The sequence below is a fragment of the Homalodisca vitripennis genome, chromosome 3 (assembly GCF_021130785.1).
Source record: "Homalodisca vitripennis isolate AUS2020 chromosome 3, UT_GWSS_2.1, whole genome shotgun sequence".
NCBI classification, from domain to species: domain Eukaryota; kingdom Metazoa; phylum Arthropoda; class Insecta; order Hemiptera; family Cicadellidae; genus Homalodisca; species Homalodisca vitripennis.
Window position 1 is genome coordinate 155761171 of NC_060209.1, and position 72089 is coordinate 155833259.

Genomic DNA, 72089 nt, shown 5'->3' on the forward strand with positions numbered 1-72089 from the left:
AGTTAAAACCTAAATTGTTAATTACTGTATGAAATCTACTATGTTAATACTGGCCAGCGTGTTAATACTAGCAACTCTGTGTTGAAATATAAATTAAAGAATGTCGTCACTTTATCTGTTCTAATGACAGTAGAATCTAATCTGGGTACAGAAAAAGCAGAATTTGTCATTCACTTCCTCTGATAAACCTACTTGATGTTCAGAAGTAGCACATGACTAATCTCACATGATGAGATATTAGAGTAAAGGGATAAGTTGTTCGATAAGCCTAGTATATTACGGAGAATGCTTGTTGAAGCGAACTGGGTCACATAAGTGCTCAAGATTTTAGTTATCCTAAACATGAAGGAGAACCCACATTTCTTTACTTGAAGCTGAGTGCTGACCTACCAAGTTGGTCAACTTAAACTGAAAAAGTGCCCACTGCCAACTCATGATGACTGTGCCATGAAATCTCCGCTTGTGGTGACAGCTTAAGGAATCTTTCGAAACATAACTACTCGTATACCTCAACCATTATTAATGAATCAAGGGTAAATAATAAGTATGTAATATCTATCCAAATGTAAATGATCGGTTGATCGGAATGACTAGTTTCTGTATTTAAACACTGTATTTATTTGGTGGTTTGCTTCTTTTTGTCTAATAAAATAAAATTGGTTATTAAATTTTTTATCAGTCTATAGAAGTTTTGCTGACATTGTATTCTATCCTAAATTTTTGTCCCCTGTGTAAAGTTTATTTTGAAGCTACATATAATTACTGGACAAGCTATAATACGAATTATGACAAAAATCGGATGCAAAATATAGACTCTCTGTATGTTTAAACAGACTGAAGGACGGGTAAAAAAAACCTTGACACTGTCCTCTGCATATCGATATGTGTGATCAAATTTATGCCATCAGATATAATATACAAATAGAAAGTAAAAAAATATGTGTAGCATTGTACTGTGTCAATTTAAATGTTTGAATAGGTACATTACAGTTAGCGAATTCCAGCATATAATTATAAATTTATGGACGAATATACATGTTATAAATACTGCTGAAAATTAATACATTTTTAAGTCCGAACTCCATTTACACTTCGAAATTTTAATAAATTATAATAATAGTCCATAATGGTCACAATCGTCGGTAATAATGAATGTTAGAGATTTGCAACATTTTAAAAATTGATGCACTTAACAGGTAAATTAATTATAAGTGATACAGCAAAATGTAAACTTTCTTTTACAGCATGTGTTATTTGAATTAAAAAAACAAAAGAAGGTTTTACAATGCAACTTTCAGTTTGGTCACACTAATACAGAAAAGATCCAGATCTAAGCATTGTAATATAAATTTACAATTTAAAGACAGTTTGTGACAAAGGGTCTGAAACATCTAAGTATATGATAATTTTCGAAGATTGAAAATTTCGAAGTAAATTTTGTTATGAAATCCTCAGGTTTGACCACAATTGGGCTTCCAATTAAAACATTACACATTTCTGGTGGAGCCCAGGTAGTCGCTTGATTCACCACTTCTATCCTTGGCTATCTTCCTCGATGGCCATATTTGATGGAAATTGGGTTTAAGACTTTTCTTCAATTAGTATAGTCACTATTATTTGTTTGTAATTTGTTTTTGACGATGGAAGTATTGTGAAAGAAAACTGATTTTTTTTGGACAATTGCTATCGATGGCTGATATAAAAATCATGAACTTTATGTTTCGTGATATTTAGTCTGATCTTTTCCTCAGGTGAATAAATTACCTAACACACAACTACAATCTACGTTAAAATTAACAAATCATACCATATCGTTGTGACACGCATAGGTCAGGAATCACAATAACCATGTTACGTTAACTCCATACATATAGTAGGAATTTATGAATGTAATTTGTTTTAAAACACTTAATTTTTAGGTTTTATTGGGTGATCGGTTTTCAAAATTTTAAAACGTAATACAATTTTTCTAACGCCAATACACAACAAAATTTAACAAGCCTTATGTTTATATCACGTTTTACTAAATTTTAATTTTTAATTTATGATCTAGTAACTTTAGATGTGTGGGTAGTAGTGAATGAGGAGCGAGAGAGAAGGTGTGTTTGTGTAATTTTGTTACACATTCCTTAAGTAAATAATGAACATTTAATTAAAATATATATACACCGTTATTTTGCATTAGTTTTATATCTTATGAATAAATTGGTCAAAAGGTGTTACATGAATTGTAATGGTATAGATAGCCTAAAGGAATAAAAGTCGAACAGATAATAAAATTATCCTTGTTTTAACTACTTGACATCATATACCAATTTTGGTTAGGTTTAGCAATTTCTCTTGTCAAATTATATCTCCCACTTCCCTAAAACCTCGTCTGAAAGTGCAACTTGTTTTCTCTCTGGAAATAATATTTTACAGTGATATACCACAAACAGATAACACGCCGCACGACGTTGATACACTGATGAGTGCAGAATGCTATCGGGAACAGTAAAATTCTGGCTCCGGAGTTTATGGTTAGGGCCATTTACACCCTATCTTTGCGCTGTCAAACCCTTGTACAAACTTGTAGTTGATGTTTAAAAGTGACAATACAACGTTTCATATATTGCTTCTTCTAATCGTAATGTTGTGTGCAAATATGTGTTTATTTCTGTACGATATGACCAAGGGTGTACGATAAAATTTCAATTATGTAAATCTTGTACATTTTCAACAATTTCGGTGCCTGTACTTAACATTTTCTTGACGCCTGCCTGATTCTTGGTTGACTGTATTTACGTCTTGAGTCAATCTAGAGTCAATATTCTAGATTGCCTCATAAGAACAATTTTAAACGTTAAACACTTGCATGCCCTTGTATCTGAATCCTAGAGTTAATTCATGTAAAAGACATTATAATTAGCATCCAAACGTATTTTTAGTTTTTTTTGTTAATTGTAAATATAAGAGTAATTAAGTGTATTTTAAAGACTATTAAATCCTTTTACTCTACTGTCACCATATAGTCGGAGGATTGAATAAATGAGGGATTAGTAATATAAGGCTTGTTAGAAAATGTAAACACGATAAATACAATAAAAATATGTTGTTTTTGGTTATAAATAGGAGTAAAATAGTTTTATTACTTATTTATAACAGTATGTAACTAAGCTAACGGTACTATATATCTAATAGACTGAATGTCTGTGTTTGACGAGCAGTCTCCACCCCTGTGTTGGGTTGTGGATGGCAGGTGAATAATATATTGCTCTCACCTTTGGGCTATGAATACAATAGCAGGTATGTTGTCTCTACTCGCTTGTTGTTTCTTTTGAGGTGAAGCTCTTTATGGTCCTGTCACTCCACTATATCGTATTCCATAAATAATATTTCAAGAATTTAAATTTTGCCAATAACGCATTCTTTCATTTCAATGTTAGGAATCTTTATTTATTGTATATAATGTTGATACAGTAGAGTTCTAATCATAATTTTCCATATTATTATATATTTCCGTTAAAAAGCACCATAATACTAACATACTCTATCTCATTACTTTGATGATATTTAAATATAAAACTTTTACAGTAAACCATCCTTCAGTATCTCGTCAAAAATTATCAACATATGACTTTTTAAACTTTGTAAATGTTATTCATGTACATAAAGGACAAAGTAATAATCAAATTTATAGATTTTAGACTAAATTACTGAAATATAAAGTTTAATAATTAATTATCTTAAACAACAGTGAAATCGAACCTTTTAAATGTATTTAATAATTTTGAAGGTACAGTAGTTTTAGGACCATTTAAAATTACAACAGATTTAATAATAATTAGAAAACAAGTTTCATAATTCCTTTTTTTCCAATCGATAAAATATATTTAAAATTTTTCCTTTAATAGAGTTTTCGATCATAATAGCCAACAAATTTAAAAACTCATCAGTAATTATATAGTACAACTGATTGCATCTTACTTAAGAAAGTCATTAGTGTTAACACCACACCTCAGGTATCTGATAAGACGTTTCTCACCGCTACAGAGATTATACTAAGCGATGAACTATATCTTGAATAAAATATCAGGGGGCCTCGCTCGAGCAATGAGCATTACAGCTGCTTGATGTCAAGGTATCTTGATGTTACCCTCTTTTTATGTTGGAAGTCACTGTATTATAAGATGAGAAATAGCAAGCAATTTTTTTTATTATTAAGTTTTATTAAATAAGTCATTAAAAATATGGATAAATATCATTATACCGCGCACCTTAGTAACATCTTTAGATCGTAGTTTCCTTTCCCAAGAACTTATGTGTTAGAAGTGTGTTATCGTATATACTACAGTGACATTGATTGTGATAATTGGCTGCTTTACATCTACCAAGATTAGTTTAAACTATTGATGTACTATAATTATATCAACTCCTAATAAAAGGCGCAAGGAAAAGATCATGAGAGTACTTTTAAAACTCTTGGCCATTCTATATATCTAAAAGTTTTTTTTTTTTAATAATCTACCCCTGGTGATACTTTTGTCGTAATTAAAACCAACGCTTCAGTAAGCGTCTGTGCTGGTATTTGGTCCCGAATTCGGTTGCGAAAATATTATGACTTTTATTTGAGTTACTTTAATGTAAACAGTGCGTTTAAATGTAATTGGAAAAGAATAAGCATGTGTTTTATTTTATAAATAAATAAATAAATATATATATAAATATATATATATTTATATATATATAAATGGTTAATATTAATTCTTTTAATAACTCTTTTTTCCACTCCACATTGTCCAATAGTAATATATAATTGTAATCTATTAATTATCTGTGTTTTAAGGGCATATTTCCCTTTAAGAAGATAGAGAACATGAAAATAATAAAATGATTTTGTGCATGTTTCCTCATATTGGTGAAGATCAGTCGAACTCGTAATCTTTATTAGGACACGATCTTCTAAAACTCGTGTCGTTATCTAAATGTCCGTTTGTTCGATAATTCTTTATAAAAAAGTTTTAGAGACCTTTAACTTAGTACATAGGTTCGTCTTGGTAAAGGAAGAACTATATTGATTTTGGGTTTCAACTTAAATCGAAGTACAGATGCTCTCTTTAATCCTACAAAAGGTTAGTCAGTTTGGTAAAGAGTTTTGCTATGTTCTGTTGGTTTATTTGTTTACCTTAACTAAGTACTTTAATACGCTGACTTTTTACATTGGTTTACCATATACATTTCTGCCCGTAATAACTATATTACGAGTACTTTTACCAATCGATATGATTTTGTTAGTTTAAGTATTTCACCTATACTAAGTAGGTATGTAATTCGGATTGGTATACTACACCAGTTACTTGGATTGAAATTCATTAGAGTATCGGGCGCATAGACAGAAAAGCATGATTTCATTATTTAATATTCTATTCATTAAATTTTGATATCAGGCAGTCTTGAGCAGTCAGTGATTGTGTCAATGCATGAGCAGAATCAACTCAGCTGGTACAAACAAAGTGGGAGTAGTAGAGTGAGGTGTCTTGTACAACCAGCTGTTACACTTAGATTGTGTGTGTGTGATGTTGGTAACAGGAGGGTAAGAGAAGGAACCGATTTCATTACCCTAACTTTAGACGTCGACCAGTATACCGGGTTGAAAATTATAATTGAGAAACATATCAGCTGAACATAGATATATAATTTAATTGTAATAAAGTTTAGGTAGAATAAAAAAATTGATTTATTGATAAACAATTTGATTATATTAACATTTACTAAAAAAAACTATTAAAAAATTACACAGAAAAAAAAACATCAACAGATCTTTAGGGTGACGTATATCTTTTCTTGTGGGTCTTAAAATATGATATTTAAAAAACCTCATTCTAAATATTTAAAACTTCTGCTTTTTTGCAATTTTTACTTTTACTGGCAAAGAACTAAAAAAATGCTTAATTTATTTAAAAGTGATAACATAAATTGTACGAGAGTGTTAAACAAGAACATGATGTTACGTGTAGGCAGTAAAAAACTATAACTCGTCCATATGTTGGACAACTTGATAACATTCCATAATCAAACTCACCAGCTTACAAGAAACGGTATGCTTCTTAGTAATGAAAGTTTTTAGGAACAGTTCTAGCCCTTGAATATGTTCTGACTGAGATATGAAGCATTCTAACCGCTTATTGAATGGAACTTGCTGATTACTAGAGAGTAAACTCGATCAATATGGGCTACCATACTCGGCCCCTTGCGGAAGTGGTACAGGTATATGGCCTAATGGTCACCAAACATTATGGCCACGTGCATCTGTTTAGAGTAACGGTCCTTTATTTTAACTATCCAAACACTGGAGAGTAGAGAGCAAAGAATTAGGGATTAGGAATAGAAGGAAAAAGTTTATTAAGCTTGATATATATATATATTTATATATATATATATATATATATATATATATATATATATATATATATATTGTTTTTATGATTGGTAGGAAATCTATTTGCCTTGTCTCCTAGAACATGTTGCACAGTTATTTAGTTGTATTTTATTTAATACATATCTTCGCAATCCTGTTATATAGGTTACTTCCGATGTTTTTGGAACTAAATTCTTTGTTTAATAACCTAAATGGCACTCGTATTAATTTTTTTCTTGTGAATTTTGTAGCTGCCGATCATGCTGCCTCTCACGCCTCATCCGTAAGTAAAATTTATATTTTCGCATTATAAATTAGCCCTTTCATTTAAATGTAATTTAAAATAAAGTTATATATAGTAAAGTAACCCATCTCGGTTGATGTTTTATTTGGCAGATTAATATGGACAATTGTGTGGTGATGTCCTTCTGACGAGACCATGTTGTCTTAAATCTTCAAATGTACCGATAAATGGATAATACCGTATTGATTTTGTTTAATTAAGGCGAGTTTAACTTCGAGTCTCTCAGTTTGATTTTAACTATGAGTACAATTTTGAGTACTTCCAGCATACATATTTTATAATTCTTGTCTACTAATCTGAACTTTTTCCGACTACAGCTACAATGTTGAGACAAGACGCTAGTGAAGCGATATCTACGTGAAGGGAAGTTAATTTTACAGTTTTAATATTTATCAAGTTCATATGCAAAATTCTTATAGGGCATTCGAACCATTAATCTCGGCTCCATGATATCATTTAGTTCATCATCACTCTATATGGCAGCAACGTGGCAATACATTATTTTATTCTTAACATCTAGAAGTGGTACTTTTATGTTTATTTTCCACAATTAAACATAGAAGTAAACTTTGCAATCGTGTATTTATTACTACGACCTTAGCGTTATCCAACCCCACGTGTTTCGTTCATTCGGTACAAGGTCTCAGTGGCAGTATGGTGGATTTAATGCACCTTTTCTATTCTCCAAAGGGACTAACTAGGTGCTTCGTCAATGAACACATATTAATTTTAACTGTTTTCATAGTAAGGCTCTTAACTCAAGACTGGTATGGAAACGTTTAAGACAATCCAATCTAGCTAATCATAACTCATAAAGTACATTTAGTTGTACTTCTGTTCATGTCGGATTGTTTGTAATGGAACTTCCTGGTGTGCAAGAAATGGCTCAAGAAAGCACATGTAAGCTGTTTACTGAGCCACTGAAATGTACTTCAGAGATAACCACTCTCATCATTTACAAAATTTCATTGGACAAAAATTTGGTAACAAGTTGAAAATAATGGCACAAAATGTCTAGTTCACAAAGTGGTTAATGAGCTTAAAGGATGTGGCCATTTCATGTTTTCATACACGTTTTGAATATTGAATAATGATAAGTAAAGTTGGAGTAAATGTTGACAAACTTTAAATGTTTTTTACCATCTTTTAAAATTCTACAATGAAAAATTTTGTTAATTCTTTTATTAAGGGTCTGAAATAAATATAACATTCCATCGCATATTAAATACCGTCAAAATAAAGTACATTATGTATCTAATTTTAATTTACAAGATTTATAAATTTCAATATTTTTCTTAAATCATGTTGTCAAAAAGAAAAAAACTGTATAAAACTAATTTAAATATTCAAACAAATGAAAACTAAAAAATAATAAAATTTTAATAATTTAAATATATAAAAACGAACACACATTGTGTAGTTTTTTTTATTAAAAGTATATTTTGTAAAACTGGTGTGAATTTATATTTTGTATGCCAAAGCTAATAAATGGAAAAAATCATATTCTATTAACTGTAAAAAAGGCGCAATAAATGTATAGTGATACAAGCAACATCAAGCCCGGGGGTATGGTTTATGTCGCACCATGGGATTTGACTGAACATTAGTGAACTTTTTTACATTGGTCTTATGAGTAAACTTAATGGCAAGGAGAAAATAGTAAAATTAATTAATTTATAATCAAAGTGAGTAGTGTAATACGCCATTTTAACATAAGAAAACTTGAGTCGTTTACTTAGTTCTTACAAGTCGCTCACAAATTTCCGTTATAGATGTATTTTAATACTTATCCTAATTTTTGAGGCAATGCATTGCTAAGATAAGGAGTGTATTCCTGAAACATGTTAGTGAATATAAATAAAAAGTTTAGGGTCTACATGGTCACTGGACGCATTTTAAATATTACTATAGAACGTCTACATATAGAAATAAAAGTTGATTCCATTTAGTGGATTAGCTATGAATATGCTAGTTTTAGTTTATAGGATACAGTACAACACTTGTGGAATTGTTCGTGGCTGGCCCTGACGTAACCTGGAGTGATAAGAGAGTCAGAGACGAGGGCTGACAAGTGCCAGGGACGAGGACACTCTTCTATCACGAAGGAACACTTGGACTGTGAGGAGGACACTTGAAGTGGTGCTCTACATAGTCTACGCTTTACAGGCAACATTCCGGTCAGACTGGCAGCAAAGCCCGGTCCAAGTATTTCTGACAATAGTGAAGTGCATCCAGTTCTGCAAGTATTATGAGGAAGTATGGTAAATCTTTATTGTAAGGAAATACGTAAAGCACTTTTATACATAGTTTAAATAGTGTGAAGTTGAGCATAAACATTAATATAAACAATACATAAAATATAATAATTCCATAATTATACAAGCAAGTATTTTTATAAATATCCCATTTTGACTTATTTATACAAGACAGGAGTATGACTCACACCATGTACGCTCACCATACCCATATCATGTCTAAAGCATTATGTCATATGTTGAAACCCTACATGATTGTACTCAGCCTTTTTTCAACTTTATTTATTATGTTATTCTATCGTTGCCATTATGGTTACCCATAAGATCAATGTGAAAAAGTTCACTAACGCTCAGCCAGATCCTATGGACTGATGCACCATACTCCCCGAACTCGACGTTAATTACATTGAAACGAAGGTATTGTGCTGGAAGATAGACATACTGAAAGACAGACAAAGAGGCAGACAGAAATGAAATATGTCCAGTTCCTCGAACAACACGCTTCGCTAACGCTTATCCAATAAAACATGAGTGACCCATGAGTACATAAAAAAACGAAGTGATAAACCATTTATAACAGTAATAAATAAATGATTTAACAAAACAAGATTGTAAACTATGATACACATACTGTTTTGCTAAATCAATTCTAATAACTTTGTTTTAAATATCATTTGTGCAAAATAAAACATAGTTTTTTCTTAGAATATAAATTGTGAAGTAAACCCTATTCTCCCGTTAAAGTTTACAGGATCTAACGGTTCAAAAAATTTCAGGTCAGATCTGAGTGTGGCTTGTTATTAAATCAAATACAAATAATACTGCAATTAGTGACTTATGCACTCATACTATTAAGTTCTAAGTCAGATTTAATGGTAGTGATATATATTCAAAAGTATGGATTTAAGTTACCAAACAGATTAATCGGCAATCCTAACTATTTAAAACTCGTCTCAAATATTTCTTGGTAACAAATGGGTTTTTCTCTGATGAAGAATATTTTTACGATCGGTGAAAACCTATTTGCGTATAAATTGTTTCTTGTGTATAATACGAGTATATAGCACAGTTTATGGCAGTATGAATGGATACTTATGATCAATAAGAAAGCAGTTAACGTTTTAATTGCAATAATTTATATTGTTTATTTTTAATGTTAGTATTATTATTATTAGTACTTGTAAGACATATTCTTTTTGTCAACTAATATCGATGAATGCTAGGATTACGTGGCTCTTCACAGTGGTATAGTCTATAAGTGTCAAATGTACATATATGTGTGCAGTAATTCTATTAACCTATAAAGAAAAGTAATATACCTAAAGAAACTACCCTAGCCTATCCCAATAAAGCATATTTTTACCGTTCACAATCTACTCATCTCTCCGTTAGTTCAAGACTCTCTGTATTTCATAGGAGCTAGTTAGGTTTTGCAGAAAGAGAGAGTTGAAGTCCGGCATCATAATACAGAATGATAGATTGATTAATCATTGATTTTCCGATCATTGTACTTGTTTTGAAAAGGTTTTTTAATAATTGCTGAGATTTAGTTTTAAATACACTCAATGTAAAACCATGGGGAATATTTAACAGACTATGCAATAGTACCGAATTTGTGTTATTTATTTATAAAAGAGTAAAGTTCCATTTTATGACAGTAACCTCATTTTGCAAACACCAAAATTATTATATTATAGATAATAAGCAGCTATTATATTGTTATCACGTGGTTATTATATTGTTGTGCTAATTTGTTTTGGTTTATTATTTCATGTTGTTTTTTGAGCAGTAACAAAACAAGTTCAGTCAAGAAAAATTGTTGATGATAATATTATATATTTAGAAACTATTATATCTAATTACAGCGTTAAAAGTTGTACAGGATCTACAATTTCGCAGTAATTTAAATCGAAGACTGACCTTTTGAACTGTGTGCAAAGAAAATATATTGAAGTTAAGATCCTCCCACACGCCTTTACAGTGAATCCTGGGTCTCCATGAATAAAATAGATCACGAATACATAAGACGGAATAGTTAAGTGCGGTCGGATTTAAAGGTTAATATTTAATGGTTAGGGAGTCTGAGATACTGAGGGTACTTCTATACTGTGATTCCTTTCCAGCATTCCTAACTTACACTGGCTATCGAAAGTACTCATTTAGACCTTGTTTGTTCTCACTCGCTAAACACAATGATGAATCTTCATGTGTATTAAAAAACTAATTATTATTAACATGTTTGTATGACTTTACTTGGTTTTCAGATTATATTAATAATATCACATTTACAATAAAATCGAAGAACACAATCCTCTTTAAATTAAAATATCAATTTAATATTCGTAACTTATTACGAATATGCCTTATTATGGCACACGGTATAATTCTGGACTTTCAATTACATTTTCTTGTAAACAAGAATAAATAAACAAAATCTGATTTTATGGACATATAATTATAGTATAATTGTAGTTTAATACAATTGTACAAATATAAAGATTTAAATAACTTTAAAAAAGTTGTGTTTCAAACAAAGGGTTTTCTCGTAAATAAAAATGAAATGATAATAAGCTTAAGCTCATCTATAAAGGTGATTAAGACAGAATACTTATAACAGAATCAATATTATTGTTATGAATATACTTCTTTTTGAAACAAATTTTTATCAAAATTTTAGTAAACTGGTAACTGTTTCTCTATTACATTTCCCAAATAAAAATATACTATCTCTACTAAAAACATCCATCATCTATCTATCTCTTCTATGCTACTGTCGAAGGATGATTTGAAAGAATGAATAGGATATTGGATATTTACCATCACCATATGTTACAGAATAGAACATTACACACCCTTAAGTAATGTCTCGTAAAGTGGAAAAAAAAAACAAAAAATGGCACGAAGGACTAAAACAAATTGTGTTAATCGTATAAAATGCTGTAGTAATATTGAATACATAGGTAATTTAAGAAGATCGCTCACTAAACGTGAACGTTAAATAACATAAAATAATACGAAAAAAAGGATTGATGGGGAAGTCTATAATTACTCAACAATGCTGGTCTGGTAATCATTTTATAAAATACTTTTCTCTTCCAAAAATGATAACTGATCAAATTTGGCAGAAACATTATGCCTGTAATATAAAGATCATTCATTAGCTAAGGACTCGGCTAAAATCATGTTAAATAACGCAACTTCTCTCTCCGCTGGCAAAAAAATTAAAAAAGACTATCAACTTTGCTGCCTTTATTTCATAGAATCGAGGTTGTAAATGCGATTACACTTGTTTTATTATTACAATTGCTGTTTTCTGATGTTAAGCACACATTATTAAGGCAAAAATATACTTACTCATATAACATACTGTACTCCTTATAGGAGGTGTTCTGAAGTAATATGCATGCTCTTTTTAAGCTAGGAAAACGTATATTTGGATATATAAACGTGTACAATACAAAGGTATGTTTTATTCTATTTATTTTATTGTTTTGTATGAAAATATATTTATGTAATTTATTATCATCATGATTATGATGATAACTACTTAAAGAAGACCACTGATTTTACAAATTCAATAATTAATTAGACTTAACACATGGAACTTGTTCATTTCCTTTGTGGTATAAAACAATGTAGGAGTACGCCACATCACGTTTTACGTCATATATACGTAGCTAAATGTGGCACGATGTAGGTGTTGAAATTACATGATTCTACTTTGGTTTGTATAGAAATTTATTTCTCATGCATTTTTCTTTTTACCAACATGTTTACCCATAAACACAATGTAAAAAACCACAAAAATTTGCACACATTTTTGTGTTTGTCGTGTAGATGAGTAATATTCAACAAGATCCTATCAAGTGACATCAACGAAATCCATGTTACTTATATAGAATGAAGCTTCAGGAAAGATTTTGTCAGCAACTCGAGTAATAGGCTTTGTTAACGCTCAGTTAAATCAATTCAAAATATGTTTTCAGAACAATATTTTAAATTATTTTATGAATAAAGAAATTTACGAATCAACGGTGCTTAACAATTTGAAGACTGGGGAATAATTTTTATAGTAGCCTAAATTGGATTTTGAGTTTTTTCTGGTGCAGCTGTGTTATTATAAGGTTTCAACTCATTTGCTACACATAGTAAATCCTATAGTATATTGTATAACCTGCATTATGTGTCTCATGACGAGCACAAGTTCCAAAGGTATCAGGTAATTTATCACCTATTCAATGTTCTATAGTTATATAATTCACTAGGTATACCTCGTCTTATAGATGGGTATAGTTTACATCCTCTAAAGTACAGAACTATCTATCTAAGTATTATTGGCAATGATACCAGGTAAAGTACCATCAGCGTAATGGTCTATATTCCGTTAGATATACCTCATCAATAGTTACACAGCTGGATATATTGTACCTTGTACTAACTATCAACCTAGCTATCATTGGCAATGATACCAGGTAAAGTACCATCAGTTAAATGGTCTATATTCCGTTAGATATACCTCATCAATAGTCACACAGCTGGATATATTGCACCTTGTACTAACTATCAACCGAGGCATTATTGACAATGACACCAGGTAATATATCACTCAATGTCGACAGACAATGGTCTATGTTTGGGTATAGCTCATCCATCACCTGACAGAGGCATAGTGTAAACAATCACGTGACACATTTTATCGACAATGGGCTGCACTGTAAATAAGTGTTACTTCTAGTATTCCATAACTATTAAGATTAATTTTTATGCAAATTAACTTTCGTTGAATTTAAGTATGTATTCCTTCCGCGACATAAAGAAATAAGATCTCACATATGATGTTAAATTGTCATCAATATGAGTACTTGGTGATTTTTATAAATAAATAGATAAACCTAATCAGAGAGTGGGTGAACCAAATTATAATGAATTTTATCTTCCAAGACCATGCAAACGAAAGACAAACTTTCATTTCCCAAATAAACGATAACAATATAAGTTTAATCTCTTTTTAATGAATGCAAGGAGTTCTCTTATAGCATTCGTGATCATTTCCTTACTTCCCTAGCCCAATTTTTAAATCTGACCTCCATCCAGCGTATTGGTAGAATAACCTATGAGCAATTATCAACCCCAATGCCAAAAAGCTTATGTAATCAGGATGCACAATTGGGTTCTCAACTTTAATGAGTTTATTTTGATACTAAACTTGTAAAACTTGGGTACTTTTAAAGGTGTAAAAAGTGTGTTAACAAATTATTAGGTTTTAAAAAAGTCGATACTGATTCAAAGGTAATCCAATTAAACGTTTCTAAAACACTATATACTTTATACTTAATAAGGTTTAAGTACATTTCTTGAAGCTTCAAACTTATAATACTGTATCTTAATTAAAGTTGGTGATTAGATTTTCTTGATAATTAGTTTCTGTAATTGATACCCGAGGCTTCTCTCTTATCCACGAGGAAAGAAGACAGCTAATTATAATTTTATAGTGCAAGTCAGATAACTCAAAACTTAAACTCCTACTTCAGGTATTGGTGTTAATTTTCAGTCAAATATACCTAATTTGTGTTTCTACAAAGTGATAATATTTATCAGTAACATTGTCATTAAATTATTGCCATATGCTTCTATAATTTTGTATACCAATCTAAAGTAGATATTTTGCATAAGAAATTCAACATCAGTTTAAAATGAAGTCCCTACTAAAACCTGTAGATTATTGAAGTATTGGATGGATTATAAAAGTAGATAGTTTATTTAAATAGAGTTCAAAAGCACAAAGGCAATTAAAATTAATCGTTTCCAAATTGGTATGATAAAAGATCTAAGCATGTACAGTCGTATAGGTACAGACAAGTATTTGTGAGCACTTTCAAGAGTATATTGTAAACGTTATAAAAGAACTTCTTCCTACTAAGATACTTCTGTGTCTTCAAACGTAGCATAAAAAAACATGTTTTACTACAACAGTCAAAACAACGATTAAAAATCTGCATACTTAGGAATTAATAAGATTCTCAACGCAATTCTAAGATAGTAATAGAATTACACCGTAAACATTTGACAGTTAAATACTTATGATCTACAAAGTATAAAATCTTCACCACTTCTCCAGATATATGTACTCACTTTAGAAATAAGTTCATTATTTTATTTTTCATCAAGAAAAATAAAAACCTATCGTGTAATACATGCGTCTTATGATCCCATAAATAGCATGCTTAAATGTATGTTGTTATACAAAAAGATGTATGTTTATGTTATTTCGTAATACTACCATCTACTTTGGGTATTTCTTATAATGTTTTACACGGATAAGCAAATTGAAACCAACATTACTATTTGAAAAGATTTATATCACCCTATTTAATAACAGTAACCTGGAATCGTGTAATACATTTTCAGTTTTCTGTACAGTTCATAATAATTAGAGTGGGGTGTAATTTAGATATATAGTTTCAATGTTTGTAGCGGATTTTATAAAAATTGTATTGTTCTCATTGTATTTTTTAGCTGATGCTACTTATACATAGAGGATGTATTTTCAGTTTAGAATTTAGCTGCACAGATTTTCCGTCAACGCTAATGTCAAGGTGTGTAATTTTAGATATAAAAATAGAAGTAAATTTGTTTTCCAGTCCCTCAAACATTTAAATCATTCCCAGCCAATAGAATTATTGATATAGAAAGCTATTGATATATCTTTCTCCAATAGCTTTTGTATCAGTGAATGAGAAAGATATAAAAAGCCGAACGTACCATTTATTAGTTCTGTATTAATCAGTTTACTCTGTAGTATAGTTGTGATACATATTAAGAAGAAACCTCAGTCCCTCGTAATTTAATTACCAACATAATAATTTTATCAATTAATGTTTAATTACTAGAAGCTAGGAGTACTGAGGAATTAAGATTTCCATAATAGACTAGTTTCCAGAGTTTGAGTATTGGAGTCCTAGGGGATGTAAGGAGCTTCCATCCATCAAAAAGCTCCCAGAGTGTGAAAGGTTCTGCAAGTTATTATATTCTAGAAGCTAGGATTTTTTCAGCAAATTCAAAACATAGAAACTAAAAAATTCTAGAAGCCATGCAATTCTTGAAACAATAAGTTTGGTGTGACCGGAACTCATCTCCAATCCTGAAGCATAAAAATATTGTAAGCCCTTAGCCTCTTTTTTAGTTTTTTAGTTATCAGCATTGCCATATACTTAGTTTTCAGAGACTACAAGGTGCTAAGAGGCCAAGGGTTTCAGCAGGCTCGGCAGATCTCAGGAACCACCTAGAAATGACAGGATATGCTTTTATTTAGTTACTGACAGTTGGCAGCATGCAACGTATGCGAGACCAAGAATAACCAATTGCAAACAGGCGCATAATCTAATTTACGAGAACTAATTCCTAACTTATTCTTTGTTAGCTTGGTATTTAAACAAAAAACTTTAATATTTATGGTATAATATTAGTTACTAAAAATGGGAAGCACTGGGTTATTCCAAACATTTGATTTATATTTATGTAATGGAATATAATCTACAACGCAATAAATGTTGGTGTGACTATCTTCTGTAATGCTTAGTGATATCTTGTGGTAACCGTTGCGTTGATGAGTACGTACGTTGTTTTTATTGAAAATATAAGTTGGCTGCATAGACCTCTATATGTTTATCGTCTCAAAGACCTGTTATAACACCTATTTTCGTGTTAAATGTATATGTTAAATCTAAATATATATATATATATATATATATATATATATATATATATTGTAGTTAGTTGTTGCTTAATTTACAATTTACCATCATAATCCATCCCATAATTTAAACGCACCACATTAACATTTACAACTGATTCTAAATCATATTAGAGATTTTTGATCATTTCAGTTTGATAACAAACTATCCGATTTTATTTTCCACCTTCATACACCTCCTATATTAAATCCTTTACACGTGGGCAGAGTTTTGATGTCCGCTCAGCGAGAACATGATCCAGCTTCTAGTCTCAAACGTGTCGTATTTCCTTGTGCCTTCTTTTTTTTAGCTTAAAAGTATTATCAAACCATTTTTTGCTAAAATAAACCAATTAATTGTTCGCATATATGTACAATGTTTACGTAAGTCATATATACTTGTATCTATCGATTCAGTTGTAGGAAATTTAATTTTGTTATATTAGATAAAGATTTATTACACAAACGTTATTTAAATACTTAAATTTTAAGTTTTGTAATAAAGCATTGAACGTTTGTTCATTGAATTTTTTATAATTAAATAATGGGATGTGATGCTCTTACAAAAACGTTTAAGTGGGCTTTTAAAATTTTTAAAGATAAATGATTTCGATCATGTTAGTTGTTAAAGACATGGTTTGTTTAAAAACATGAAACTGAGAAAACATAAGCATTCATTATCTGGTATTAATAACTCAATCACATTACCCAGTATATTTTTGGGGGCTGTTTAGTAGTTAATCATTAAAAAACATTGATATTATTGCCAATAAACGCAAAGTATTTTCAAGAATTTCTCCTATTGTTTAAAATGCCATAGAGTCAATAATTAAAAAACATTTCTGCTACCACAATCCTTATTATTTAGATGGCCACACTAGGAGAAAGAAAACTATATTAAAAAATGAATTAAAAAACCCTGTGGAAACTAAAACTGATTTGATAAGATCAAGCTCAGTATCGCAGAGTAAATTTTACACAGCCTTAAGAACAGGGAGAGTAATACGGTAGCTCCGAGCTAGAGACGCTAATTAGCTCGTTCAATTGATGCATTTGTGTAATAAGCGGCCCGCTGCAGTTTATTTTATATTTCTTCAGGAGTCTTGCCATCACCACGGCGGGTGTTTGTATACATCTAGTCTATATAGCCTTGAAGTTCTACGATATAAATATTATTTTAATATTTCTTTCTAAACAACTTAATGTGTTTCAACAATAATTTTACAATCCTATTTAAATATTATGTGGCACATAGTTTCCATTACGTAATGATTCTTTATGGATTTTGTATTATAATAATACATTGAAAGTGAAGTTTGGAACGCTTGGGCTTGAAAAATGTAAATTATTTTTCAAAATAGATATTGATATCCCATGTATTGATATGCAGTATCATCGAACTCTATGTTGCCTGTATAGAAACGCAGCTTCTCGGTTGACAAGGTTCGCTAACGCTCAGTTAATTAACGAATTACGATGAACACATAGGACTTGTTGATTTCATTTATGAACGAAATATAAAATTATTACGTTCGTATATTTGCATTCGATAAATGATACAATACAATCAGTAACACTACGTTTCGTGATCTGAAATCTTATCTATTCTTTAAATGATTAAACTAATGCGTGACTACAACCTGGGTAAAGTAAACCGAACATATCAGAGCATTGTGAGACGCGTAAGTAAATAACCACAACAGCCATGTTGTGTGTCTATTCCATTCAACTCTAAAACATGGACTTAATAAAAACTAAACCCTAATAATAAATCTGTAGTAATTATAAAACTGTAATATTATTTAAAATAATATTAAACGTAGAGGCCCGTCAAATATTTCGGCTAATAACTTTCGAAATTGTATTAACTAAACATATTTTATAATTATGTTATAATTTAACGTAGTATTGCCTCATTTTGATGTAATTAGATTTTTAGACTCTCAACCTGCAGTATTTAAAACAGTGAACATAAATACTGTCAGATTTTTTGTTAGTATTATTTAGTAACCTAGGTGCATTAAAGTAAATTTTTTTTCATTTTTTTACATTAAAGTAAAATATTACATATTATTCATAAATTAAAAGAAGAGAACAATCCAAGAATGAATTAGAAGTGATCCATTAAACCGGAGTTCCATCAACAAACCTGAGCCATCCAGTTTGCCAAATGGTCGTCATAACGTTTATGATACGATCAGCCATAAACCTTGTAACTGGTCTAGTGTAATTTATCTGCTATAGGTTCGAATAAAGGACTTGTTGATGGAGTGAAAATTAAAGATTTCATAGGAGATACTCTTGTATACTTGTACTGTTAAAGCGCATAAACAAAGAATGTTTTTGTATGTATTAACAATCTGTATAAAATGGTCAAAGTGACACCCAGTTAAATTTCTAAGTTACTGCCTTGTTTTTGCCTGAACTCTGTGTCGGAAACTTGTACTATAAAAGCAACAAAGTTCACAGGAAAACCACAGCAGGAGCAGGACTTTATTGTGTAAGTTGCAGGTCAGAGTTATTTTGAGTTGATATAACAAAAATGATTACTCTGTAACGAAATGGCCTTATTTAAAAGTGGTTGTGCCTATTTTTTGTAATTTAACTAGTCATTGCCCATGTAGAATTACTTTACACTACTTCTTTGCTAGAATTATAGGTTATTAGCATGTCTTGTTTTTTTTTCGAAAATTATTATAACTAAAACCTTTCAAGTTTATAGCTTTCATGAACATAACCTCTATTTTTCCCTGCAATAGTACAAATAATGAACATTATATATATATATATATATATATATATATATATATATATATATATTGATATATATATATATAAAGTATAATTTATTTGACAAAATACTTCTTAAAATTAAAGCATTCAATGATTAAATTATGTGTGCAAATTGTTAAACTTAATAGTTATATATTAAACTTTATCCTACTTATATATTGGTATGAAGAATGCAGTTCTGTTTAGTAGCGTATATTACGGAAATCACAAATATTTCTAACGTTATAGCTCTTTATTTGCATTCTAAAATACTAAAAGAGGAAATGTTAGATAAATGCTATTTCTGTCCTTTTAACATATCCTTAAATGTTGGACTTTCTGCTTTCATTTATTGAATCTTTTTTCATTTGCATAAGAAAAATGTTAATATGAAAATAACTATTTAATAAAGTATTGGTTTTTAAATAGAAAAATATATGTGGCAATCCCCTGAGATATAAGATGCTAATTCAATGAGGCACTTTGAAAATTTTTAAGCAACAGAGGAGCCGAGGATGCGTTATCACTCATAATTGTTTACTATAATAAGTCGTAATCTAATACGTCTTAAAGTTTGGTACCAAAACAAGTATTTTATTGATTTATTATAAATACATGAACAGTTTCGTTGAGATATAATAAATTCCATTCCTCACATTTTTATCTCTGCAAATAAAAATACATGAGTTAGTTTTTGGGCAAGTATGAGGCATACGTGCGGCTTTCGCAACTTTCAGGGATATTGGGAAGATGTAGAATAAATATGAGTGAGTGAGGGCTTTGTCTTTTGTATATATGGATGATGAGAGATGTGTCGCCTGTACGAAGCATGAAAGGCTACATTCTTGATGAATATTTATATGTGGAGAACAGCTGATAGATACATGCCACACAATGCGAGTACCTGCTATGAGATCAATCTAAAAAGTCCAAACTGTTCGATGAATTAAGAAAATAATTTAATTGAGTAAAATGTGTCGATAAGAACTATACGAATTTTGCTGTCAATGAGCATTTAAGTAGAAGTTTTTATAGATCTACCTGATTTTTTACATTGTGGTGAAGATGAACCATTTAAAATTATGCAGGATAAATTCCATCGAATATAAGTCGAAAAATAGGACATTAATAACTAAGTAGTTGATAGCTTTTTTGTACATATACTTTATTTATTAAACTTCAACTTATTAAACAGTGAACTTTTTTTAAACCTTCAACTGCTAGAAGTTATTTGTATACAAATGAAAAAATATCACTGTTTCAAGTAAATATTTTTATACAAATCAGTTATTTTATACTTCATAACTGCTTCAAAGTGAATTACAATCTTCTACGTAATATTTCTCTGCTCTCTATTTGGATTCAAAGTGTTAACCAATTCCATTGTGTAAGGTTCCACTTGACAGCGAAATGTTCGCGTGTGCGAGTGTTCTGAGGAAAAGCTTTTATCTTGAGAACGAGTGTCAAGCTTGCTTTGTAATATCTTTACATCAACCACTGTTGTGTCTTCTATCAATTACAGAACAGAAACACGTTGATAAACGTAACGTAGTACAATTACTTTCCTGTTAAAGTGAACTATATTGTTATTAAGCGTATTTCAATGTATCTGAATTTAAACTAGGAGATAGAATAAGACTAGTAACAATTTTTCTTCTTATAATTACTTTAATACTAAATATGAAACCAGACAGTAGATTATGTTTATTTTACCACATTTAGGTCTTTGAAACATATTTTTGCTACTCAGACTTTTAAAGAAAACTATATATTTATAAAAGATACGTAAAAAACATAGCGTAATGCTGTTTACCATATAATGTAATGTCATATCAATGCCAAATATATATAATTACAAACGTTGTAATAAAATATAAATGTAAAACTGTAACCTTGATTATTTATAAATGTGCTTTTGGCTACTTCATTTAATATATATATATATATATATATATATATATATATATATATATATATAAAATATCTATACTTTCATTATATATTTTATATATAATATATATATATATATATATATATATATATATATATTCATTTACCACTATAATCCTACATTTTCCAATTGAATGATAAATGTCTGAGATAGGTCTTATTGTTGGAGGGTAATACCATACAAAATATTCCAATCTAAAACTTTTTCAGCCTTTAGGGATTTTCAACAATAGACGTGCTCCTGTAAGATAATAAGCCGGTTTCCGAACAGAAGAAATGTGTAACAATGATTTTTTAATTTCTAAAAATACATTTGGTTAAAATATCATGGTAAGAATAAATAGGGTACTATTTGTAGGACAAAGTATTAAAGTAAATTGCAACTCATGAAACATACAACCACAAGGTTGTTAAATCTCCTTTCCTTCCGTTTTAAAGGAGGTTATAAATTGCCTCTACTTTTATTTATTAATATAAAATTTAATTTGGTCAAAATTTCATATATTCATTAAGCCTTCATGGTAGTAGTACGAAAATGTATTGGGCCCAATGACTGCACCCTTTGGCTAAAAACCATTGCTTACCACCGATATATACAATGTACATCAAAGTTATGTTGGAATCCATTCAAATATAAGGCACGAAGATTGTTATACGGAAAATGATTATGATCCTTTAGGTATTCCCACATGGTTTAGTCGCCTGTGAATATCTATACTGAATTACCACAATCCATAGCATTTCCATGATAACTTTAGTTACAATATATGAAACCCTAAAAGTGATAGTGGTTCAGCAGCTTCATATTATTGGGTCCAAACAGACCCACAGGCTACTGTCAGCTAAATTTTTTCCAAATACACTTTTATACCAATTATGTTTAAAATCAATGCTTTCATTAAAAAAGCAGAAAATTAGCTAAAACCATTTTAAACCTAAAAGCTGCTGGCTTACGTTATTGTATTTGTATTTGTTGTTGTTTTCTTTGGTATAATATTATCTGAATGGAGGAAAATATCAGTATACAAACATTTATAGGCATTTAAAGTAGACTGTCCTGAAAATGTTATGCCCATTTCGTAACCAGGCATAAATTATAACGACTGATGATAAGGTTGTGATTTTACGTTATGTATATAATTGAAGTAAAATAATATAAATACATGCACTAATTACAATATCATGCAATTAAATGGTAAATGTGACAGAAATGTAAATATGTGGTAAATGTATTCTTAAATCTTTTGAAGGCAAGTATAATGTAAGGAAAGATGTATAACATTCTGATATACACTCCTCGAAATATTTTCCTATTACATTTATTTCCAAATAATATTTACCGCATCTATATGATCGAAATAATGAAACATAATTTAAAATAAATTTTTTGTACTTCAAATTTTAGGTAATTTAATAGGGCCACGCAAGTTTACTTAGATCATGAATTTAATTACGAAATATAAGACATTTTTAAAGGTGACAATTTTTTTCCCATAAAAGTAACAACACGATGTACCTTCGTAAGTTCCAGAATGGACTGTGAATAATTCAATCATACTTTGCTGCTGGCGATGCTTATTTTATAGCACTGCGGGCGGTGTAAAGTATTCACTTGTTAGGTCACATCAAAACACACGCCTGAAATATAACTCGTTTACAACGTTTTCGTTATTAACCGTGAAGCCTACAAACACAGAAGGTTGTTTACCGTTCCCTCATCCATATGCGATTATATTTGAGGATACCGAGAATGTTTTGTCGCTTAGCAACTATACAGATACAGATTATATTGAATGATACATTCAGACCAGGCGTAAATAATTAATGTACGTTGCATATCATGTACAAGACAGTGTTCAAACATGAATACCGTGTTGAAATATTTTGAATTATAAGTTTAGCTTTATATTTTGTGTAACCCTGTACCCCATACAATAACCATTTTACCTAATGCCAATTGTAGTTCTCTACAATACTAGTGTAGTAATAGCTAATAAATAATCAGAAATAATTCATAAAGTATGTTAACGTAACTGAAAAATTTTACTTCTGAAGTATGTAATATTATTAATGTAATATTTTTGATGTCTCTTATATAAAACAGGGTTCTAAAATATGGTAATAGCCTATCTCATTTATTTTATAAAAAATTTGATGTAGGAAAATGTATATACCATGTGTGTGCAAATGTTTGTTGTAGAATCGGTGTATTGCAATTGGTATACATACTTAGAGTTAACCGCTGCTTCGTACGCAGTTTCTTAGGTTTTGCACCTGTTTGAGCACTTCTGGTTTGAGTGAATTATATTTCCGACGGTAATTGCCTTCTTCTTACGATCAACAAACGGTGTTGAAAAGTATATAATTATTAAAATTGTAATTTACTTCAATGTTAGTAATTTTTTGTCCCATTGCTGATTTTGCCTCTTTTCTGATCAAAAAAATATACATTCATACAAAGATCTGAGAACCAACATTTGTCAAAAGACAACTAATTTAGGATCAATAACAGTCTTTAAATGTAAAGGCAAAGTTAAGAATACACTACATTGTCTCATATCTGCACTGTTAGCAGTTACCAGCTCGGTTACCTACTAGTATTTACCAGGCTTTGCGTGTGTAAGACCATTGTTGGTTGGAGTGAATTATATTGACGGTTTTCCGACCCTAATATTGAATTTGAATTGTTGCCACGGTGAAGTAAATACGAAAAAAGCTTATATTAAGGCAATTCTAATTTACTTTTTTAGATAGTATCATTGTCTTTCAGATCGAATAATTACTATCTGATACAAATGTACGGCTAAACGTTTGACACTAAGCGTTTGTTTCTTTATAAACTTGAAAATATTGTTAATATTTTCGAACATTTAGAGCTTGAAAATGTTCAAAAGCCCATTCCAGCGAACTTTCATCTAGCATAGTTCTTGCTGACTGCTTCAAAGGTAGTTTTTGGTGTCAAATTCTGACCATCTTATGTTTTGTGGCATTTTGTAAGATATATGATTACATACGTAATCGCTGAAACCTAACACAGCGTTATAAATATTTACACTCACTATAAATGTGAACCAATTGAAAATAATCAACAATGTTTACACAGAATAGTTGATTAGATTAGACATGCTATTTTAATTAATAGTGCTCTACTTTAGATACCAAGATGGGATTTTAGCTACTTTAAAAACAAGCGGGGCGTAGCACTGTGGGATTTTAAAAATAAACATAGGTCTACATTCATCTCAAGGACCCCAAGAATGGCCATGTCCAATTTCAGCACAATCAGTTAAATGTGTGAAAACAAAACAAACAAATAAAGCCACTTTCACATTTATAATATTATTGGGATTAGGGTTTGTAGATACAGTTTTGAGTATTTACAACAAAATAAAACCATCGGTTGCTTCACTTCTTATATGCAAGATATTAACAAGTCCATTTAACTTTACAAACACAAAATAATTCAAGTAACGTTTAATAAATAATGAAAATTACTTAATAATGTTCATTACTATTCTTATTTATAACTTGAATTATTGACGATTTTAGGTAGGCAGCGGTGACCTGAGAACTAAAAATTAAAAAAAGTCGCATTCTAGACGTACATGCATTTTTTTGTGTAGTGGTCTAACACTTAAGTTCATTTAAACTTTTTTTTATTCAAGACTAATATACATTATAACTAAATGCCTTCAAATAATGTTTGGCGCTATTACGTAATTGAAGATAATAATGTGCAGGCGCATTGAAAACTTTGATCTTTTACCTTTTAAATTTGATTTGTTAGAGCTTGAATTTGTAAATAAAAACCATTCTCCAATCTACTTGAAGGCACACAAAACATTTAATAAAATTCGGTCCAGCCATCTATGAGGAGTTCAATGACATACACACGCACACAAACATTATTTACATAAAACACACACACACACACACACACACACACACACACACACACACACACACACACATATATATATATATATATATATATATATATATATATATATATATAAAATAACAAACCGGAGATAAATTTTCATTCATTATTCATTACCTATTTTACTAACAGACAACACAGTTCAAAATACGATGTGTTCAGAGGTCAAGAGTAGAAAAGCTGATATGAACTTAGAATTTACGGTATAAATAAAATTAAAATAAAACAATATACCAGCAATCAGAGTTAGAAAAGTAATATCGACAATATCATATTTAGAATTATCTTCACTGATGGGACGTAGAAAAGAACACACATACATTTTAAGAAATACATTAAAGAATAAATATCAATAAAAAAGTTAAATGGTGTCGTTATTAATCTGTTAAATTATACAACATAATGATTACATCAAAAAGTATGAGAAAATCAAGATTAAGCAACTGATATACCAGCTAGTAAGACTAAATATTAAAGTTAGACTACTAAAAAAGTGCAAATCTGTACATCTAGTACTACTGTATGTACTATGGCTATAAAGGCAGTTATGGGTTAACATAATGCACAGGAACTCTAAATAAAGGATGAAAATATATTCACGAAGAACATCCGTATTTTCTTCTGTAGTACATGTATTTAAAATCGTAAGATGTAACACACATAGACCTATTTAAAATTTATAATAATAAAGGATCTGTGTGAAAGGTACAGTGGGAAAACAGAAAGGTATTGCCTTATTAGCAGCATATAGTTTACTTACCACAAGTTTTATATTAATAAATCACACCGCATTAGTAAAAACTTCCATTATAATCTAAACACAAGAGCAGTCCCTGTAGTAATCAGTAGAATGGAAACAATGTGTTATTGCAAACAAATAAGGAAAGTATGTTCGAGAAACTGCATTATTAACCAACTAAACCACAATCAAACAATAAACATTTTACATCTTCCGTTATATGTGCACAACATAATTATCCTCCCTCAAATGCTGCTCGAGGGAGTTCAACAAACGTTTCTGCTCGTTTAAATTTCCACTCCAATAAACTTGTCACAGAGTTGGAGAAATGCTTTCAACATTGTCTTGCATTACGTGGGAATGGGTGAAAATGGTTTTGTGAATTTTTTTGAACCACAATTATTTTTACATTTTTAATTATTATACGTTTCGTTCTAAGCAAGTAATTAAAATCATTCATTAAACATTTATTCCTCAAATGTCTAAAAATCATAATACATATACGTGCGTTTAAAAGGTGAAAAGTGAAGAATGACAGTAAAAATCCTTGTATTTTAATTCTTTACACACGGCAATGAGTTCATGTTTCTGTCCTCTAAAAGTAATGATGGCAAATGTTGTAAATCCTCCTCCCTTTTCAAATTTAGTTCTTATTTAATTTTAAAAATGTTTTATTAACAATTTTGTGTTTATAGTTTAAGAATCCTTCTCCGTAATTACGTAATCCGTAATCCTTCTCCGTAATAAACAACAACAGCCAAAAATTTTAATCTGTGAAATTGACATTCAATACTTTCTCACGTCAAATAACGTTTATTTTTTAATCTATTTTTGTTTCTACTAATCAGTTATATTTTTAGACACCACAGGCATGGTCTGATGTAGTCGTATAATCGAGATGTTGAATCTTGTCCAACACTTTTGTAAAAATTTAGCTCTAGTAAATACTAGAAAATATTTGAAAAGAAAAAATTTAAAAGTTAAAGAAAACAATTATGTTTCTGAGCGTTCAATTGTTATTTGTGTAAAATAGTCAATTTGAACTCAGTGGAGGCAATATGATTACACTACTCCAAGAACTCAATTAATTAGAATTCACGAAGCGAGATTCCAACAATTTTGATGAATTTGCTTAAGTTTTGTTGGTTTTAAAACTACTTTTAACTATAGTGGGTGTCTAGAAATTGCTGTACCAATTTCGACCAAATTACTTTTCGGGTTAAAATAAATAAACATTGCTTTAGATTTAATTCAATTTGAGTTAGTTTATACTCTTTCAAAGTATAATTACTTTGAACTTATACCATCAAATTCAAAACTATGCTAAATATTTTGTCTATTCATGATCCGTCAAAAATTACAGAAACGTCTTTTCACGTTTAAAAGGACGGCTACATAAAATATAACAATTTAATAAATAAAATGAGAGATTTTATGAACATGTATATTAGGAGAGTTAACTAATGAAACATATATTGTACTACAAAAGAAATGAGATTTCGTACATGTTGTGTGCGTGTTATTTAATAAAGTAAAAACTACTAGACTGATTTTACTGAAATTTTAAATGTACATACTCAGGGTTTCTGGTTAACATATAAGCCTATTCCCATTTCAGAACTACCACCGTGCTATGTCCATGCTGGTCTTAAAACCACATTTCAGACTCCATGATCCATAATGTTTAGCTTAATCAGGAGGTAATAAATGTATTTTTAATCAAATGTCAAATACAAGAATAATAAGCGTAATACTTTAAAAGAAATTTAAACCGACGATATCGATGATTATGTTTGTTTTTATTTATCTGTCAAAGTCTATAACATTTTCTAACGTCATGTTGCGTGCAGAACATTTGTTTGTCGGGGTTCGTTTAATTGGTATTTTAACCAATTACATTAAAATGGCATAATTGATTGCACCTAAAGCGTGTTAACTGAAAAGCTATGGACTTAGACTCGAGTCTTCCTTTAGACTTAGTATTTCTCCACACTGTCCTAAATAGTTTAACAGTTACAGAAATCGTAGGAGATCTTAAATAAAATTTTATAAAATAGTAAAGAGTAATTCGAGAAATTTCAGAGGTACTTATAAACAAACAGACTCACTCTCCGAACTCAGGGCTCCATCCTTACATTTAAATCTATAATTACTGATTAAGAGATTGTAAAAACTTTCTGTGGCTATCCCTTATGCCAGGATAGTTTGGAATGCCATTTAAAAAGAATATGGTCATGGTGTCTCTATGAAACAAATTTAAATTGTGTGGAAAAAGCGGGTAGTTGGTACATCGGTGTAATTTATAGCTCAGCCATAACTATATTATGTATATTTTGATTTGTTAACTACTTAACCACTTCGTCCTTTGCTTTTGAATTATAAAAACCAAGCATACTTAGGTAAAATAAAATCGGTATATCGATTCTTTTATCTGTGGTACTATTATATTAAATCAAGCGTTATACCTCTATTTTGACAGTTTTCAAACTGCTATTCTTTTGAATATTCTGCCAACTTTAAAGTAATCATTGTACTAAATTTAAAATTTTTGAGTTATTCTGAATGTTAGATGATAATATTATATACTTTTAAGAAAGTAAATACGTACTGAAATGGAAATAAATTTGAAATAATCAATCTGAATTATAACATTAAAAAATAGCACCGATAAAACATTAATGTAAGTAAACAAGTGTTGTATTACAGTAGGATATTTATACGTAAACAACTTTGTACCCTGTAAATGTTGTTAACTTATATATAAAAAACAAGGCCTTTGACTAGTGGACTGCGTGTTCTGCTTTTCACGTATTTGCTGCATGTTTTGAAGGAACATTCGTTTCAATAAAAATGTTAATCCCATGATATATAACGGGTGAAACATTCATGATTACATACTTCAAAGGAATGCCCGTTGTTTAAAAATAATTATAACCATAATAGTTCACACAGCAAACAAAAGATATTAAGTATCTTTCTAGTTTATCTTACGGGTATTTGTGATGACAACGAGACAATATCAGAATAAACAAATTGCAAACAATAATCTTAAACAATTGACAATAATACGTGATTTTACCAATAACAGTTTATAGTGACTTGATGTTTAGACTATAAATATTTATTTAAGCATGTAACATTTTACTTAAACCTTGTAACTGGTCTAGATAACTTATCTGCTATAAGTTCAGATTTGAACCCTGCAGGTTGATGCAGTGAAAATTCATGGTTTCATAGGAGGTACTCTTGTGTACCTGTACTTTTAAAGCGCATACACAAAGAATGTTTGTTGTATGTATTAACAGCCTGTATAAAATGGTCAAAGTGACACCCAGTAAAATTTCTAAGTTACTGCCTTGTCGTTGCCTGAACTCTGTGTCGGAAACTTGTACTATAAAAGCAACAAAGTTCTCAGGAAAACCACAGTAGCTACCACAGTAAGAAATAGACTTCATTGTGTATGTTGCAGGTCAGAGTTGTGTTGAGTTGTTATAACAAAAATGATTACTCTGTAGCGAAATTACTTTATTTAAAACGGTTGTGCCTATTTTTGTAATTGAACGTAAGATTATTTTACACAATAGTCCTTTGCTAGAATGATAGGTGGTTATTATGTCTTGTTTTTTTTTTTTTTTCAGAAATGATCATCACTAAAACCTTATAAGTTTATAGTTTCTTTGAACACAAATTCTATTTTTCCTGCAATAGTACGAATAAGGAAAATTTTTTATACAAACCAATTTTATAAACAAAAATGTGAATTTATCACGTAGCGTAAAAGATTTCAAACGATTTTAAATTTCGAATGCAATTTCAGCGAAGCCTGTTTTTTGATACTTGGTGTTGTGTTTCTACGTATTTTTGTTATTATCTACCTAAAAATGTCTAACCTGATCTAGTCTATGCGGTTTCTAGTGATTCTTTAATATACGTTAGGATTGTAAATTTGTTGCTTCGAATCCCTTGTTTAAATTTTTTTAATTGCACTAATGAAAATATAGTGAAACAATTTTGCTAAACATTTAAACCCGATTCTAGAGCATTGAAGTTGAACATTATAATACATCCAAATTTAATACAAAACTTAATAAAAATGCAATAAATGTACTGTAGGGATTACAGTCTACTAATCCCTATTTCCTGCTAAAGTATTACAAATAAAACAAAAAAATAGAATGTCGACAGAAGTGAACAGCGAAATCTGTTTTAGATGTTTTGATTAAGAGATACGTTGTTAAATGCATGAAATAACTTCAGAATCCATCACACTTCGTAAGTAGGTGACAAGATTGAATAAAACATGGCACTTTGCCTGCAGCCACGAATATTCAACTCTGTTTCTGCAACTCGGATAGTGGAACCGATGGCTCACGTACACTTTACAGTCTTAGTGTATAATTTTATTGTATTTAGAGAAAAAGTCAATTAAAAGTTTTACGATTTAGTTTTGCAAACAGTTATCTCACAGAAATTTATTAAAAATTACAATAAAAACTATGTGTAATATACTAAAACACCATCATTAACTTTCCCAATATACTCTGTTTACTACATTTTTATTCTGCGTTTGTCTCCATGTCAAAATGGTAAGGCATGATACTGGTACCAATTTAACCACAGTTACTTTTAAAGAGACTTACTATGGATAGGTTTTTACCATTTTCAATAGCGAATTAGAAGTAATACAGGTTACGCACGAAATTTAAACCGTCTAAAGATCAAATTTATTTCGACTGGCGGGGAAGATTTTGCTAAACTCTTAGCTAAAAAATAACAATATTAGAATGAAATTGGATTAAATTTCATAATTTTGTTACTTTAACATACATTTACCATTTAATACTGAACTCGTGTGTGAAATGTTAACTTCTATAGCTCCACCTGTTACCAAGAGTCACAAAATTACAAAATGATAGATGATATAAATGAAAACTTTAATTTTAAAATGTATTTTAAAGACTACCATATCATGGACTCGGATTGAATCCCCCTTTGTGTCTTTTAGGTCTAATGAATATATGAATGGCTGTTCTTTGAACTAAATATTCTTTATTTTATATATACATTTTTTACGAATTATATGTTTCTAATGAAGTGTTAAAACACGTAACTGTGTTTTAACACTCTACACTATGAACTGTGTGAATAGTCCCGTTACAGGGTTCGGTCGTTAATTGTTAAATTTATTTATTTTAATGAACTGTTGAATATTTAGAGACATTGAATAAGTACACCAGCCCAGATATATTATCTCAGTTCTGGAGTATTAGGCCTGAAATAAAATCTCACATGAAGTACACGTAAGTGAATGTCCATTTATTGTCCTAAGTCGCCCAACTCTTGGAACAAAACCACAGAACGCTCTTGCTCAGAGTTTTGAAACTTCGGAGCTCATAATTTTTCCAAACTTTTCCCTCCTTGGCCATTTACTTGATTGGTTCGCTTGTTCACCAAGAACAGAACCCTCAGATCTCTTCTAAAGAGACGATTTATTTTATGTCTTCTAAAAATAAATTGGCTTATTGAAACACACAACTATAAGTATAGGTAAACTAATTCCTCTCTTAAAATGTGAGCAAACAACTCTAAACACACTCCCAATGGAATTCATGTGACATATAATTTAACTAACTTTAAACGTCTAATTATTTTAGTACGTAACGAATCACTTCCTAATAAGTGCAGGCTGAATACCTCGTTTTTTATTTTTAAGGGTATGAAACCAAATACCTTGCGGAATATCTTGAAGTTGTGAATAAATAATGTGTATTTTTGTCACTTAGTTAATAATAGTGTAAAAAGTAGCTCGAGCGCTCGTTTTGGGATCGAGGATGCAGTGTTTTATGAGATGACAGTCTGTGGATTTGGGCATGAAGATGTTATCACGAACACAACGTTATTCATTTACACGAGCATGTTAGTTAAAGGCTTATTTATTGGTTAATTAATACTTATGATTGGAGCTTTAATGTAATAAGTATTACAAAAGGAAGTAATTGATTATATATTACTTGCATAAAACATATTAATGTTTTAAACGAACAGTAATAGAAGGAAATGAATATCGCTAAGAAGTAATATTACAGCTGAATTGTGGTTGAACTGTATTTAAAATTAAGCAATTATTTAATTGCCTTTGATAAACAAATATTTAGATTGAACTGTATAGTGGTCTCGTTCGGAAGTATGTAAGCTGATGCCCAGATTGTCGCAGTTTTACGCAAGTGTCAATACCCAACCAGCTAATACACTAATTACTTAACTATTTAATCAATTATTAATTAATAAGACCAAATATTCTGCGTGTGTCTAGGACTTATCACGACAAGGCCTCTGTCACCATGCACTGACTGCACGGTCCCATTTAATCCTGAAAAGTTTGCCATCTCGCGGAAACCGTCCAGGCTGTGCCTCTTTTGACAGGGCAAACTGATACCTCTTATTCTGGTGTAATGGCAGGGAGGATTACCGTATCTGATAATAATAATGTCCTCTATTCGAAAAATTCGGCGATTTCCGTCACAAGAGGCTTGCCATATACGTATTGGAAACAAGAGGAATTATTTGTATTTTGTTGTTAATTCAGTGAAATAGAAAGCTTTCCAATGCTATTACCTTAATGTATTTAATAAGGTACAGTTATTATTTATTTATCATTATTGAATCGTTGCAGAAACCAATATTTCAATTTACATTTTAAGCACGTTAGAAATGAGAAGCTTCTTATATTTTCTATATTTACAGGAGAGTTTAGAATTAATTAAATAGTTTAACTGAATACAGTGTAGCTGTATTGGTTTAGCATTAGCGAAGCTTATTACTATAGGGTGGAAAAATTTCATTTCGGCATGTATGTCTGTCCGCATGATATTCCGGTAACAAATGTACCTATAAACTTCACTTATTTTTATGCTCTGTTAGTTAATACGCAAATTCACCTTTGAGTTTCGATCATGGTGAATAGGATTTTTTGTCTGTTAGTAGCCACTTTTACATTGATCGGGTAACCAAGATGACAAAAAGAAAATTTGTCAAAATTAACAAATGTTTAAACAAATTAAGATTTAAGATTCTTGGAGCATTGTAAATATTTTCATTTAATAGCGCTAGTTAATCACAACTCATTTTCCAGTTTTTATTTTATTTTTGCAAGGCCTTTCAGATTTTCAATTTGTAAAGTTGCCTAAAGGTTGAATCTTTGATTCTGAAAGGCTTCGCAAAAATAAAATAAAAATTGAAAAATGTGTTGTAATTAATTAGTGGTATTAAATTGAGAAGTTATTTGACATTTTAATTTTGACATATTACACATGTAGTTATGTTACTTTTTTGACTAATAAGTTTCGCTACTTTCTGTGGATTTATTTTTATGTATGTGATTTAAAGTACGATGAAATTGTAGTCAATACAAGGGATTTGGCTTAGCGCTAGTAAATTTTATAACTCAGTGTAATATTTCGAGAATAATCTGAGCTATAAACTTTTAAATTAATATTATTGACAACTCACTAAGGGTTATGAAAATTTTCCCTTTTATGGCATCATATAATTTTGTAACTCTGCATTTTTAAATTATCTCCTTATACAAGGTAAAACGAAGTTTACAAAATAACATCACTATATTATATGTCTTATAAACGTATAGCTTAATTTACTCATATTTGTTGCCTTGTACGGAATAATGTTTAAAGCCTCTCAACATTGAAGTACACGGAGGCGGTTACGTTGTGTGGTCGGCAAAAGTAAGAGCGGTTCAAACGTGACTTTGTGCGTTTCCCAGTCACCATGAGAAAACGCTCATCACTATAGTAGCTGTCACATTGAGCGTTCTTGTCGCTACTAGTCGTTCCCTGAACTCCCCCCCCGTCCCCACCTCATTCGACAAGGTAGTCAATCTCAATAAGATGATCTTTTGTTCATCTTTTTCTTTGTGCTGGTTTTCATTTTTGTTGTTGTACTATCCAGATTGTTTGTGCAAAGTTCGATACCTAATTTTATAATTAAAATTAATTAGCGTAATATTTTAGTTTTTATTAAAATTGACATTATAATAAGTTACTCCATACAAGTACTCCATTCACGTTATAAAACATATTTTTATGAAAGTAATTAAAATTCGTAAATTCATTCGTTAATAAAGTAATAAACCTTTGTGACATCACCATAAAACTCTGTTGTTAAATGTTTTGAAATTCATGTATTATTTTTTTTTTTAATTGTATATAGAACAATTCATAGCTGTTTATTTGTTTATAATACAGATAGTTCAGCCTACTCTCGGATATGAGTTTTCAAGAATACCGTTCCACAAGTGCTGTTAGTATTTTCATTAGAGCATATCCTGGTGATCTAGAAAGTCTAGAAAGACCGCTTTTAAACTTAGTTGTAAACGTTACGCCGCAAGTTGAAGTGAATGTGTTTCGCAACTCTTGTTAACAACTTCTGTTCAGAACACTTTACAAATTTAAGTTTGGTTGCATGGTATTCAATTTCCACATTCAATTTAAGTGCAGTATAATCTGAATTCCGTTAAAGCTGTTTTTAAGTTGTTACGTTACTGCAAGCTCACTTCAACAATTATACAAATTAAAAAGCAACAAATATTAACGATTTTTTTTCAATTTAAAATTAAACTAAATTGAAATGTTTTAAGCAATTCAACGCGTTCAAACTGTCCGAATGGACGACTACAAAAGTACAGTAAGTACAAAATCACATCAAACAGCTTAAGAAGAAAAGAAAAAAAGGTCATGTAAATAGACTTGTTTTAAAATAAGTGTTAGAATTAAGACAGCAACAATTTGAATTAAAATTAGAATAGCAGTTGCACTTGAAGATCTTTACATATTTAAAACCCGACAGCTTTCTCTTATATCTGTCTACCCGTCTGTGCAATAACTGTACATGGAAAGTTTTAGAGGTTTTGGGGGTCAATAGGCCAAAAAAGTCTGTCCGTTTGTCACTTTGCCTGTCTGCCGTCTATGAGATTACTCTTGATAGATATATTGAAGAGATTTGCTAATACAATTAATTATACAAATTAAGTATTGTTAATTTATGCAGAACTCTACAAAGGTTTATCAACAGAAACAATAAAACTGTTAATTATACTATTATCGTAGTATTCAAATAAACATGATGTATACTTAATGAATTTTTGCATAAATAATTCGAGCTCAGGCGACCGGAGTACCCGTAATAAAAGTAAACCGATCTGTTACACTACGGAGAGTGTAGGCAGCTATACGGCAACAGCACGACACGTCACGTCACGTTCCCTTACAGTAGCGATTTGAGAGCTTCTCCCCGATCCTTTGACGTGAAAGATTGTGAAGTGACGTGACGTTGACACATAACCACCCCTTAAATAAGCATTCTGACCTCAAATTTCATTCTGAAGGGGAAGTTCACTTTTGTCGTCCATCAGCCAACAGTAGAGCTTCGCTGAGAATTATGTCTATGGGACTTTAGTTATAAAATACTGAAAATTAGAGATGGATTTTTCTGGTGACCACTAAGTTTCCCATAGCGATGTAAGTAGTAAATTTAGTAAATAATATTCTGCTGGTCCGAAATAAGTTAAATAAGCAAGCACAGTGGTGCAGCGTTACTGACATCCTTCAATTTCCCTCATACCTATAATATTTTTACCACTAATTAAAGGTTTGTTTAATATAAAGTGTTAGGAATTGAACCTGTTTTAGTAAATAAATAATTTAACCACACAATAATAGAACTTTCAAATTCAAATTTACAGGAGTATGTAGATTATAATGAATGAAACTTTCTTATGAAGTGTACGGATTGACAGTAGAGTATTTTTTATCGATTCGACTTTGATTCTTACATTGTAGACGGGTTTGTAAGGGCCTAACTGTGACATTCCATAAAAAGTATGTCCAGGAGTTTATATTGTTTAAATTTATTACGTGGATCATGAATTAAAAGTAAATTTGCTGAAATTGACGCCACCAAATTCAGTCTTATTTTATTATTACTGAAAATATCTTGGTAAATATTATTATAATTATTTATTTTATTTTTTAAACAGCCTATGGTTAAACTTAAATTATTATAAAATATAAGCTTAATTTTATGGTATAAAACACGCCCTCAACAGATATTTGCGTGCTAATGTTACATTGTTGTTGTAATGTTGGCAGCTTTTGCTACATCTCAGCCTTCCTCAGTATAAAGTGTGTATGAACATGAACCTTCAGAGGAATAAGTTTATATCTCTGACGTAATGGAATACAAGAGTGACTCTGGGGAACCGTTTAAGGTCTACTTTATTTTTTTATTTTGCTGTATTCCCCAGACCAGTTTTGTTTTTTAAGTATACTAATAGCATGTGAGGATAGGATGAACTGATTGAAACTTTTTCATACCACCTAAATGTTCTGTAGTAAGAGTTAAATTCATATAACACAAGATAATGATTGTATTATTATTTGTTAATGGTAATAATCGGTCATTAGAAAAAACATAGCATATTAGATAAAAATACAATTTTGTTTATTAGAGGTGTTAAAAAATAGTTTCTTTTGTGTAACTCATATGAATAATTCTATAATGTTATTTAATGATAATGTTTTCCTTATTCAGAAAATAACAAGAAAGTAGTGATTGATAGACACTTAAAAATAGGGTAAATAAGTTACAAAGATAACATTTTTGCTGCTAGTAACGTTAAAGTTTTATTATGTATTTTTATATATATATATATATATATATATATATATATATATATATATATATATAAGTACTTGTTCATGTAGCCTAAGTCTTAAAAGCATACAATCTGTGATTCTTTCATATACTTATTATAGGAGATGGAAAGCTCTAGTCCTGAATGTCCCTAGGTTAGTGGTATCGGAAGCCTAGTCTACTAAGAACTACCAATATTTTACGCCGTTCTTTATTTGAACAAGACGATTACTTCATGATTACTCAAATTAATCACAAATGAAGGCTCAAGAATGGGTTATTGGCTTATTTGGGCAAAATTTCAGTGAGTAAATGATAAGTAGGTGATAAAAACCTCAATTTGAGAAGTTAGTGCTAGGGAAATGAGTATGTTTTGCACTATATACATAAGTCTTTTAATATATACATGAGCTAAGAATATATTCACACACACACACATTTATATATATATATATATATATATATATATATATATATATATATATATATATATATATAGAGCATACTCAAATGGGCGAATCATATCTACAAAAGAAAAAGCTTACAAGAACAGGCGTATGAAAACACATTTTACCAGACCCTAGGCTTATTCTCATATTGTTTGGCCATATCTACGTTCAGGAGTGTTTTAGTCATGTCCTACTGCAGAATAAAGTTTTTTGTGTTATTAAAGAAGTGATTATTAAATCTAAAATATTGCTGTAATATCTGCACTCCCATATTTTTTCATATCACATTTGAACTAAATGCACCACACACCAAATATTAATTCTAAAACACGGAGTCTAAACGGCACGGTGGATTACGTTTGACTAATGATGCCTCACTGAGGTTGGCAACACTGACATGGTAGTCCATTTATTGGAGATCGGTATATCACTGATCGCTCAAATACTGTGTTTTCTATAACTTGAAGAAATAAAGCCTATATTACTAAACGGTCTGACTAACCAAATTTGTCACTCAAACATTTAATGACACAAAGTATAGAGCACTCTCATTGAGCTAGAAACATAACATTAAATTGTTAGTAGTTTAACATAAAAGGTCACTTTTAATACCTGATCGAAAATTGGACGCAAGGTACCCAAGAAATTGTAACTTTATCATCTGTTCATTTTAACTTCATTTATGTGGACAAAGTGAAAGTTTGTGTTTCTTACAGGGGACTAACGAATAAAGTATAATTTTAATCCCATTTAATTAAAACGAGGAGACTGAAATGATTGCATGTCGCGTACACTTTATAGACGGAATCGGGAATTTGGGTTTTTCGTTTCCTAACTGACATATATATATATATATATATATATATATATATATATATATATATATATATATATATGTATGTATAAATTGCTGGTAACAAAAAGGGAACAATAAATGGAAATGGTTGGTATTTACATGTAATATACATTCAAGATTATTATTAAACTAACAGTAAGGTCAAAAATTCCATAATAACAAAGTCTTTCGCCCAGTAGAAAAATTCAAAATATATTGATTTGAAAAAGTTGAAACTGTAATAAAGATACTTCAGGTGTATCTCTAAAGTTGGGTCCTTTCTGAATCTTAAAATGTACCAACATTTTGAGATTTTTTTTATTACCAAGGAAAATATCTACTATATGTGTATTTATTTCAAAGCCTACACATGCTAAACGTTCTTTATAATGATATCTATTGACATTTTTTCATTTGCTTTGTAAATGCATATTTCAAATATTTCTTTTAAGTCCTTCCAATTTAATTTTGAACTGAATGGTTTTTATTACATTAAAAGTATCGAATTTAACAATATAGTATCAGAGAATAATAAACTACCCTTTACGAGTATTTTGAAATAACTGAAATATTTTACAACAATAATACATGTATTGTATTGCTAGTTGTCATGTGCATATGAAAAATAAAATCGAGTATAAAAACAAAACAATTGAAATATTTTAAAATAATAGAACTATAAATCAATAAAATGAATTTGGGTGAATATTGTTTTAGCACAAATTTACGCTTTAAATTAAAAACTTTTGTTAGTTCTGCATGTGAGCATACTTTTAATGTACAGTACTTTATAACATTTATAATTCATAAGCCTTTATTTCATTGAGATTATAAATGTATATCTTGTTGACACTAGGTTAAAATATTTATGATAAGATGTATCAATTTGAAATGGAAAACATTCAATTTCACAATAGCAAACTTAATTTCTTATAACTTATTAGAATGTTCCTGACACAATTAAATAATAAAACAAATGTAATTCAAACTGGAGTAAGATTACAGAACGGCGCCTTATGAATTTGCCGTTAAAGTTAGAAACTCATAAATATTTCCTAACCCTCCTCTCCTGTTAACCATTTACTTGATTGCTTCACTTGTTCCCCACGATATTTGCTTATGCACTCCAGATACGCTTGCTGTATGCATTTACAACTCAAATAGTTGGTAATAAGTTGCTCAAAGGTATTTTGAGACATCCTGGTTTGGAGCAATAGTATCTCGCTACTAGTATATCTCGAAAATGTTATTTGTTTCATGGTCATAAGATATTACAGATTTGTAAATTGTTGTTTTGAACAGGATTACATTATTTCTCATACTGAAATACATTTTCGAGTTTATTTTCGTAATAATTCAATATCATTGTTCGTAAAAAGGAGTGTTTATTATAGTTTGTTTACGGCTAATAATAAAAATAAATTACGTAACATTTACTTGCACGCTGACAGGAAACACCCCTTTGTGGTTTTGTTTATTCTAAAACAAAAAAGATAGTGGTCAAAAACCTCCTCTCAACGACTTATTATGTCACAAATTCTATTAAAATGTTTTTTTATATAATTACAAGATAACATTCTTTAAATTGGTGAGCCTTATAAAAAACTAATTAGGAATAAATATGTTTTTATTCAAAACTATTCATTGATCAATATAATGTAAATATATTGCAATTTTTACTACTATGTATCTGATATATGTGCGTCCGATAAAAAATTTAAAATGATTTGTAGATACATGTTTTTAAATGTAAACATTGCATATGTAAAAAAATCCTTACGAGTCAATAAGGTTTTTTAACTCATCATTAATTGATTTTGTATAATTTTTCGATTCAAATAAAGGCTGATTTAAATAAAGATATTTACATTGCACACACAAAAATCATAAGGTCATACAAAAATATGAGTATACTCCGGACTGTCTTAATTATTTATATAGGGACAAACATTTCGGTTTCTCTTGGTCAAAAATATAATCCTTGATATCTCCTACACGTTCGACGTTCTGTAAAAGTGATGCAGTGCGTTGATTATGGGTAAGCAGATAGGGGTTAGAATATGAACGATTTCAATAGAATAAAAACACTATAAGTTGAATATATGTAGAATATGAAGAATATATGTAGTTATTCCTAATGACATTCTCACGATAACTGAAATGAGGAAGCCCAAACAAAAATACTATAATATGCGATTAAGGTAGAATATATAAATGTACGATAATTGAATTTGATTTGCCTGATTCAGTCTATAATTCAACCCATATAGTTTTTAAAATACTTACCTAATTAAAAGAAAAACATAAGTTTTTCTATGATAAAGTCTGAGAGATTATGGAAAACACAATAATAATAACAAATAGAAATCTATATATTTATTGAATTATTATTACTATGTTTTTAATGGATTTCTGGAAGGAGGCTTTAAGAATAGAAGCCACTCTACCGATAAATGTCACTTTATAAAATAGAAATCAACTTCCTTATTAAAATATGTGGTCACTTTGAAATTGACAGTTAGGTGAGATTTACGTGTGTAATACGTCAGCGACGTACCTGAAGGAAGTATAAACAAGTCAACTTTTTAGAAATTCAAGTCTAAAGCTTATTGTCATTAAAAATATAGAGTTTGATTAAATGTCAGTAGCCTACGCTGGCACTAAGCTATACGGCACATCATGTATGTTTATGAACCTACTCCTCAACCATCAAATAATAAACAATGAAAACTTATATTCATCATAACTAATGTTGCCGAATCATCGTCTTTCATACATTTCTATGTAAAGCAAGACAAAAAGGTGTCGCTTAACTCCTTGAAAATTTTACTGAAGTGGAAATTTAAACGAGCAGAAACGCTTGTTAAACTCTCCTGAGCAGCGATCGAGGACCGATAACTACTCTTCCTCGCTCCAACACTATCGTAAATTCACAGTTTGTAGGTACGTAGATGAATTGAAAGACAAATGGTTAATTTTCTGGAACAGACTACAAATGTTAAAGCAAAGTATTTGTAGGTCACTACATAAACCTAATTAAACTAATAAAAATTATTTTCAGACAGTCTTTTGTACATTTTCACCATGTTCATCTTAATATATGCTTATTTTTAGAAAGTAAACATATACGGTGAAAAAATAAAATGGTGTTGATAAAATTTATACTTTTTAAGTTATTTTAAGTTATTAAATTCAATACTACTTTTCTTTTATTTACTTAATATTTTTATATTATTTTAGAATATTACAATTTGCACATATACACCAATATGTCGTTAACCGACTTGCCCAGTGTAGTTTCTGTAGGTAGTGAGATAAACAAAGCGCGTAACAGAATAACATAAATGTTTCTAATTATAACACCAAGTTATGGTTGTTGTTAAGGTTCTGTGGGTTTAACCCGATGTGTTAAGAGCTGTGAAACTTGTGATGCGTTAACAAAAAACAGTGTTAAGATAAATGTGAATCGTATAATCATTGACTATCAGAAAATAGTTTACACTACATTGAAGTAAGTTTACTTGAAGTAGATTTAGACAATAACTACTAAATCCATGTGTTGCGAAGTGTAATGGGATAACCAGAACTTTAGAAACTGCAAATTCAGCTCTATATTGCTTTGAATATTCATTTGGTGAGGTAGTTTCACACACCGTTAAATGTATTGTAATATAATCGTCTAAAGATTTTCCAGCCATATTATTAACATAGTTCATTCGTTAAAATCGCTTCAGTAACTTTTGTGTAACGACCTTTATCAGGGGTTATGCTGATTATGTGAACGTTGTCGACAATGAATGGAGCCATTCTCCTGATATACAGCCGAGCCACTCGAGTTTGCGACACACGACGAAACGTACTTAGAATATATCTTATATTCATGTCGAGCTCTTACTCAAGCTGAAGTCTACCTGTAAGAATGTATATGACTATATACACTTTCAAAAGTTTAACATAAATTTACACTTACCTTTCCAGTCTCTACTTTAGTGTGACCATATTTTGGTACCTATATATATATAAATAAATATATGTATATATATATATATATATATATATATATATATATATATATATATAATATAGTATGGGGAAATCCATTACCTCCATGTCATAAAGGTTTATTTTTAGAAATTTTGCATATTCTGCTGTAATATAAACGATGGCGTTGCTATTGATGAAAAATAACGCAGAGCAGATAACAACCTTAGCAGAACGACATCATCAAGAACTTCTTATTGATTTCTGTTGGTCAAATTGCACTTTATTATCGAAAGGTTTTACGAACAATATGTTTGACATTATTTAGGTAGCTTAAATATTCTTTTTCATGCACTTATTTAACATGCATTTAATAAAGGATAATATTACACTATGTGAGTAGAATATAATGACACCGAGATTGAGTTAGTATATGACAACACCTGCGAGCTATTAAAAGTTGATAAGGAGGTTTCCTGGGTCTAATCAAAGCTCTCCTCGCCACCTGCACTTTACACAATGACTAATCATATTTTTTATCAGTAATAACATTTTCATGCCATGGTTTAATACGATTTATCAATCATTTGATTTGTTTAAATATAATTTAAAGTCACATTCTCTTGAATAATTGCACCCATATTTTATATTTCTCCTCTGTTAAATAATTATTCATCTTTTCAGTATCACACCACGTATATTATGTAGTTTACTACAAAAGGGGTTATGTGACACATTTTAGGTCTTATTTCTTGCAGTTTACTTCGTCCAATGGTTCCTGTCGTTGTTTCGCAGAATATTAAGCGTTCTTTTGCATTAAAAATAGACACCTAATAGACATATTATAAATATTGTGCTCTTTTTACAAAAATCACTTCTAACACTTCTATCGGTAAATGTAAAAACTTAAAAAATGAATCTGCCTCTCCTTCCTCACTCTTCACTCCTTTCCTCAAACCACCATATCGATCGTTCGTTCCCGTCCATTCGATTTTCGATCGAATGATTGACAACCATGTCTCAGTGTCACCATTTGCCAAACGGCCTTATTTTATACAGTCTACCATATAACAATTATATAGTTCTTCTCCAATATAATATCTAAGTAAAAAAAACCTGCAACTTCGGCATTCGGATATGGATAACATATTTATAATTTCTTTAACTGGCAATATCATTGCATTACTCGTGGATGCTTTTAAAACTCAACTACTGTTATGAAGGGGGAGAGTAAAGTAAAATCTAAACTTTCAATTTTTAGTCTAAATAGGCATATGCATATATCATTTAAATATTTTCGCGTTTTTCCCACGCTGAGCAAGCTTAAAGGAAGTGTGCTTAATTTTCCCCTCCAAATTACAAAAGATCTAGCGTATGACAGTGAAATGTTACCAGCTAATCCGTAAGAGGGTAGAATGGGATCGCTAAGCCCCAAGTAGCACAGTTAGTGAATGTTGGCGTGCAGCATGGTCTCGTGTTGTATCATTAAAACCACCACACTGTTATTACACCACGGATAACAATGAAAACCGTGCCGACGTACGTAAGGCATGCCAGGCAAGTGCCGTGATTCTGTTAGTGTTAGACGATGGCTCTTGTATGTCGTGTTGATCGTGTACATCAACCCATCGTCACACGTTTATAATTATTCTCTTTGATGTTTTGTCCCATCTTACTTCCGAAAGGTAAATCTTTAACAACCATTTATATGAGAATTATAACATACAAACGAATACGGGATAGCTCCTTTCCCATTTTTTGTCAATTAAAGATAATGCCACTACAGCATTTATTTATTTTTAAGGTTCTGAGACTATTTTACATTAAAAGTGGTAACTTGGGAACAACGGACCTTAATTATGCCACCAGAAGCATAAACCGTCGAATGTTCAGAACACCAAAAGTTAATAAATCCATTTTTAAAAGATCATTTCTTTATAAGGGTCCGATTTTTTTCAATAAAATTGCCTTTCGAAGTCAAATTATCTGTAAATAGTAGAAATTTTAGTAACAAGCTTAGAACTTTATTATTTTTAAATGAAAACTGTAACTCATTTTACGAATAGTATACTACATAATTAGGTATAGGCTATATTTATATAAATTTCCAATAATGTAGGTAATGTTTTATTTCACTATTCATATGTATATAGCTTCTGTAGTCTTTAGTATATATAAGTATAATAATTTGTTTATTAACCATTTGCTCTAGTAAATAATATTAAGCATAGCAGTTGTGTGCAGTGAAAAGTTTCTGTTGAAACCATATCTAGTGATTAGTGTTTAGGACGCCACGGAGAGCAGCCAGGCTGATAACAACTTGTACTGTCTTTCTGGACTCAGATAACAATCATGTTTTGTATTGTTGTCCACTGACCACATTACTTGTAGAAGTGGTCAGTTAATTCCAAGTCAGTCTTATGTTTTGTACAATGTACTATTATGATGGAATAAATTCATTTATCATTTATCATTTAATAAATAAAATATTTGCTTATATGACCATATTGAATTTTATAAGGATTTAATGAATACAAATATTTCATGTGTTATATATAAAAATATAAAACCATTTGGCATTGATGACCGGAGGTATCTATAATCAGATCCTTGTAATATGTTATCTGGTACTTAAATTAGTTCCGCGTTAAAGCAACTGTTGTTAATCAAAGTTTAAATAGTTTGGAATAGTGAAAATTGTGCGGTCTTAAATTGTTATCGACGGAGCCGCTACACAATATTTACGGAATTATATGACTTTAAATATTTTACTCATAATTTATGAGTATTTTCAGTCGTCAAATAGGGATGTTACTAATATTTTAATCTACTTGACTAAAATATATGGCGTGTAAAATATTAGATATTTTAATCCAATTTATGAGTGTATCACAATAGTTGATTAAATTAAAGTGCACGAATCTGTATTAAGTTTTATGTTTCACATTACGTTTTGGCATAATTCAAAGAGGTTATTAAAGAGATTACATAATTCTGTAATAGTGTTTTCCTTCATAACAATCCTAACAATGGAGATTATATCAGCGTACATTACAGCCTCTCTTTTCTGAGCAGAATACCTGTGCTTTCTTTTTAAATGCAATATCACTTGTACATAGCTGTTTTACTGTGGTCAGTTACTACAAAATATTACGATATTATCACTTATTCGCCTTCATTTTGGAAATATGTTATGGTTTCTATATAAATGCAATTTTAAAAAAATTATAGATTCAACTTATATTAAATAAATGCTAAAGAGTTGTATAATGTGTTTTAATGCAAATATATTTAGATATAATAATAATATAAAAACCCATCGCTGATACATTTAAAATGTAACATATTAAAAGAAAACCACATTAAAACGTAGTAATATAAAAATAATTTTGTTTTGTTGACAGTTTTTTATTGACGATAAATCGTTTGATAGGACAATGAAACTTCTGAAATTGTCGTACATTATGTTAAACGTAATGTATAACAAAACGTTTCGAGGATGGAAATCCATTCTCTTCCTCAGGTGTATGTAAAAATATAATTACATAACCATGTACTTACCATTTTGCTGCAATGGACTGCCACTTACAAAACAAGTGCCATATTTGACATAAACCAAACAAAATGAACCCAGACTAGTCACTGCACATAAACCATGAGGACAAACAAGACCTTAAACACCATCGCTAACGCAAAAATAAATGTCGGAATGTCCTGTGCTACCACGGCACGTCATCTGAAAAAAGAGAAAACATTAAAGTGATGGTCAACATCAATGTTTTCTATTGTTTGCTTCGCACTTGTTTGTTTTAGCCTGAAAATTTCCATTTTTATAATATCCGATTAAATTTTTTTATTCTATTATCCAATCTTCTCTTATCCTATTATTTCTGAGCCCAAGCGGTTTACTCTGTAAATCAAAGAATGCGACTCCCTCTTTAAAACATTTGTGATAGTTTCATTAGAAGTATGGATTTTGGCCGGCGTATGGTTTCTTACGATAAAGTGCTGTGTTAAGAGGACGTCTCTCTTACTACACGCATTTCTGGAAAGGGATTTTTTAACTTCTACGTCCATGGTTAGGCTAATGGAGGGAGGAATTCTGCTTGTTTGGGACAGAAAATTATTAAGTTCATTGTATTCAGATGGGAAAATGTCATCGACTCCACGAGAAGTTCATACTGATTAAGGCTTTTTACATTCTTTCATAAAGTTATAGGCGAAAATAGGTGACACAGGAGATCATATTGCCATTTTCCTCATGTTGACGGTACATTTTACTCTTTTGTTTAAAATAACTAATTGAGCGTATAGTTCGTCAATTACTTGGGTTGGAAGTTAATATATTGGTGAGAAGCTCCATATATATATATATATATATATATATATATATATATATATATATATCGCACATAAATATTTGATCATAAAACACTATTATCTAGCTCAACTAAGAGAACCACATTTATAGTGTCCTATATAACCATTGATGACTATGTCGCGTTATATTCGGGTTATGACCTATAATGTCTCGCACATTAGTCTGTGTGATAACGGTTTAGTACTTTTAGTTCATACACTACTACTCGATTTATATCAAGGTATAACCCATGTAAGATAAAATGGTAAGCTTTACACATTGTGATCGCAGAACAAATTTGAAATAACATATTTAGTAAAACTCTCTTTCGAAATTTGTTATCTGTGAATAAATAAGTTATTTTAACATTATAATGTATTAAAACTATACATGTACATACACATATGCTGTTAAAACTGTCTTCGCTGGCTATCCGAAACTGTATTACACAGGTGAAAATAATCATTAAATGTTCAATTAAATTTATGTTAAGCTAAATATTTATTCGTCACATATGTCAAACATTTTAACTCTTATCTTTCAAATTTTTTAATTTGTTGGAATAAAATTGCATACAAACAAGAAATAATAAAATTTCCATTACAAAATAAATTATCTTTCTTTATTTCATTCTAAGTAGAATCAAGCTAAGTAGATAATTGTACCCCCAACACTCGATGTAGAAATAGAATTCTGCATTTATAAACTGAAACCAGGTTTCCTCTACATGTTTCTAAACTTTTAATTTATTTATAGCAAGCCAGCAGTGAAGTTTACAATATATATGCTAAAAACGAAATAGTGTGCTAACCTATTGGTAATAAATATATTCCTCGGCAGGTGGTGACGGCACGTAATAAGTAGCGAAGTTTGGTGGGAGGCAGGGCAGCATAACTCCTGTTAATAATGCGGCTGTGAACGCAATGGTGTGCTGATGGACACCTCATTATGTTGCCACCCATCCATTACCGCTTTGTTGGCCTTCGTTATAACTAAGCTCATTAATTACTCTCACGGCACCTCAGTTCGTAGAACTAAATTGATTTTACTCCACTCTTACAATATTTTAGAACTTCGCGGGAAAAATTGCATATGAAACAACTACAGTTGTATTTAAGTGAAAATAGTGTCACATTATGTTCGTCTTAGATAACCATGAATTATGCTGGAAGAATTTAAATTCAGGTAATACTTTTATATCCAATTAATAACCCAAAATGGTTCTGTCAGTAAGTTGTAAATGAGGAAATAGTCTTCACAAACAGTCAGATAAGAAAGATATTTTTTCTATTTTAGAGTTTAATCTATTTATAGAAAACAATTACAATGTTTATTAAAAACTTGGTGCTATTCAGAATTTTCTTTCAATGACATTTTGTAAAATAAGGATCTACATGGCATCCATTGGCTGAGCGTTACTGAACATTTTCGATGACCGAAAGCCGTTTGTTTATTACAGGCCATTTTAACGCAACTAACACTAAAATTTAAATTTAATAATTTGCAGGATAAATATTTATCATTTATACCCAATCACTCATATTTGAGCCCAATACTAATAATGATTTAATGTATTTATTTCGATTCTCCGAGTGTGTTACAGTAACCTACATTGGTCGGTGAACCCTGCGTCAAATTGATTTAATTTTCATTCATTTACTTTTTCATGTGGCTTATAATTGTTTTATCTAAGATACATGGAGATAAACTCAGTCTAAAGATACTAAGCTAAAAATACTTATGTGCTTCTAGATATAAATCTGTGTACATGTTTGTTTCTTAAATCTTTAATTGAACAAATGGTACGATCAATTCTTTAACGAGTCTAAGTAACTGACAATACAAATATTATACTACAAGGAAAGAATTATCAAGCTCATTCAAAAATAATGTGGAATCATGTGTGTTGTAATAATTATTAGTACTGACATGAGGGCCTGGGGTAAATATATGTGTTGTTGCCTTGCTATAATAAACAAGGACGTTGTTCTAGCTAGTTGGACTACAAAGGTTCATCCTATAAACTCTCTTTAACCTTTAGCTCTCAAACCACAACATTGCCATTAGTTTTATATATATATATATATATATATATATATATATATATATAAAATACAGTTGTGGTTTACAGCGTTTTTTTTTTTTTTATTTAATAAAGTTATAAAGTTGTGAACTGTGCAATATTGAGTTTATCTGATATTATTATTAGGGATTTTGGGATTTCTAACACATTAAAAAGTAATTAAATAAAAATGGAATTTTTTTTAAATTTAAAGTTATTATTAAGGATCCAACAGAGCCTTATGAAACTCGTGTTGTTATCTTCCTTTAAGTGCAATAATGTGAAATATCTTGAAATTTAATACATAGGTTCCTCTCGGTGCAAAGAACAGTCGTTATGATTTTAGTGTCAGGAAGTCCGTCCGTCTGTGGGTTAACTCATTCCTTAGGTGTATGGAGTTTTTGAACTGATTATACAAAAATAATATTAAATAAAAATCTTGTTATTTTTTCGGTGTAAGCATTAAGTTTTTTTAATTTTCAAAATTTACCTATAAGCTAAATTAGACACTGAAACATATTTATAATAAATCTCAACTTGAGTCTGGATCTAAACTAACTACTTAACTTTAGATGTTCAGAACCTAGATAAAAAGTGAGAAGAGATTTTTCCACCAAAATTATTTCGATAGTTCTTTGTGAGTGTTGTGCAGGTGTTTCTTTAAAATTATTTGTCTCCCTTTACAAACTGTGTTCTATTGTATTAAGAAAACAGCTTTATTCCTTGCATACCTAATGATTCTTGGAAATAAAAAAAACTCAACTAAATGTTACTTTGTCAAGCTGGAAACTAAGATAAATCTCCTCATGACTGCCTTGACTTTGTTCCAACTCTCCACGACAGTATCAAAAGTGGTAAAGTTCACAGTAAAACCACAGTGGCAGCCACAAAAAAAGGTTTCACCGTATATTGTGCACGCTGGCCAAACCTCTCTTGTGTTACATAAGGGACCTGTCTCTTCTATTTAAATCCTTATTCTCATTTTTACTTTGATATTTATTTTCCTGTTTGATAATCTAATGTTTAATCTATTAACAGCTGAGTTGATAATAAGGAAAATTTGCCTACTTTTTAAATAAATAATAAATTTAAATAAATGGAAAAGGATACTTAGGATGTGGATGGTAAGTTTGACTTTAGTACACCTTCCTCTTAGTGAACTGGAAATCAGACCCTGTCACAGACTTGACTCCGCGAATCTGGAGACATGTTCGTCTGAAAAGATCTGAAAAAAGTCGGTGACGAAGAAGCTTAAGGCGAGCTCAACCACATATCTAATGAATTTGAAATATCTGAAGAGATCCTAGATTTTGTCTGGGTATCTTTGATGTCGAAACGATGGAAAGAGTTTCTTTTTAACTTCTTCGTAGATTAGGATCTTTTTTGAAGTTCTTGAACTTATTTGTATCTCTTCCAATATTAGGATTCAAGTCTGTGACAGTGTCAGATTTGAGATGCTGCACTTAGAAGAAGGTTTATTGGAGAAAAATTCAACATTCATATTGAGTCAAGTTTGGTTTTAATAACTGTGATTCTAACTTATATTAGTATAGTGTTATTGTCCATAAATTTTTTAACTTAGTGCTCCTCTTTTTACTTAAAAATAAAGTAAATGAATGATTAAATTATTCCAAAGAATATTTTTACTATTTTTGAAATGCGGTCTACAGTACACAGTTGAATAGTAAGAGATACATTCTGTTATCAACCACTTCCTTTTATAAACAGTGGCATATGTGTAGTACTAAAAATATTTATATACGAATATATTTACAAATATGATTTGCGTTATTGTTATTGTCTTAGGAATCAACAGATATCACGCCTAGGCGTCTGCTGCGTTGCATTAAAGGAAATATATTTTATCTAAATATCAGTAAAAAAGGAAAATAAATTTTAATAAACTTATTAGTTGGATTATGGTGTAATCAGTGATTTGTGATTGCCAACGTAATGTAATACGATACTGACTCTGCTGGATATAATACTGGAGTGGTATTTCTGGTTTAATATAAAACGTAGTATATTTTAAACTTCAAAGTCGCACAGTGAAATAAAATACCAGAGCAACCAGTGTCGTGGTTGGCTTGGTGCATTTATATTTAACACAATATCATATTGAGGTAAGTTTTTAAAGTATCATATACTGAATTGGTATAAGCTTGTAAAGTTTATAATAATAATGTAAACATATATAAAAATTATCATAATAAGTCTTTACTACATTATACTTCTCGTATCGTGCTTATAGCTCTATTTAACTAATTAAATTTATGGGATTGATTTTTTATGTGTTACCCTTATCGTGTCGTAGCGTCCTGAAAACATGAAATCCAAGGTTACACCGATGCAGCAGGGCTTTGATCACCTAATTGTTCACGTACGATACGTAACACAACAGTTTGTTTGTATCTTTCGATAAAAAATTGATACAAAAATATCTCTATAAGAAATTATAATGATAAAATTAAAACAGAAACATATTCTAAGTGTACATTCAGTAAAAAAGATAAGTATTCCTCAGAAAACTAACTTTAAACAAGATTACTCTAAATTTAACAACAATAACTATACACAAAATATATGTATACGAATACAGAAATGTACAAAAGCTTTGTAGATCACTCTTTGTGTAATCACATACAGTTAAACGACGGCAATTAATGCCATCAGGCCCAAATAAAAACTGTTGGATGTAAAAAATTTTAAATCTTTACAATATGTACATGAGTTTTGGGAAGTTTTTTGTTATAAAGAAAGAATTGCATTGAAAAATATGTCAATTCTTTCAGTTTTGACAAATGGTATTCAGTTTAAAATATAAGTTTCTTGAATTATATGAATAAATATATGTCACTACCGGGAAATTAAGTTTTTAAACAGGAAAATAGTTTATATTGTTATTTCAAGAATATAAAGGGAAAGTTGAGTAAATCCGTAACTTTTATTACTCATATATAATACATTTTTACAGATTGGATAGCCAAACAAGAATCTAAGTATGGACTGTGTTAGAAACCTATTTTTGTTTAGTTTATTTGACTCTCAGTTGAATTTTGTTCCTACTTGTTTATATTATAATTAAGCAACTGAAACGATTGGTGGATCCATTAACGTTTAGTGCATTAGATGATATATTACATACATGCAGTTAAAAAGTCTTCAATCATTTCGACAAACAAAACAATAGCGTGAGTATGGATACCTCCCATTTTTACTTAAATTTTTGAAAAAAAATTATGGAATTTCATGCTTTACTCTGCAAATTATGTGTGAAAATTAAAAATAATTTTTAGAACCCTTGGAAGTTCTCATAAACTTAACTTTACTAACACATACATAACTTAACTTTACCAAACATACTTAACTTTTTTTTAAATTTATTAAAAAGCCTAAAAGACAATGCAAATCAAATGCTTTGAATTTAGACCTACCATTGTGGAAGAACTGTTTTTTTTTAATGAAGGTGTACTTCCAAAGTATATTAGACTAATTTTAATTAAGAGAGAACAATATATTTATGTGATCGATCTTGCAAAGAACTAACTTCTACATAGTATAACGGTATTTGTAGAATTGGTTATAAGAATTTCGTAACATTATATTGGTGCCTTAGATACTCCGCCATATCGGATTATTTAAATATAGACAAGATAGATATTGATGATGGTAAATGTGAGTTTGTATTGAGAATGAATTGAGCTATAAACTTGAAATTTTTTACATTTTGCATAGCCAACATTAAAGGTTCTGGCAATTCCTCTTTTATCTGTCTGTTTATCTCCCTGCGTGTGGTTTCCGCTGTATATCTCAGGAAGGAGTAGAGCTTTGTTCTTAAAATTTACCATGTAACGTTATTTCTTCATAGACAATGTAGGGTTTGATAATGGGCAATTAGCTAAGCCTTTAACTAGCCTATTTATACTTATGATATTTTAATATGTTTTTATCTATAGACTTATAAACTTTTGAGAACATTAAAGTTACATACACAAGAATTAGTTCGCTGAAGGTGCATTTCGCGTAATGTTGGCGTGACATACCGTTACTTACGTCCATCCGAGTTGACTGAAAATGAAATCACTCAGTAGGCGGTAGATTTCGCCTTCTGTCTTCCTGGGGCTGTAAAATTGTTCCTGTACTAGTCTGTCTGGCTGTCCGTAGAACGCCTTGACAATAAAATGACTCCAGCTTGACATAAACAAACATAAATGTCATAAATTGTATCATTTTTTGTATTTTTTATCAAGTTTGAATGAAATACTCATCAAGGAAAATACCTAATCTAAAAAAAATGAAAATCAGGATTGGAAGTAAGATGTAGAAAAGTGCTCAGACCAGCACTGATTCTGCAATCATTCTACTGTGTGCGATGCAATATATTATTTTATTCCTTAGGAAATAATGATTTGTGTCATTACAACACCCCACATTTTCATTTTTGCCTACTTAAAACTTGACGATTAAATCTTCCGAGCACGTATTTATTTTTATATTCGAGGAGGGTTAAAGTAATAACACGATTTTATTTCTTATTTTATAGTATGAAATACGACTCTTAATGGCGATATTATGAATTTCATGTTTATAAGACTTTACTTGTGATCTAAAAATGTGACATGTATAAACTCTTATTTATTTTTTCAATTTAATTAGTGTACTAATATACTACGCAGTTTCTTAAAATATATATTTTACCTACCAAATTTAAAATTCTAATTTTAAAATTAGTGTAGAATCTATAATGTAAAATCTCATTTTCTGTAGAGGACGGAAAACAACACATGCACAAACATTATAAGATATGAAGAAATGTTTGGCTGACAGTCCAATTACATGATAAACGCATTTGTCTCAAGGGGTTGTTTTTCTTTTCTTAGTTAGATTTCTTCTAACAACGAGCGCCTTACTATCGATTTATATTACAGTTAGCCTGTCATAATTTTGATTAAAAAATATGTTAATAAAATATCTTTAAACTCTCTCCATTGTTGAGTAATGGGAAGAGATTAGTATATAGAGAATATCTATGTTATCTTTATTACATCTAGTTTGGCGATATGCATTTGGGGCAGAACTGCAGCTGGTTAATGACAGAATTAGTCTGCTACAATTAATTCGCTCTTCATTGTTGACTGATGGGAAGAGTTCAGTATACAGAGAATATCTATGTTATCCTTATTACATTTGGGTTGGCGATGTACACTTGGGGCAGAACGGCAGCCCGTTACAGTCAGGATTAGTCTGCTACAATTAATCTACTCTTCACAGTAGAGTGATGGGAAAAATTCAGTATTGGTAGCTACTCAGTTCAAATAATCCTATGAGATTTTGTTCTTTTGACAAAAACTCTAATAATACTATTATGAGCGATATTTAACATAAAGACCAGCAAAAAGTTTTTAACACGTCATCAAATACACAAGTAATTGCATATTCTAAAACTTACCAAATAATGTTATACAGTTCACCGGTTTGTGATATATACGAACGTTTTAAATTAATCTGTGTGATATTTTTAAATTTCAGTAATTTTAGAAAAACACCTCATGGCAAAAATGTTTCACGAAATCTATATCTCCAGTGTGTTGTCTTTGGTGCACATAAAATGTATCAAACAAAGTTATAGAGAATTAAATTAACATAAAGAGTTTCTGCTTTATCGTTTTATATTAATATAATCAAAATTTTTAGATATGTTGATTGTTAAATGCAATAAAATATTATTTTCTGGACACTGGAAACACTTGAGCCACCCATAGGAGCTATAACTTCATACATTCTACCACCAGAAAAGCCAAAAAAAACGTCCAATAGTTTGTTTTTTCTGCTTATTGACCTTTCTTTTAAATCTCTTGTTTTGCTCTTCGTTGACTAGACTAGCAGAGAACGCCAGATGATTAACTCTCTAGTTCTTAAGAACAAGAACGCAAAATCTAATCTGTAACTGTTCACCTTGACGGATTGCCACGGCACTGTGCACGATGGCCGAGATCTAAGGATTTCACACGTCCCATGTTAAAACCTTTTAATTCCTGTCTTAAAAACATGATTTGTACTATCCAAAACCCATTTTATCATTCCTATCTATACCTAAAGTGTTAAAATCCATTTTTGTGTATCCATAGAAATCGTTTTGAATACAACAACAAATAAATTTAACTACAATCAAAATATTTCTATGACTACTACGTCTAATACATCATAGGAAAATAAACATGGGCCGCGAACGTATCACCTCTCAACTGTTCCTGACGGGTGCCCTGGTTCTGAAGTACACGTTGTGGTTTAAGGCGTTCTCAACATATCAAAGTAAGAGATCTTCACGATCTAAGTAACCTAGCTGAATTCGATTGGATCTACTCATTGTCGCTGTTGATTTTTATTAAAATGTTTAAGTGTACGTTGAACATTGTGAGTGAATAAACTTTAATTAATTTTATCTTTCAGTTTAATTGTAGCCCTGAGAGGGAGAATATTCATATGTATCACTGATAAAAATATGATAGTAGTCTTTCAAACATGAATCCATATTTAATGCTCCACGAAGCAGAACCAGATAATGCATCAATTATGTTTTTTTTTGTTACTATGATTATACTCGTATTATTTGTGTTAATATCAAAGGCTGTGTTAATAATAAAAAAATTTAATCGGATATTATAAAGATGGAAATTTTCAGGGCTAAAACAAACAAGTGCGAAGCAAACAATAGAAAACATTGATGTTGACCATCACTTTAATATTTTCTCTTTTTTCAGATGACGTGCCGTGGTAGCACAGGACATTCCGACATTTATTTTTGCGTTAGCGATGGTGTTTAAGGTCTTGTTTGTCCTCATGGTTTATGTGCAGTGACTAGTCTGGGTTCATTTTGTTTGGTTTATGTCAAATATGGCACTTGTTTTGTAAGTGGCAGTCCATTGCAGCAAAATGTAAGTACATGGTTATGTAATTATATTTTTACATACACCTGAGGAAGAGAATGGATTTCCATCCTCGAAACGTTTTGTTATACATTACGTTTAACATAATGTACGACAATTTCAGAAGTTTCATTGTCCTATCAAACGATTTATCGTCAATAAAAAACTGTCAACAAAACAAAATTATTTTTATATTACTACGTTTTAATGTGGTTTTCTTTTAATATGTTACATTTTAAATGTATCAGCGATGGGTTTTTATATTATTATTATATCTAAATATATTTGCATTAAAACACATTATACAACTCTTTAGCATTTATTTAATATAAGTTGAATCTATAATTTTTTTAAAATTGCATTTATATAGAAACCATAACATATTTCCAAAATGAAGGCGAATAAGTGATAATATCGTAATATTTTGTAGTAACTGACCACAGTAAAACAGCTATGTACAAGTGATATTGCATTTAAAAAGAAAGCACAGGTATTCTGCTCAGAAAAGAGAGGCTGTAATGTACGCTGATATAATCTCCATTGTTAGGATTGTTATGAAGGAAAACACTATTACAGAATTATGTAATCTCTTTAATAACCTCTTTGAATTATGCCAAAACGTAATGTGAAACATAAAACTTAATACAGATTCGTGCACTTTAATTTAATCAACTATTGTGATACACTCATAAATTGGATTAAAATATCTAATATTTTACACGCCATATATTTTAGTCAAGTAGATTAAAATATTAGTAACATCCCTATTTGACGACTGAAAATACTCATAAATTATGAGTAAAATATTTAAAGTCATATAATTCCGTAAATATTGTGTAGCGGCTCCGTCGATAACAATTTAAGACCGCACAATTTTCACTATTCCAAACTATTTAAACTTTGATTAACAACAGTTGCTTTAACGCGGAACTAATTTAAGTACCAGATAACATATTACAAGGATCTGACTATAGATACCTCCGGCCATCAATGCCAAATGGTTTTTATATTTTATATATAACACATGAAATATTTGTATTCATTAAATCCTTATAAAATTCAATATGGTCATATAAGCAAATATTTTATTTATTAAATGATAAATGATAAATGAATTTATTCCATCATAATAGTACATTGTACAAAACATAAGACTGACTTGGAATTAACTGACCACTTCTACAAGTAATGTGGTCAGTGGACAACAATACAAAACATGATTGTTATCTGAGTCCAGAAAGACAGTACAAGTTGTTATCAGCCTGGCTGCTCTCCGTGGCGTCTAAACACTAATCACTAGATATGGTTTCAACAGAAACTTTTCACTGCACACAACTGCTATGCTTAATATTATTTACTAGAGCAAATGGTTAATAAACAAATTATTATACTTATATATACTAAAGACTACAGAAGCTATATACATATGAATAGTGAAATAAAACATTACCTACATTATTGGGAAATTTTATATAAATATAGCCTATACCTAATTATGTAGTATACTATTCGTAAAATGAGTTACAGTTTTCATTTAAAAATAATAAAGTTCTAAGCTTGTTACTAAAATTTCTACTATTTACAGATAATTTGACTTCGAAAGGCAATTTATTGAAAAAAATCGGACCCTTATAAAGAAATGATCTTTTAAAAATGGATTTATTAACTTTTGGTGTTCTGAACATTCGACGGTTTATGCTTCTGGTGGCATAATTAAGGTCCGTTGTTCCCAAGTTACCACTTTTAATGTAAAATAGTCTCAGAACCTTAAAAATAAATAAATGCTGTAGTGGCATTATCTTTAATTGACAAAAAATGGGAAAGGAGCTATCCCGTATTCGTTTGTATGTTATAATTCTCATATAAATGGTTGTTAAAGATTTACCTTTCGGAAGTAAGATGGGACAAAACATCAAAGAGAATAATTATAAACGTGTGACGATGGGTTGATGTACTCGATCAACACGACATACAAGAGCCATCGTCTAACACTAACAGAATCACGGCACTTGCCTGGCATGCCTTACGTACGTCGGCACGGTTTTCATTGTCATCCGTGGTGTAATAACAGTGTGGTGGTTTTAATGATACAACACGTGACCACACTGCACGCCAACATTCACTAACTGTGCTACTTGGGGCTCCGCGATCCCATTCTACCCCCTTTTAGATTAGCTGAAAACATTTTACTGTCATAAAACTAGTCTTTTTTAATTTAGGGAAAACATTAAGCACACCATCCTCTAAACTTATTTAATGATGGAAACAACTAGAAAATATTTGAAGGATACACGACTATTTAGCACGAAATTAAAAGTTTGATTTTACGTTAATTTCTCCAAATTAGTCAACACAGAAATTTGACACTAAAGTCTATCAAGCACGAAGTACCATCACGTAGTCATATAATATAAAGTATATGTACTTTTAGATATGTCACAAGTTACTTTAATGTTTTCGATATAAAAACCATCTCTTATTCCAGTTTGAAGGAAGTATTTTGATTGCTCTCAAAGTTTAACAAACTAAGTTTTCTTCAGGTTTTCCACATTATTCATGCCAATATCAATAAATATTCGAGTTATAATTCAAAGCACCTAAAATGAATAATAATAATAATAATACTTCATTTATTATATGAGAAAATGTTAAATAAAAGTTATACATGTTTATGTTAGCAAAACATGTTAATACCTTATACTTAGTTTTAGTATTAAAGCATTCTTTACGTATGAATGACCAGGAATATACAGTAAGGAGTGTTGCATACTCATAATTAACATTTGATCAATATGACATAGATGTCGTCATGAGTTACTTACTTCAAAATTATAATTACCATTCTAAAATGATTCGTAACTTTTACATCTTTCTGATAGTAACTATCAGCAGTGTGGGACAGCACAGGAGATGTTGCAACATCTCGCACTGATGACCGGAGACATTAGTAATCAGATTATTGTGATATGTTATCCTACTTAAATTAGTTTCCGCCTTAAAGAAACTATTTTTAATAAAAATTTGGATCGTTTTAATAGGGAAAAAGTGGTCTTAGATTGTTATCGTCGTAAACGTTAAACATAATATTTATGAAATTACTTAAAATTTTCAACTCCTAGTTTATGACTGTTATCAGTAGTCGAATAGTGATGGCATATATTCAGGCATTTGAATCTACTTTACCAAAATACATTGCATGTAAAAATATTAAATATTTTGAATCCGATGTATGAGTGTATTAAATTAGTTGAATAAACTAAATAGCACGAGTATGGATTAAATTTAATGTTCCATGTTAAGTTTTAGCATAATTCAAAGAGTTTATTAAAGAGATTACAGATAATCCCGTAATAATGTTTTCTTTCAGAACCATCCTAACAATAGAGTTTATTTCAGCGAACATGATAACCTCTATTCTCAGAACAGAATGCCTGTGCTATCTTCTTAAATGCAATATCTCTTGTTCATAGCTCTTTTACTCTCGGTCAGTTATTACAAAATGTTTTAAAATATCATTTACTTTGCTCCGGTCTTGAAATATAGTCTGAGTTTGTATATTAATGCAAATATATTTGTTATTACGAATTCTACTCATATTAACTCAGTGTTAAACCTCAGTTTATAATGTATTTATTTTCTAAACATTTTTGAACATAATAGGATCACATAAAACAATTCATCACTGATAAATTAAAAATCTGATATTTAAAAAAAGAAATAATTATACACTTAGCAATATTAAAATAATTTGTTTGTTGAAAGTTTGTTATTGAAAATAGTTTGTTTGAAAGTACAATAGGAAATTTGCAATCGTTATATGTTAAACTTAATGTATAACACAACATTTTGAGTATTTAAATCCATCTACTTCCTCAGGTGTAAAAATATTTATACATAAACCTATACTTTAATCTTACATTGTGCTGCGATGTAGTAAGTGTCATACCTGACAGACTAAAGAAAATGAACCCATAGGTGGTCACTGCACAGAAAAAAGAGCACAAACAAGACCTCGCTTCCACACCATCGAAGGTGGAACAAAAACGGAAAATCAAAGTCTGTATTTCCGGCGGTATCGCGACGCCTCATTTAGAGGATGTGGAGGAATAAAAACAGCCGCATCCGGCCTTATTATTTTGTCGTATACCAAACTATGATGGTGTTTGTACGAATTTTAATGGTTGAGGTTTCTTTCATTGTTTCAATATTATAAATTTTGTTAGTTAATTCGTTTTATATTGTTGAAATGCTAGGTGAAATAATACCTCAACTGAAGGTAGACTTAGTGGTAGGTCTGCTAATTTTATGTATAAAGCTATTTTGCGTTTGAAAAGAAATCTTTTCGTGGTGTATTATGCTTCACTCATTTTATATGATGATTTTTAAACCAGCATTGTTAAGAAATTTTAGACTTTTCCGCTAGCAATTTCGTTGTATTATCTTTAAGTTCTTTAAGCAGCATATTTATAAGAATCACAAGAATATTTTCTATTTTTTTTATAAAAGAAAACTCACAATTCTCCAATAATGTTATATTATATTATATACATTTCTAATAAGAAGAGCTCCTCCTCCTTCAATGAAATACAAGAATATGTTTTGAGCCTGTGTGCCATTTGAATTTTGTTTTTAATAGACTTTGTTGGAGTGTTTAGCGTTTTAAAAGGGGTTCTAATATTTTATTTTATGTTTTCTCTTCTAATTTTCTCCGATCAATTCCGGCGCATATGGGCTTGACACACGTGAATATTTCTTTATTTTTGTTTTCATAATCAAGGATATTGTTTCTTTCTATTTATTTATGGCAACCTGAAAGTATCCATTTCATAAGGTCAGATTCAACGTTTTAGACTTCTCATTTTAACCCATAGTTCTCTGAGCCAAGCTGTTAATAAAGATTATGCGACTCTTTCTTGGACACAATTTTGATGGTTCGATTAAAAATAAAGATATTGGACGGCGTATAGTTTCTTACATTGAACTGTTGTGTTAAGGACGACCGTATCTCTTACCACACACACTTCTAGAAATGGGAGTTTTTAAACTTCTATTTCCGTGGTTAGGAGAAAAAGACTGCTTCTTATGTGGGACCAAAAACAATCATTAAGTTTTTTGTATTCATGAGGGAGGACGACGAAGTATCATCAACGTATCTCCACGAGATCCTCGGTTTAAACTGAATTGAAGGCCTTTTTGGTTAAATTCTTCTATAATGATATCGGTGAAAACGCGCAATAGAGGAGATGAAATTGCCATTCCCTCATTTTGGCCGTAAATTTTACACTCAAGTTCTAAATAGTTACACTAAGTGTATAGTTCTAATAGTTACACAATTACGTGGATCGAAATTTCGTATGTGAATGATATTTACATAAATATTTTACTATAGAACACAATCGTCCAGCTCAAGGTAAGAGACCCATATTTACAGTGTCCTATATAATCATTGATGACAATGTCGCGTTATGACATTCGCGTTATGACCTATAATGTCTCGTACATTAGTCTGTGTGATATCAGTTTATTACTTTGCTTTCATGTAATCGTTTATACCATAGTATAATCCATATCATATAAAATGTTATATATTTTTAGTATCAGTATTTTTATTAGCACCTACTCTAAAAATTTGTCATTTGTGTCTAAATATATTATTTTAATATAGTGATTTATTAAATCTATACATGTGTATACACTGTGTCACAAAATGGCTTAGCTGGCTATCCGAAACCACATTCTAGAGGTGAAAGTAATCCTAAGATATTCAATTAAATTTTTATTTTAAATTAAATTATTATTTCTGGCGTATATGTTAGCCGGAGTCTACAACTCGAAATCTTGTCTTAAAAATTCATTTTTAAACAGATTTTTTGAATAAAATTCCACAAAAACAAGTAAAATTAAATAATTGTAGGTGATAAATATGCAGTACAAAAATAAAAATATATATACCTTCCTTTATTGAAATTTTGGTCAAGCTAAGTAGATACTTTTACCCTCAATATTTGCTGCAGAAATAGAATTCTAAGTTTTAAGAACTAAAAGCAAGTCTTCTCTATACGTGTATTTAGTTATTTTTTTATTTACAGCAAGCTAACGGCGAAGCCATTTAGAAGTAATATGGTGTGAACGCAATGGTATGCTGATTTATTACTACTACAAATTTTTTCGGCAGGCAGCGGCTCGGCGCGTAAAAGTAGAGAGATGTGGCGGGAGGCGAAGGCTGCATTGCCCCCGTTATTCAAGCGGCTGTGAACGCAATGGTGTGCTGATGGACACCTCATTATGTTGCCACCCATCCATTACCGCTTTGTTGGCCTTCGTTATAACTAAGCTCATTAGTCACTCTCACGGCACCCCATTTTGTGTACCTAAATTGATTTTACTCTACTCTCACATTATTTTTAGAACTATTCGGGAAGCATTTTACGTTGTTTCATAACAACTACGGGTTTACTTCAAAATTAAATTATTGTCACACTATTTTATCTTACATAACTATTTATTATGCCGGAAGAACTTTAATTCGTATTACATATACTTTATTATCTAATTAATAAACCAAAATGATTCTGTCAATAAATGTTAAATTAAGGAATAATCTTGACGAACAGTCAGATAAGAAAGATAATTGTTCTATTTTAAACTCCACTTCAACCGCAATAATCCTTTCTTCGCGCTGGTGTGTACATAGATCTCAACTGAACTTAGTTCAAAGTAAACCGTTACACAAAAAACCTCACGTCTTTTTCTGTATACTTCTTGTTATACATTATGTATGTTAAAATAAAACTTTTCATAAATGATATTATAGTCTAAATGATTTATAGACATTACCGGTGTATTTTAAAGATTTTGTGCTTTTCATCTTCAAGTAACTATAATTTGAATTTTTTTCACTATAGCTTTCTAAGACAAGGATTTGCATGTCATTCCATGAGATTCGACTGAATTTTAGCGAACATATTCAAATACATAAAGACGTTAGTTAATTACAGGCCATTTTAACGTAACTAACAGTAAAACTTTATTTTAATAATATACAGGATGAATATTGAATAATTGTACACAAACGTTTGTCCTGCACACAATGGCTTCACATTACTTCAATTCTCCGAGCTTGTGAAGTCAACTTACTACGTACACGAACCCAATGCATGTAACGAGCAATTCTTTTAAGAGTCAATTTATCTGACTTTTCATACATATACTTTACTACAGCAAAAGAAAATCAAGTTAATTCTGAAATAATGTGATATTACGTGTGTTGTAATATTAATTAATTCTGTCATGCATGCATGAGGTAAATAATGCAATTCTGCCTCACTGTAATAAATAAAGGCGTTGTTTTAGATTGGATTGCTAAGGTTTATCCTATACTATATCAATGTTGTAATTAATCATATAAAATTTAGTGTTTGTTTACTGCGTTTATATCACGTAAAATATAACTTGGTAGAACGCCTTGAAATTTATAGACGAATAAATCGTATATTCTTGAGTAATTATATATTCATATAATAATTTTCAGTAACAATATCGATGTTATCCTTACTATATTTAGGTCGGACATGTGCACTTGGGGCAGAACAGCACCTGGTTACTGACAGGATTAGTCTGCTACAACTAATCCGCGGTTCACTGTTGATTGATTGGAAGAGTTCAGTATACCGAGAATATCAATGTTATTCTTACTAAATTTAGATTGGAGATGTACACTTTTGGCAGAACAGCAGCTGGGTACTGACAGGATTAGTCTCCTATAATTAATCCGCGCTTCACTGTTGACTGATGGGAAGAGTTCAGTATACAAAAAATATCGATGTTATCCTTACTACGTTTAGGTCGGCCATGTGCACTTGGGGCAGAACAGCAGCTGGTTACTGACAGGATTAGTCTGCTACAACTAATCCGCGGTTCACTGTTGATTGATTGGAAGAGTTCAGTATACCGAGAATATCAATGTTATTCTTACTAAATGTAGATTGACGATGTACACTTTGGGCAGAACAGCAGCTGGGTACTGACAGGATTAGTCTGCTATAATTAATCCGCGCTTCACTGTTGACTGATGGGAAGAGTTCAGTATACCGAGAATATCAATGTTATCCTTACTAAATTTAGATTGACGATGTGCACTTGGGCCAGAACATCAGCTGGTTACTGACAGGATTAGTCTGCTACAACTAATCCGCGGTTCAATGTTGACTTATTGCAAGAGGTCAGTATTGGCAGCTACTCAGTTCAAACAACAGGAACTTTTGTTTTTTTTTGTATTCAAACTCTCATAATAATACTATTAGTGGTACGTAACATAAAGATCAACAATTAGTTTTTCGACGTCAAGAAATGCACAAGTGATTGTGTATTCTAAAAACTAACCAAATAAATATGACACAATTTATCAGTATAGCTGTATATCAGAAATATAACAGTATGCTCATAGTATACTCGTAAATGAGACTTATGTCTGTAACAAATAGATGTACAAACAGCAAGCTTGCATTTTAAAAGGAGACAAATTGGGGTTTCATCAAATTAATAGAGGAATTTCTCTCTAAAACTTCATCAGATTCGCTACTTGTAGTGGAAGGCGTAATGGAAGCGTATATAAAGGGTTAACACAATTATACAAATATACATTTTTTCTGACATCGTATTTTTCTTAGATTGAAATACTTCAAGTCACCCTTTTTAGGACTTAAATATAGTTAGCTAATATTAATATTATATTAATATAAATGTCTCACAGTTGGTTTTAAGTGTATGAAGAAAAGACAAATATGATATAAATAAATACGGTTTTGGTAGTTTTTAACACATTTGATAACCATCCTCATATTCGACCTTTACAGGAACTAGCGCAAGTGACGAACGATTTCTTTTTCTAAGAGAAACTCGTTCATTCATCCATTTCATTAAGAAAACTCTATCAATTTGACGATAATCTAAGTTACATGTTTATACGATGCAAATCAGCTCTCGGCTCCTGTCCTTTTACGTATGATTTTCTTCTTCGAAGAGTCGTTCTAAATTTGTTTTTAAGATATTGTTAAACTTGTTCACATGTTCTAAAACTTGTATTTAGTTGAAGAAATACCAGTAGTAAAGTGAGGTAAATTTCTTATCAACGCAAGTTTTGTAATTGGCTGAAATGACTTGATTTTCAGTTAATTGCTCTATTACTCAAAGACCAAACGAAGTTATCAATCCTCGGCCGTAAGCCTGGGGACAATTCAGCTCTAGCGTTCATAAACTTATCATTATGTGGTTTTTATTTTGATTTCAAAATCATGATGTGCATGACTTTTAAATAGAATAATAATAATTGGTTATACTTTAGAAGAGATATAACCTTTAAAGAATTTCATTTGTAAACATAGAGGTCATGTAAATACACTGTAGATATAATACGAATTATTACACGAGAACAATTCCAGAAATAATCCAAACTGCTCCATTAACCAGGCTCATAAATAAACCACAGTCATCCAGAGTGGCTAGTGTTAGTCATAACGTTTATGACATGGTCAATCGTAAACCTTGTAATAGGTTTAATTAAATATTTATTTAAAGAATGTTTGTGAACTTAAAATTAATTACATAATTAATGAAAATGACTTAATCTATCTAAAATAAATTAAAGCGTATCTCAGACAACATAGTAAAACTCATTTTGTTTATCATATATATTTATTAATTCTATTAGTTTAAAATTAATATTTAAAAACAGTTTTAAACCACCCACTAGTCTTATTGCTAATTGTATAATAACGTTTTTAGCAATACGATGCATTACAAGCTTTAAATTGTCACAATTTAAAATTAGGTTCAATAGATTTACTTGATTTTTAGACAATCGAAATAATATTTCTATCACCATACGCATACAAAAAGCGTTATAATTCGTTTTTAAAATGGGTCTAAAAATAAAATTGAAATGAAATTTTATAAGCTGTATAATAATGTATACAAGTGAATGAAAAATATTTTAAATATAAATTCGGAAGAATAAGTCTTCCTGAACAATAATTTTGCATCTCATTTCAAATGTTAAAATTTTTTGCATTATCTCAATTTTGTCGTATCTGATGTAACAATTTAACTCATTTTAATGCGAAGTGTACACATAATTTTCCACTAACTTCGATTCTAATAATACAGTTCATCGCACAGTTAGAATACTGCAGTTTATGATTTTCCAAGTTGTCAGAGTCTGAAGTACAGTCCTGTATTATAATTGACTTTAAACAAGATTGAGGTCATACAATTTGGCCCGTATCTATGTCTTTTTAAATTTGTTGTCGTTAATCGATATTTCTAAAATTATTGAACTGCTTTAGAAGAATGGGTCTTTAAAAGAAAGAGAGCCGCCAAACGGCAGGATTTGAACGGTATATACATGTGCATATTGTCCAAAAACGGACAAAAAAACAAAAATAAAGAGATGTTATTTTTTTATCAATGCAACAAACCTCTTAGGTTATTCCACTGCACCAATATTGGAAGCATCAAGAAATTCAAAGAAAAGCTAGGTGGAAAAATAGTCTTAAAGGTCACACAATATATAACTGTTTGTGCCCGACACAATGTTGTAACACTTGGAATGATTGATTAATTAGTTTGGCCATGAAGTACTAAAGTTAAATTTTCCACTTTAAAATGTAGCTTGAATGGTGTGATAATACAAGTGCGTATGCACATTTAATCACTTATTCTTCTGGATCTTCAATGGTCACAGGATGGCTGCAGAATGCTTCAGGATGTACCAATAGATCCATTCTCATTCATAAGAGTTAGAATTAAATATTTGTAAGATCGTAATGGCTACAAGCGGTTCAGAGTTCTTGATGATAAATCTTATATTATGAAGATTTCCGATCAGAGCTTCCCCCCCTCACCCGTAATCGCTTGATAATAAAATAGCAGATTAATTAATGTTATTTATGTACGCTTTATATTTTATGTTTAATCTGTATAAAAGTTTATCAAACCTCCGAACTTATTTCTACTAGTTTTCAGTGATGGGAAGTTTTTTCAGAGACCACTTCTTCAACAACAGTTTCGTAAGTTTTATCTAGAGTAAGTATGATAGAAATACGTGATTACGTGCACCTGGCTCCAGGCTGGGAGTGCACTTTACACATAAGATTTTGTGCATCGCTTTTACATAAACTTTAAGAGGAAATAGAGAACATTATTTGTTTATGTATACATGCATCTGTTTTATGTTGGTTTTAAAAATGGTTTATACAATATTGCTCAATTACGAATTATTCGGAAGTGAGTTAGATATTAAATTTAATTATCGTTTCTGAAAAAGTTGGTACTGTCAAACTTTACAACAAAAGTATAACACATTCTGCAACAATTCATGCTACTAAATACATACTGAAAAATTGCATATTAACTTAACTAACAAAAAATTATAATACAGTAAATGTCAGGTATATTGAATTTAGTGACGTCTAAAATATGATAGAAGAAATAAATTTCCTATGCATTAATAGAATATAGTACAGTTAATTTCCTATTGTACAGTATTTTAATAACTGTATTGCACCAAAAAATAAATATAGTTAATATGTAGTGATGATGTCACTTGCACAATACTGTATGAAAGTTCATAATTTTAATTTTTAATGAACTTTGCATCCATTTAGTAAATCTAGGCTCTATAGAAGTAGTAGAGGTTTGTAATCGTATAGTAATTAATTAATTGAGGAACAAAACGTCGGTTGAGAAACTGTTCAAAACACAACACACACAATTAAGAAATGTTTCAAATTAGTCTTAAAAATGTTAAAGTTGTCGATATACAAGAACCATGCTTTATTGTGTTAAAAGGTACATTAAAACTATAGTTGATATTTAAAATTATAATTAATTTACAGAATTTTAAAAGAAATTCATTATTATGATAACATGATTTCAGACATTAGCCATCGTTATCTTACAAAAAGTAAACACAAACGTTTCGAGGATTGGATTCTATCCTCTTCGTAAGGTGGAAGAGGCAATTATACATACAAAAATAAATAACAGAAAGAAGAAAATGAGTGAAAGAAAATGGTTCAAGAATATATCCGAAATCTGTTTGCAATCCGCTCCAGGCGTTGTCACTGCACAAGATGGAAGTTTCGAGCACAAAACAAAAGTACAAAAATCACAATCAAACATCACAACAGCACAGGCTACAGTGAGATCATAACAAGAATGTCGATTTCTTCTCTTTCTTCGGCACCACGTAGTGTCATTTAAACAATGGGAAAGGAAGGCGATGGTCAGAAGGGGAAAGAGTTAAAGGCAAGCAGCTTCCATCCCTATGTTTCGGTCCTAGTCCTTAGTGTCATGGTGTGGGTATTAATTTTGTTGATTGAGATTTGTTTAAATTGTATTTTTTAAGGTTCCTGGTTAGTTATATTTTATATTGGTACCCAAAGTGTGTTATTGTTATATATGTTGTTATAAATGTACTGTAAGTTATTCTTTGTTTTCATTCTCTAACTCTTTGATTTCTCTATTGTGTCTTTTGCACTTATTTATGATAGACTGAGAGTATCCGTTTTTTTAGAAGTTCAATTCAACGCTTTTGATATCTTCTATTAACACTTGACTCTGCGTCTACATTAGTAACTAAAAATTTGACAATCTGAACCTAGACAATAAGTGAAAAACAAAAGACTGGATTTTATCAGCAAATCACTTTCTTCGTTTTTTTTTTTTTTTTTTTTGTTGCGCCGGTCTTTCTCTAAAATTATTTGTCTACAGTTACTGAATCGTTTCTAAGAACTGGTATTGATCTTATTTAGAAATTTGGAAGTGATTAATCTGTTTCAAAAACAATGTAATGCTGCTTTGTCAAGCTGTAAACTAAGTTAAATCTCACCAAGACTCCGTTGAATTTGTTCCAACTCTCTACTAGTATCAAAAGCGGTAAAGTTCCGACTAAAATTACAGTGGCAGCCACTACAAATGGTTGCACCGTATATTGTGCACGCTGCTGGCCAAACCTATCTTGGATTATTACAGGAACCTATCGTTTCTATTTAAATATTTATACTCACTTTTAGATTTAATTTAATTTTTCTGTTTGATAATGCAATGTTTCATCGATTTAGGGTTGAGTGGCTAATAATTACATTTTGCCTAATTTGTAAGTAAATAAAAAATGTAATAAAAGAAAAACGGTGTTTTAAATGTAAGCAAACGATTTCATTTTGTCTTTGTGACGTGACAGTGTAGCCGAGTAGCCTAAGACGCGAATGAATCGGACATTATATAGGGATTAGAAGGTCTAATCCGATCGACAGAATGACGTTTATGTAGTTTTATCTACTTCATTTTGTATTAAATTTCCTCCTTATATGGTTCTTTTATAAGTTTGTGGACCATAAAGCTTAGCATTATAAAGCTAGTTTTTTTTTACCGTTTAGATGAATGTTTCATGACCTATTTGACCTGTAAACTATGATTATACATCTCTGGCGTCATCGACTGAACGCTAATATCAAAACTTTTGGAAAGCGCAAAATCCAAGCCCCGTAATATCAAATGACCACAATATCTATTATTTTGAAAACACATATACAATGTACATAGGAGTAATTTTCATTTACATGGAAAAATTCTTACCTACAAGACAGTGTCTAAGACTACAAATAACTATGAATTATAATCATGTAATTTAAGGTATCTATAAGTAATGTTTTAATTTTAGGTGCAATACATCAATAAGAGATAATTTTGAATCACTGGCTACAAGAATAGAATGGATTTACGTCATGGTTCACTGAAGACAGGAACTTTTGAAAACTACGGAGACTGATCAGCATTTGGTGGTTCCAGAATATGCTGGTCAATATATAAACTCATAAGCACTTATCGTTATCTGGGCAACCCGGTAGATGTTCAGAAGAATTGGACGTCGATAACTGCACTTTTTGAGATATTACGGTAAAAAGAAAACTCGATAAAAAAGGATAATTTAATGGAGGATAATTGTTGGAGTGGAAAGACTCCCTTAGTGTTACAGGTTGTAGCAATCATAAACTTTAGAGGAGACCTTTCTCTGTCTGAGTGTTTGAGGCTGCAATACAGCTTTCTTATAAGATCACATGACTGTTATAGTGGCAAATATTCTCCTCATAATGGCTACACCGTGTGATCTTGGCAATAAATACAGCACAAATCTTGTTCATCTTGACTGAAAGCTTTATAAGTTTAAGTGAAGAAGTGCTTTCTTACCTATCCTAGTGAGGAAATAAATACCCTGATAATATCGTGTACGATATTGAACGTTGTACAAGATATACAATTTTATATAACATAAGATGTTTGTCCTGAACGCAATCGACTAATTTTCCACATCCATTCAAACTCCTCAGGTGAACTAAAAAGCTTTAAATAATAAAGCATTATTAAAATACGAGACGTATATGATACTTAAATGTACTATCAGGGGCCTGATAGTGTAATATATAGAAAATGGAGGAGAGTGAGAGACGTGTAATAATGCACACACGTACTCATATATACGTGCGCGCTACAATATTACTCCTATATATTCACGCTTGGTGCCGGGAGAAAAATGTAGCAGTGGGTTTAGTAAATATCAAATTAATAAGCCTGATTTTAAGAGCAATATTAACATTTGGTCTTAGATTTCTTAGGAATTACTTGGACTTTAGAATTTACAGTTATAAAAGTGCTAACTTTTAAAGATAACGAACATCTTTCAGTAATAAGTCTGTGAATGAAACACTCCTAATAATTAAAAATGGTTTGTTATGTATCTTTTAACTTGGTGATTAATCTCTATTAACTATTAAGCATTGAAGTCGTTAATATTCCCACATCGGGTAATATAAACGGTTAAAAAAATACAATAGATTGGTTAAAGGTGAACTTTATTTTAATTAACAAAAACATTTTATTTAGCACATCATTAACAACATATTATTAAGAAGTACGTAAGAACAAAGTTATTGAGTCATAAATTAAAAATAATATTAAAATCTCCCGTCACAAAGCTAAATCCAAATTACTGAGCCAGTTTTAATTAATTAATTTATGGATAGCTGCCTTTGTCCCCCATACGACGTATATATATATACATACAACATATTTTCGGACAATTAGCATCGTTAATACGAAAATAGAAACACTACGTTAAGATTATTTGAATCTCTCTTCTTCATCAGGTGTCAAAAAACCGTACTTGCTTAAACCTACTTGGAATTTGGAATATGTTTAAACTTTGTTGACGTGCAGCTTTTTCAGTTATGAGCCATGACTTCGAAGAGTTCATTCATATATATTTTGCACTTTTTGCCGTATTTTCTTAAGTACCTGTAAATAACCTTTAAAACGCGAATATAACGTAGATAAAATAATTTGGTAAGTGAAATGTTCTATGTTTTATTTTTAAAAATTTAAGTGTAATAATACAATGTTGATCACGTCAAGACGAACAAGCGTATCCCATTCTATGCACTAATGGGATAATGGTGTATAAAGTTTTATTTAACGAAAATCTAACAAGTCCGCTGATGTGCCAAAAGCTAGTTTTGTGCCAATGTACAGATGGAGAGTATTTATTGGCTTTACAAAGTTGAACAAACTTTCTCCTCTTATATTATGATTGGCGATGCTTATATAGAACAAAAAGAATTAAGTTAACTTATTATTAGCTGGCGATTACACATTAATTAGTTTTGGCAATATTTATAATCAATAATTTTGAATGTTCCAATATTCTGCAACATGTACGAATCAAAAACTATTTATTTTGTCATAATTCAGTACAATCTGTGATGTTGGCTGTTAGTATGAGGTTCGTCCATTCGGGCATTGACGAAGAATTTTTCGTTCTTCAAAAGTACGCATTTAGTGTTCTTGCGGGAATGAGTGAGGAAAATTCTTGTAGATTTGCTTTTAAGGAAATAAATATTCTATTATTTAGATCATAGTACATATTTGAAGTGATAATGTTTGAGCAATTTAATGTTACACTGTTCGTGATAAAGAATATACGATAAAGTTCGAAACGATCACAATGTGCTCTTTAGACTTAACCCGCGGCAGACACCACGTACGTACTCAGTTGGTACTGGAAGATGTCATAGGACTTGTGTTTTTATAATGATAATTTTTAGTTAATTTATATTTATCTCTTTATTTATAATTTGCTGTATACAGTTAGTTATTTTATTATATTTTAAGGTTATGTTCATAATTTTAATTGATTAAGATTTATTTAGATTGACAGTTCTAATACATTATTGCAGTCTAATACAAATAAAATAAAATAAAATTAAAAATGAGGAGTAACGTCAAATCAGTGTGGAAGCTGTCACGCTGATGAGCATTGACCGAGTAATTGGTGTCCACCCGTATCGTGTCAGTGGGGTTTTATATACAGGTCAGCTAGCGCTGCAGTGATCGGTTTTTATTGACAAAAAGAAAAAAAAACTTTTTAATACACATTTTTATGTAATATTGAGGTAAGCTTTTGAAGTAAGATATACTGTATTTATTTAATCTTGAAATATATATAAATTTTTAAATAAAAACATATGCATCTTTTACTATATTATATTTTTATTGTGCTTACCACTCTGTTTTACTATTTAAGTAGAACAGGATTGATTTCTGCGGTCGATGAGTTTAAATAGATCG